The sequence below is a fragment of the Cydia strobilella genome, chromosome 2 (assembly GCF_947568885.1).
Source record: "Cydia strobilella chromosome 2, ilCydStro3.1, whole genome shotgun sequence".
NCBI classification, from domain to species: domain Eukaryota; kingdom Metazoa; phylum Arthropoda; class Insecta; order Lepidoptera; family Tortricidae; genus Cydia; species Cydia strobilella.
This window is the reverse complement of record NC_086042.1, coordinates 30,580,609-30,652,697: the sequence shown is the minus strand read 5'-3', so window position 1 is coordinate 30,652,697 and position 72,089 is coordinate 30,580,609. Positions and strand designations below refer to the sequence as shown.

Sequence of the window (72,089 nt, the reverse complement as noted above, 5' to 3'; positions counted from 1 at the left end):
TCTTTCTTCAAGAAGGCTGACTTTAGCCGAGAGGCCCCAACCGAGTTGAAGGCGACCAGCCTGAGTGACCTTCTTGGCTGCCGTAAGAGGGCAGCGCACCCACAGAGTGCCAAGTCCTCTAAAGCCTCGACGTACCTCACCGGTCTTTACCAGTTCTGCCGAGCACTCGCCGACGCTGGCGATCGCGGCTACTATCACCTCCGGCGATATTGAGTCGTCCAGCTCTGTCAACCGGAGCTCTGCGCATTTAACAGGTCTTGATACCCGAACAGCTTCTGGACCCAGCTTTTCCTTAAGCGCTCTGGCCAATTGGTCGGCCTTGTCACCACTGGTTGTTCCCGGGACCTCTAGAACTGTACCCCCAGTGATTGCACGCTTGATCCGCAATGCAGTAATGCCGAGTCCAGCCAAGTCGACCCTGCTCTTTGCCTCCGTAAGGACGTTCGCATACGTCACCCCCTTTTCTAATGCCTCTGGGAGCAGTGTCAGAACCACCGCTGAAGAACGCGGTGGTACCAGTTTGCGTACCTTCTTTGGTTGCTGTTTCTGTTTCGGTTGTGTTTTGGAAACAGCATTCTTTTTCTTTTTGCCCTTGGACTTTGGAGCGCCGACCTCTTTGGGCTCATTGGATGTTTTCTTGATCTTGGCATTTCTGCCTCGTACCTTTTTCCAATTTTCGGGCGCAGGTTTAGGCGCGGAAGTCGTTGGTGGCTCCTTAGGGGTTTGTCTGGCTGCGGCCGCTTCCTTGGCAGCCAGACTGGCTTTTTTGGGTTTCGCTTTTGTTTCAGCCTTTTGTTTTTCGTCGTCGGGAAAGGGAGAGGCAGCTGTCACCGTTTCCGTTACTGATAGGGATTGGGAGGTCGTAGTGCTGTGGTCTTGATCCTCCGATGGTGTCCTATCGGCTGCTAATGCAGGTCGGAGCCTGGGCTCCGGTAGCAGACGGCATTCAATGCCGTCCATGCGTGCATTAAGCATTTTGCTGAGCTGGTCGTGAGTGGATCTCGAGACCTCTTCTACGAGCCGGCGAATGTCTGGCTCAGCTAATGCAGCAGGTTGGCTTCGGATTTCTTGCACCTGCCTACGAACCTCCGCTAGCTGGCAAGTGAGCCGCGCGTTGGCTGCTTCTAGGCGAGCAACCTCCTCTGTCGCAGTTCGCGTTCTCAGCTCCTCGAAGGCACCCCTAATAGTCGTGATTGAGTCATTTAGAATTTTTTGGTGCGTGCCTTTTAGATGGCCCGATGTGTCAATCACATGCTTCACAGCATTTAGGGCATCCTGGACCTTCGACTCAATGGCAGTCCCTGTAAGGTCCTCCTGGCAACGGCCAGGCGAACCTGTGGTTTGCGGCCGGCCCCTACCCCTGCCCCGTTTGGGTGTCACCTTCAAATATTTGTTGCGCAATGGTGTGCCTTCCTGGCTGCAAGCCCCAAGATCGCTCTCGGAGCCAGAGGTACCGCCATCTTTGCCCTGTTTACACCAGTGCTTTCCGGTGGGGATACCATCCTTCATAACCACACCCGCCACCTCTTTAATTGTCTCCTCATCGCTTTGGTGACCTGGAGTTCTCTTACTTGTGTCACCCTCTACCGGGATCCTCTTAGCTTCTACGGCCTGGTCCCCATTGCTATGTTTGCCGCTTCTAGTCGGCTCAGAGGGCCCAACCGTCATGCTCCTCGCATCAAGCTCGACCTCCGCCTCCTTTGCACCGACGCGGGCATCCGTCTCTTTCTCCCTGGGGGCTCCAGCCTCCGACCCCCTCCTAGTACTCTTCAGAGTAGGTGCCCGGGCTACAAGCTCGCGATCGCAGCGGGTTAGAAGCACCCGTAAATCTGGGAGCGATCTCCTCCATTTAGCCAAAGCCTCTGCTTTCGCCGAGGGTTCGGCTGCAACTTCCGTGCACGAAATCACCGCCTTTGCACTACGCACATCCGACACTCCACTCTGTGAGAAGGCTGCTGCCATTGACGACCCGGCCGTGGATTCCGTGAGTTGTGGGGTGGGCTTGGGTTCCTCACGCTTCAGCTTCGGGGATTCAGTTTTGTCCCGGGCCACCCTTGCGTAGTGGCCGCGCCCTCTCTTATTTGGTCCAGAGCTAGGCCTCGCTCCGGGGTCGGAAGCGTCATCACTGGATACTTCCGACCCCTTATCCTCGCTCAGCAGCCGCTTCCGTACATTTCCGGGTCGGTTTGAGGCGGGGGTAGGCAGCGACCAGTCGGAATCAGCTGTCTCGGTATCGGCATCCGTCGCCATCGTCAGAGGCGAATAGTAATCCTCTTCACTAGGAAGGTCGCGAGTGTCTACTTTCGCAGGGGAAAAGAACTCCTCCCTACCTGGGGAGAGCGTATCCGGCGCACCACGAGCCCTCCTCCCACAAAACACCCTCGTGAGAATTGGTGTGGGTGACCGCACGAACTCCTGCGGTGCCACGGGTGCCTCCTTCTCTCCGTCCTCGATATCAGGGACGGTGTGGCGTATAAAACGCCCCCATTGGTCCCGAATTGGGCGAAACTCCATAATTGGGGGGTTTGAAGAGGGTGCCTTCGCACCTTCCTCGTCCCCTCCTCCGCGTAATCTAAGTACTAATCCGCTTGCATCGTTGTCCAGTAAGCATTTGCCATGGTCGTCGTATGTATCTGTCCTTGAGCGGTGTGCCCCCCCAGAATACGGTGGGCGGCATGTCACCACAGCGCGGGCACTTACCCGTTCTGTGGTGACACAGAGGATTGGAACCTCCTGGGGTAGTTTTTCCCATCTCTGGCCACTCATGATTTGCTATTTTTAGGGGGTATGCCCCCCCTTCTGACGTTCGTGACTGGGCTCCCCCCAGCCACGCATCCCATCGGCACGCCAGTCACACCTTGGGATTGGGGATTTTTTATAGTGGTTAACTCCACGTGACCTTCCTCTCAGTGAGGCAGGTCCCCGGTCCGCACATTGCGGGTTACGGGTTGCCCGACGGTGGCCGAAGCCACAACGCCGCACCGGGCGGTCTGCGCCAACCCACGGCAGCTCGTTTCCGAGCACCGACTCCGTCCCAGTGGGACCTGGCGTCTCACACTGTGCCCTCTGCTGGTTTCAGAGGGACACGCGGAGCCGCACATCGGGACCCCTCTCCTCAGGCCTGTCCGGTTTGGGAGGCCCTGTCCGGCATAGCCCTGAGGATCATTGGAGCACACAAACACGGCATTAAAGCCAACGCAGGAGAAAACTCGACTGCCATTGCCACGACTGTGACTGGTAGTTCGCAGAGAGAGAATAGCTTACGCGCAACTGAGCGGCTATCCTCCCCCTCCCAGGGTGCACCACAAGGAGGTCTACCAGCCCTGCACCCCTAACAACAAACCTGCAAACCTAACCTAACCTAACCTAACCTAACCTAACCTAACCTAACCAACCAGTCACGTGCCACCCTGCGTCGTAGCAACATCTTTTCCGCCGAGCTCCGCAGTTAAAAATTCGTGGACGTGGCAATTCTTACCCGATCGGGACAAAATAAACGTCAGTGTGTGCGGAATAGTGCGGCCGATCTATTGGATTACAGTGAGTGTACGGCAGTGCTCAGTGAAAACCGCAAAGTGCAATAAACCACGTTTTTAGAGGTTAAACACCTTCAAACAGCCGTCTACAGCCTCACAGGACATCGGTATCGCTACTTGCGATACATCGCCGGAAGCGCCTCAACGAGCCCCACAATTTGACACCCCGCACGCCTCCGGGCGACACACCGTTGGAGCACAAAAGCCAAAAAAACAAAAACCACGTGGCGGCGTGGTCGAAGATCCAGCGGTGTTCGGCTGATTCTGACGACGCAGCAAGAAGGAACACATCTCCAGGACACGTACGGTACCTTTTTTGGAATTTTTGGACAGTCAGTTTTCAAGACATTAACTTTTCAAAATTAAAACTTTGAAGTGCAATAGTGAAAAATCTTCAGGCAGACGATATACTTTTCGCATTAGATCCTGTTGCGCGCTTACAAGAAGAAGAGTTCTACAAAGTTTGGAAAATTTTTGGACAATATTTCACATAAAAAATTTAGTTTAAATATATTTTTAGAGAAATTAAGTCTGCATAAAATATTTGTATTGTACGTGTCTGTATTATTATTGTCTATTGTAGGTGTATATTTTATCTTAATTTTGCAATTTTTTGTGTATTTTTATGTCAAGCGGTACCGGAGTTATCGAATTTTAACTCATTTTTGGCCTTAAATTCCAAATTAATAAAAAATATTGTTTTTTCTTCATAAAATCAGGTTTAGAATAGTAATACCACCTTGGGAAACCGAAAACCCGGACCCCGTAGCGTGTAAATTCAGCAGATACCGGTTTTTCCGCCATTTTATTTTTTCGATACCAAATTTCAAATAGGTTTTTCTCGGGTACCGTTTGACGTACAGATCTCGGATTTTCACCCTAGGCATAACTTTTTTACCAAGAACCGATATTTACCGGTTTTGGGTGAATATCTCAATAATTATTTTTAAGGACTGAGACCACTTTTAAAGAATAGAGGAGATAAGGCCAATAGTAGGAGAGAAAACCCGAACCTCCTCCGACCAACGGTTCCCAAGTTATAGGTCTTCAAACATTGACATTGACAGTTCGGCGGCCATCTTGCCTATTTTCAACTAACGATAACTTGGCAACCGAGGGTGCTAGAGACACGCGGTTTTCTTTGCAGAGAACACACGAGGCCAAACAACCGTCCCCAACGGTTTTCAGGAGTTTTCAAGACAATTTTGGACTGAAAATTCCTGAAAATTTTGGAGATCTGAAAGTGGTCCCAGACGCTAGAATAAGTCTAGCTTAGTAGCCCTAGCCAAAATCCAGGCTTTCTACGACCCCCGGAAGCGAAGATACGGGCGGTCAAAGTTCGACTTTGACAGTTCTCGCCGCCATCTTGGAAAAATCTAAACAGCCATATCTTCCTAACGGTAGGTCGTGGAGAGCTGCGGTTTTCAAGTCTCATACCAGCGCGGGGCCCTCTACGTGGAGACTCACCTTTCAGGACTCCTTCAGGACTTTCAGGAATTCATAAAGTCAATAAAATTTTCAGTCCTGAAGGGTGACTCAAAGGATAGGGCTTACCGAGACGAGAAAAACGAGCCCAAGCACGGTGGAATTGGCCGAAGGGTTCCCGAGTTACGGACAGATACCCAATCCGATACCGGTTTTGGGGACCGATACCGAAAATTTTGAACCGCCACTGCTCGGAAACCCGTTGGACTGGTCCGGTCGTGTTTGGTACCGTTGGAAAGGTCTCGGAGAGAGCTATCTTTTGGGTTTGGAATTTTGGCTCTACGTAGAGTTCAAAAATATAAACTAGATTTTAAGTAGTTTTAAGACTAAATATAGAGTCAGAGACTCTAGTAGCCTTATTTAGCAGTAGAAAGCCGACAGTAGAGCTGCGACTCTACATTAAGACACAACAACTTTCAATATTTCTAATATTTTCAATATTTTCTTCGCGCTTTAGACAGCACCCCCTCTTTACAGGGGTGATAAATAAACATATATACAATAGGGTAACTGACTGAAAGTCGGTCCTTATTGACTGACCCAGCAAAACCTCCAACAATGATAGGATTTAGAACACCGGTCAAAAAGGCCACCAAATCTCCGTCAAAAGACACGGCTAAGAGCCCGAACAAAAGTGTCAGAAGGAGCATTGACAAATGGGAAGCGGCTAGCGGGGATGTTACTCAGACTTTGATCCCCACAGTCATCCCAACAACATCGCAGGCTGGGCCTGCAGGAGTTCCACCCCAAACAAGACAAGCTATCCCAAACTCGGTGGAAAAAGGCCCGCAGCGGAGAGTAGCGGAGGCCAGGGCTCTGCTTGAGAAAGCAAAGGCCCAAATGAAGTTGTCAGGGAATATTAAAAGGGAAATAAAAGCCACCGTCCAGGAAGTAATTGAACAAATGTATAATATAGTGAAGGAATTGGCAAAGGACTTAAAAACAGAACAGGATAGAAAAGAGAGTTCCGGGAGGGTGGTGCCTGGAGCAACTGCTTCAGACACAACCTTCACGCTGGATGAGGAGCAAAACCGGCCTCCAAACACAACGAGAGAAAGAGAGGTAGACGAAAGGAGATGGACGAATGAAGAAGAAGCTCGAGAGATTAAAACTCTCATACAACGAAATACCTTGTTGCTAGAGGAAAACACAGCAAAAATGGACGAGCTGAAGGCCTCGATGGAGACCCAGCGGGAAACCCTAGAGAGGGTGGCGACGACCGCGACGTACGCAAGCGTAGCGGCGGCGGCCCCAAACACGGCGCAGGGTGCAGGACCAACCTCCAGGAGAGGTACTCTGCACTCGGTGGTCGTAACCTCGATGGACGAAACCGAAACGGGAGACGAGGTCCTCGGCAAGATAAGGAAAGCGGTGGACGCCAAGGACGGGTGGATCAAGGTGGAAAGGGTACGGAAAGCAAAAGATAGGAAAATCATAATGGGGTTGGCAACTAGGGAGGAAAGGGAAAAGATTAAAGAAAGGCTGGCGAAAGAGGGAACTAATCTCGTCGTCGAGGACGCGAAGAATAAGGACCCCCTTCTGGTCCTTAGGAGTGTCCTCACTATAAACTCCGACGAGGATATAGTGAGGGCTCTAAGGAACCAGAACAAGGGAATTTTCCGCGACCTCGAGGATGAAGAGAACAGGGTGGAAATTAAATACAGAAGGAGGACCCGAAACCCACATACTTGTCACGTTGTGGCCTGTGTCTCTCCCATAATATGGCAGAGGGCGACGGGGGTGGGAACCGTCCATTTGGACCTCCAACGCGTAAGGGTGGAAGACCAGACGCCATTGGTGCAGTGCACTCGCTGCCTGGGCTTCGGCCACGGCAAGCGATACTGCACTGCAGCAGCGGACTTATGCAGCCACTGCGGTGGTCCCCACCTACGCTCCGAGTGTGCTGACTGGCTCGCGAGAGTCCCTCCGAAGTGTCAAAACTGTGAAAAGGCCGAATTGGAAGACACAGAGCACAACGCGTTCAGTCTGGCTTGCCAAACACGCAAAAGATGGGACGAAATAGCAAGGTCGAGCGTGGCATATTGCTAAAGGCGCCCCTGGCAATCCAATACTTTACCAGCTTGCACAAGCTAACCTGCAGCGAAAGAAACTTGCCACTGAGGAGCTCTATGCAGAGGCGAAGCAGCGAGGTATCGCTGTCGCGCTTCTCCAAGAGCCCTATGTAGGAGGGGCAAAAGTGACAAGAAGCTACAAGGGAGTACGAATCTTCCAGGGCACTGGCGCGGGGGAGGGAACAGTAAAGGCTGCGATCGCCGTCTTTGACGACGACATTAAGGTAACACAATACCCGAAACTCACCACCGACAATGTTGTAGCAGTGAGCATCCAAACCAGTGCCTGGGAAGTCGTACTCGTTTCCCTGTATCTTGAACCAGACCAACCCATGGAACCCCACCTTGAACAACTTGAGAAAGTCGCAAAAGAACTAAAACCGCAGAGGTGGATAATAGGAGGAGACTTTAATGCGAAAAGCACCTGGTGGGGTAGCCCTGTAGTCGATGGCAGAGGGGAACAGCTGGCCACTACACTGGATGAGCTTGGCCTGAACATACTCAATAGAGGGGATACTCCAACATTCGACACCGTGAGAGGCGGCAAACACTACACAAGCTATGTTGATGTAACGGCCTGCTCCATTGACATACTGGACCTGGTAGATGACTGGAGAGTTGATCAGGGGCTGACAAGCTCGGACCACAACGGCATTATATTTAAAGTCAAGCTGACAAAACTGGTTGGCATAACGGTACAAAGGACAACAAGGAAATTCAACACTAAGAAAGCCAATTGGTCTGAGTTTTATGGAAAATTCAGAAAATTGCTGCAAGATCACAAAATAGTAAAATCAGAAATAGAAAGCTTAAACAACAATATAAAAATAGAAAAAGTAGTAACAGAATTTAACGCTGCAATAGAAGAAGCCTGTATATCGTCTATGCCTAAAAAGAAAGTCAAACAACAACTTACATTGCCGTGGTGGTCCGAGGAACTCGCCAAAATGAAAAAAGGGGTCGCTACCAGGAAGCGCAGGATAGGGTGTGCTGCCCCAGTCCGGAGGTCAAAAGTAGTAGAAGAGTACGTACAATACAAAGAAGAGTATGAAAGGGCAGCGGCAAAAGCGCAAGTGGACAGTTGGAAGGACTTCTGCCATAAACAAAGCAGAGAAGGGGTCTGGGAGGGCATCTACCGGGTAATTGGAAGAACCGCACGCAGGGAAGAGGACTCACCGCTAGAGAAGGATGGAGTAGTGCTCGATGCGAAGAGTTCAGTGCGCCTGCTAGCGGAAACTTTCTACCCCAAGGACTGTACCACTAGCGACAATGACTACCATCGTCAAGTGAGGGAGAGAGCCGACATTGTGAACGACGGGGAGCAAGATAACACTTGCGAACCCTCGTTCACAATGGCGGAACTGAAACGTGCGTACGACTCCTTCAACCCAAAGAAAGCCCCAGGGGAGGACGGCTTTACCTCTGATATTTGCCTTCACGCCATAGAAACGGACCCAGAGACGTTCCTTGCACTGCTTAATAAATGTTTAAGCCGAGGATACTTCCCTAGGGCTTGGAAAACCGCAACGGTGGTGGTCCTCCGAAAGCCTGGTAGAGGAGACTATACAACGCCCAAATCGTACAGGCCAATAGGACTGCTTCCGATCATGGGTAAAGTGTTTGAGAAGATGGTGGTGAACAGGCTAAAGTTTTACTTGCTGCCCCAAATGAGTGATCGCCAATACGGGTTCATGCCACAGCGCAGCACCGAGGACTCCCTTTATGCCCTAATGAAATACATACGAAAGAAATTAGACTCTAAAAAGATCGTAACACTAATATCACTGGACATAGAGGGGGCCTTCGATGGTGCTTGGTGGCCGGCTATCAGGTCCCGGTTGGCGGAAGAGAATTGCCCAGTTGAACTGAGACGCGTAATCGATAGCTACCTCACAGACCGAAGAGTAACAGTTAGATACGCGGGAGAGCAATACAGTCTGGACACCACCAAGGGATGCGTACAGGGATCGATAGCGGGCCCCATTCTGTGGAACTTGCTCTTGGACCCACTACTTAAAAGTTACGGGCAAAGGGGCGACTACTGCCAGGCATTCGCAGACGATGTCGTACTTGTCGTTGATGGGAATACCGCTCTGGAAATTGAAACGCGCGCAAACGCTGCTCTCGACCATGCTCGGGAGTGGGGTGTCAGTAATAAGCTTCGATTCGCACCGCATAAAACTAATGCAATGGTAATTACACGGAGGCTCAAGTATGACACCCCTCGACTGAGTATGGGCGGAACCAGCATCGCCATGGTAAAAGAGATGAAATTACTTGGTGTAACCATCGACGACAAGCTGACTTTTAACAGCCATGTTTCGAATGTCTGCAGGAAAGCGATAGCAGTCTATAAACAGCTATCTAGGGCTGCCAAGACAGACTGGGGGCTCCATCCTGAAGTCGTAAAAATAATATATGTGGCAACCGTAGAGCCCATCATACTGTATGCCGCTAGTGTTTGGGCGCATGCTGCAAACAAATTGGGTGTCCAAAAGCAGTTGGCAGTGGTGCAACGCGGAATGGCGCAGAAGATATGCAAGGCATACCGCACCGTGTCCCTCAACTCGGCGCTGGTTCTGGCGGGGATGCTCCCTCTTGACCTCCGAGTCCGAGAGGCGGCTTCGTTGTACGAAGCCAAGAAGGGAGAGTCTCTGCCTGCCCTGTGGCCTGGAGATAGAGAGGTGGAACAAATGGCATCCGCAACTGAAATGCCTCATCCTGCGGATCGCGAAGAATTGAGGGTGGTTCGCCTGGTGAACCAAGACGATGTGAACTCGAACAGTGAGTTCGATGTGCGAATATTTACCGATGGCAGCAGGCTTGAGGGCGGGGTTGGAGCCTCACTTTCTATTTGGAAGGGAGAAACCGAAACCAAAGCCCACAAGCTTGCTCTATCGAGATACTGTACGGTTTACCAGGCGGAGCTCCTTGCCCTGTGCAGGGCCACTAGGGAAGCAAAGAAGTATGCCGAGAAATCGTATGGAGTCTACAGCGACTCTATGGCAGCCCTTCAAACAATACAAAACCACAGTTGCCTACACCCCCTCGCTGTAGAGGCCAGAGAGAATTTAAAAGCTATGTCTCTCCAGGGTAAGGTAGTCACCCTACACTGGATTAAAGCTCACGCAGGGTTAGAAGGCAACGAGCGGGCAGACGAGTTGGCGAAAGGAGCAGCAGTAGGCTCCAAACGAAAGCCGGACTATGACCAATGCCCGGTTTCATTCGTCAAGCGTAGCATTCGCATGTCGACGCTTGACGAATGGAATCGGAGGTATAAGTCTGGCGAAACGGCTTCCATCACGAAGTTATTCTTCCCAGATGCAGTGGCGGCTTATAGGGTGACAAGGAAATCAGAGCCAAACAACCTAAAGACGCAGTTGATGACGGGACACGGTGGATTCTCTGAGTATTTAAACCGCTTCAAGTGCAAGGAGAGTCCATCGTGCGTCTGTGACAACAATACGCAAGAAACGGTGCCACATATAATATTTGAGTGTCCAGTTCATGATAGTGAGCGCTTTGATATGGAGCAAAAAATTAAAATTAGTATAACTGCCGACAAACTACACAACATAATGGCTAGTGCGGAAATGGACCAATTTATAGAGTTCTGCTTAAAAATTGTGAGAAGAGTCGTAAAAAGAAATAAAACTAGATAGAAATATATGTTTTTAAAATATAGTAAATATATTTAAGAAAAACATAAAAAAACCCAGTAGGAATAATCAAAAGAGAGAGCCAAACTCGTGTCATAAGAAACGCACAATATGTATATTAGATTTAAGATAATAATACAATAGCGAATATATGAAAAATGTAACATAGATAATAATATTAAATATAAGCATGTAATAAGAAATTGTATAAAAAGCGCTACCCATGCAGTGAGCACTCATGAATAAAGTTCAAACCCTGTGTTTCCTTATTTTTCCCGAATAGTAAGTAATAAGTAATAAGCTGATAGGTGGGACTACCCACATAAGGAACGAAAGAGATGAATGAAAGAAAGATCAAGTATGAAGTATGCTAGTACGAGAGGTATACAAGCGAGAACTGGTATGAATGAAAAACTAGCTAGGCAAAGTCTCCGATCATGTTGGAGGAGCACTGATAAAAAAAAAAAAAAAAAAAAAAAAAAAAAAAAAAAAAAAAAAAAAAAAAAAAAAAAAAAAAAAAAAAAACCTAACCTAACCTAACCTAACTCAAAACCTAACCTAACTCAAAACCTAACCTAACTCAAAACCTAACCTAACTCAAAACCTAACCTAACTCAAAACCTAACCTAACTCAAAACCTAACCTAACTCAAAACCTAACCTAACTCAAAACCTAACCTAACTCAAAACCTAACCTAACTCAAAACCTAACCTAACTCAAAACCTAACCTAACTCAAAACCTAACCTAACTCAAAACCTAACCTAACTCAAAACCTAACCTAACTCAAAACCTAACCTAACTCAAAACCTAACCTAACTCAAAACCTAACCTAACTCAAAACCTAACCTAACTCAAAACCTAACCTAACTCAAAACCTAACCTAACTCAAAACCTAACCTAACTCAAAACCTAACCTAACTCAAAACCTAACCTAACTCAAAACCTAACCTAACTCAAAACCTAACCTAACTCAAAACCTAACCTAACTCAAAACCTAACCTAACTCAAAACCTAACCTAACTCAAAACCTAACCTAACTCAAAACCTAACCTAACTCAAAACCTAACCTAACTCAAAACCTAACCTAACTCAAAACCTAACCTAACTCAAAACCTAACCTAACTCAAAACCTAACCTAACTCAAAACCTAACCTAACTCAAAACCTAACCTAACTCAAAACCTAACCTAACTCAAAACCTAACCTAACTCAAAACCTAACCTAACTCAAAACCTAACCTAACTCAAAACCTAACCTAACTCAAAACCTAACCTAACTCAAAACCTAACCTAACTCAAAACCTAACCTAACTCAAAACCTAACCTAACTCAAAACCTAACCTAACTCAAAACCTAACCTAACTCAAAACCTAACCTAACTCAAAACCTAACCTAACTCAAAACCTAACCTAACTCAAAACCTAACCTAACTCAAAACCTAACCTAACTCAAAACCTAACCTAACTCCGAACCTTACCTAACCACTCTTTTCGTCGAATGGCTGGGCTATTTGTAGAAAAATCTTAACAGCGTGATCTATTTGTGGCGATCTGAATAATAAGTGCCATCTAGCGGCCGATTTAAGAGACGTAGTAAATCGGTTGTCTATCCAAATGTAGCTCTATAGCTCTCATTTTAAAACGACTAGCTAAATTGCTCTAAAACTTTGTACTAATAATGGGTTAGGTATAGCCTACTTTCGCCTACCTACCTACCTATGCCTGTAATTAGTTTGTTGTTTTTTCAAATACCATAGGTAGAAAAATTCAGCGAATTTAAGTTTTTCATACAAAACGTTATTGCTTTATTTCTTTTGTGTTATAACCTGAAGATATATAGAAACTAATTACAGGCATATAGGTATGTCATTTGTACATTTGTCCGTTTAGGTATGCCAAAGTTAAAGTCAAAAATAAAACTATGTGACAAATACAATAATTTGGATAATCAGTAGGACAACAATAGTAATAAACTGAGTTATACATAAATTAATTGTTTTATTAGAAAACACAATTCCCCTAAGTAGGGCTCCACTGGACGTTGGATGCAGTATTAACAACAACTTGATAAAACCTCAGCAAAACCCGTACATCTAGCGCCCTCCAGTAGTGAGTAGCAAAACAAAAGATTTACCGATCAGACACCTAGATGGCGATAGTAACCGGTTTGCTTAAAGTATAAAGACATATGTAACTCCGTATAAGATAAAGGATAAAACGTGACTCGGAAATCAAGAAAAAGTCATTCTCGAATAGATGGCGCCACACCTTTGGAGTATACTCGGCTAGATGGCGTCGTTGACGACACCGTTTGATGTTTACACATATCAGTGAAAGAACATGGGTCAAAATCATATGGCGTTCTAAAAAAAAAAATACCAAATCATTTATCCATCTCTATACAGGGTGGCTAAAAAGTAAGGGCATTCCCGTTGCCAGGGAGGTTTTGGGATTATACTGAGCAACTTTTACTATGGGACCAACCACGAAATCGCGAAAAAAAATTACCCCCATAGAAAATGGACCAGCCAAAATGTATGAAACAGCCAAATTTTTTTCCGCGATTTCACACATGTAACGCGACACTTTCTCGAATCAAAAACTCCGTAATACACACAGTACACATTTCACGGTATACAGTCTAAGGAAAAAACGTGCCTCGAAAATCAAGAAAATTTGATTCTCGTTCAGAGGGCGCCACTACCTTTGGCCTACTCTCGTATAGAGGGCGTTGACGGTTTCGTTTGTTATTAAACAATTTTAACGCATATCAGTGACGCATATGGGTCAATATCATATAAAAATAATTAATGCAAATAAAAAAAATCATTTATCCATATTTAAATACATTTTATTGTATTTTTAAAATCTTCATTTTTAGTTTTAAAGTGTGTCGATAATTGCAGTGAATTTACTGTGGTTACAAAATTTACTATGACTACTGTAACTGTCATAGTAAATCGGTACTCCGCTCTTTGCTCAAATAAATCATAAGCTATGTTAAGTTCACATGAAGGCTACTAGATGGCGCTAGTAGGCCCCCAATTCGAGGTAAACATTGCACATATTTTATCTTTCCCGTAGCTATAAAATTCTAAAACCTTGTGTAACTTGTGTTACGTGTTGACTAGTTTTTATGCAAATATAACGAATGTGCAAATCAACATTAATGTAAAATAGGAAACAGCCAATTCCTATACAAACTGTAGTTCAAAGTTCTCCCACGAGATGGTTATAGCTGCGCGCAATGTTTTGAACTTAATTCCTGTCTTTGAAGCTTTAAAATTATAAAATGAAGCATTTCGTAGTACTTGTATTCTACTACAACGTAGCAAATGCATAGATGTAGTTTAATGTAACATTGTCGACCCATACACATGTATCATTCGTCTATGTACACAGAGATGGCGTTAGCACGCCATTATATCTCGTCATTACTGACTTCTGAAAACCTGTAAAAAAAATACGGAACATCATGTAACATGTTCCTAAAATATATTGAATGTATCCAAAAACAATGGGCATGATTGTACAACTTAACTGTTTACCAAATTATAAATAATTTTTTTGTATAACGTTACATATTCGATAGGATTTTTTTTTAATCGGCTTTTTGTCTCGAATTATGTTCACTTGTCAATTTTGGGTTATAAATTTTGAAGATCTATTTGGTTATTTTTACGTCTTTAAGAATGACATGTTACGATAATTGTTTTTTAATACAGTTGCTCAAAAAGTGCTATTTTTCGTGGCTGTTTAGCGTGCGGAAAGTTGGTTTTCGCGAACTAGTGCTTTTTACTTTTCCAATTTTTTAAAATTTTTACTTGTTCCAATTCATGACTACTTATTGATGAGTGTTAATATTAGTTTCCTTTAAACGTCGTAATCAACATAAAAACCTACTGTTAATGTAAGAATACGAAAAATATGCATAATTCATATTTTATTACTTACCATCATTATAAGTATTATAACACGTTTATTTTTTAATGTTGAAAAAACCGTTCTTAATAAGTTGTCTGAATGAAACGCTTGTCAAAGAAGAGGCGTATTTTCTTACTGCAAGAATGTTTTAAGTTCGATCGATGAAAACCTTAACTGGAAAGCCCACATTGATAAAATCTCGGCCAAAGTATCAAGTTTTGCGTATGCGCTTAAGCAAATATTATTAAGCACCAATCTAAAAACTGCTGTATCTGCGTACCATGCTTTTGCCCAGTCATGGCTCCAATATGGCATAATTTTGTGGGGAAATAGTGTAAACGTTAGTGACCTATTTTTACTACAAAAAAGATGCATAAGAGTTCTAGCCAAGACAACAACTGAAGAAAGTTGCAGACTACATTTCGCGAAATTAAAAATACTCACCCTCACATCCTTATACATCTTGGAAACTCGTAAATTTGTGCGAAACCACGAAGACTTATTTAAAATCCAAAACCCCAAACCACAACTACACAACTTACGTAATCGAAATAAACTTGTGCAAGCAAATCCAGCTAACCTCCAAATGTTCAGTAAAGGCCCTTACTCAATGTCCATTCGAATTTATAACCACGTCCCTCAGTTTATAAGAAATAAAACCAAATATTATAATTTTGTAAACAAGCTCAAGAGCTACCTTCTAACTGAATGCCCATACATCCTACAAGAATTTATGAATAATTAGACAAATAATAATGTACTTAACAAAAATGGAGCATGATAAATGTTATAGTGATATAATAATATAACTACTTACATAGACAATATATGATTTTAATTATTGTAATACTATAAATATTTGATTTTAATTATCTATTCTATTTGTTATTATTGTTTATATATTTATTTAATAAGACTACCTTAGAAATAAGTAGATATAAAATGTTGCTACGCCCTAGTAGGGTCCATGATTGTACTCACTTTATTTTAAGAACATCTGTAATACCATGGTTGCAACGAATAAACGAAATGAAATGAAATGAAAGTTTCCAAAGGCAACATTCGATATTGTTTTTATAAATTTACGATACACAAATAATCGTAAATAATGTTATTTAGGTAATAATAGTACAATGTTTTAATATTTACAATTGTTTCTGTCTTATAGAACATGCATTTGAAAAAAACTCATTGAAGTGGGTTCAATAAGAATAACAAAATCTATTCTAGTCGAATAAAAGCTAGAAAAACACCTCTTCATAATGTCAATGTCAATGATGTCACAGAATTAATAATATAAAAGTTTCGAATTCCATTCCTTACTTGTTGCTTTTCTTATTTTTTCGCAACTGTATTAAAAAAAGTCGTTCGATACACGTGCGGAAATGTCATTCTTCACTCGTCCCGAGTCTTGCCACTCGCCTACGGCTCGTGGAAAGATATCTCGGTACTCGTGAAGTAATGACATACTTTCCGCACTAGCATCGAAATGTACTATTACTTTACAATTGGTAATAGAAAATAACACAACCAAGTTTTTCCTACTCAAATAATTTGTTAAACATGGAACATTTACGTTCGGCTCCACAACACTCGGGCGCTCGGGTCGCGCCGCGCGCCGCGGCAGACCACTCGCCGCAAATGTTGTTCATTGTGACATTAGAGGGCTCGAGTGGGTAAGTGGGCGATTTCCTTTAAATCGAACCGTTTACGGGAAATGGATGCGGGCTGTGAAACAATAAGACGCATTAACCTCTCGGGCGGTAATGCACTGCTCCCCCCCCTCTTCTCTAGAGGGTGAGTCACACCACCGCCCCCTCACGGATCAAACGCTCTCGAAGGCGCCACTCCAGTAATTGTTCGTCGATGGGAGCGCGATTGACGGTAGTCCGAGAGCCAAATGAAGAATTTCATACGCATGTTGTACCTACTGATTGAAATGTTTTGTGCATGTCAAGAGACGAAAAATAGTTATTTGTTATACAAGGGTGCAAAGTTGTATTTTACCCGCGAGTGTGGAATTAAAACAAGAGCAAGCGAAAGGATTCTATAGTTGAACCACGAGCGAAGCGAGTGGTTCTAAAATAGAATCCTGAGCGTAGCGAGTGTTTTAACACACGAGAAGTAAAATACATTTACACCCGTGTATAACACAAAACTTTTCCCCTCACTATAGCGAGGAAAGTGCAACATCCACAGGCGTTAGATCATCTTCATCACTGGAATCACTCATTTGTTTACGATATAACGATATTATAACAGAAAACTCGGGAAGTTGTGTATTTTTACGTGTCGGAGTCGGTGAAAATTTTTTTGTTGACAATGTTGACATTTCTGACGATGCGTTTTGAAATTGCATCGACTCAACTTGTGCGTTCAGCATTACATTCAATATCATTTAAAAAAACAAATGTTTCTTATGGAATTTAAGGTTTATGACTTAAAATCATTAAATAAAACTAAATTTGGTAATTTTTATTAAATTCTCGAACCATTTATTTAATGATAATTAATATCGAACGAACCATTATTATGACGTTTTACGTTTTGTTATCTGTCAAAAGCTACTTAAACACGCTCCATCCAAGGTCAAATTACTTTCCCCACTAGTGGATAAAATGCGTTTTTCCCCGCTTGTTTTAAAGGATAAAAGACGGCTTTCCGTGCTAGTGAGGGGAAAAAAAATTTCTAAGCATTGAACAATACAATTTTGCCAATTTATCCCCTCCAGTGGCAACCATCGACCGAAAACCGATCAATCATCGATCGATAATCGATTAGAAAACCTATTCCAGCTCCACTCTGTCCAGCTTTAGAAATAACTCCTCTCACGGAACCCGGTGTTCTCTTTCAAGTTAGTTCGTATATTCGATAAGCAAATATGTTAGCGATGGGCTCTCGCAGTCGGTCGCGGGCGCGGGTACCGGGCGCAAGTCGCTAAGCGGATAACGCGTGACGTAATAGCGACCCATTAGCGAGGCGACGCGACGCTTTCCTGCTGGGACACCGTGCGTGCGGTGCGGCTGCGACACGGTCGAGTAAAGGTGATATGCAGCTGCATTACTGTGCCGGCATTACTGCTGCGGCCTTGACGCGCGGGGACTGAATCTGTCCATTTCCTTATTAAAATGAGTGACTGATTGAATATTGAATATCGACGCTGCTGTAGTAATGTCGTAACAGAGAATAATGCAGCTGCAGTTGGCCTATTTCCATAATATTTAGTTACTTCTACATTATTTGGTAACTTTAAGGTTCGCCTCACTACTGCTCAAAATATGTTAACGCCCCGTAAAAGCAGTCACGTATAATTTTACGCATACTGTCAAAATTCAAATTTCAAACATTTAGTTGTAGGTTGTAGGCCTCACTAGGCGTAGGCTCTTTCACAAGTCAATACAACATTTACAGTGACATCACATCACATCACATGTCATGAAAAAATCAGTGACATGGAAATACATAGCAGCATTGATAAATACATCAGCCAATACCTCTATTAGGTATACATTACATTAGGTAGGTAATGTCCACGCCAGAACAATTAAGGTTATACCTAGTCAGATCACTGCGTTTACGGTGCATGCATCAACGTCTTTTGAGCATGAGCACCCGTGTGTGGGCAAACCTTAACTTAAATATTCCATTGCTTTGAGCAACGTGCGACGTGCGACACAGTGTAGCGCGGTAGGCACGACACGCTGCGACACCACGCGACACGCACGCGACACGCACGACACATCGAGAGCGCGGCACAAGAGGGTAATCTCTTCGGTGTTGAGACTACTCGAGACCTAAACAATACGGGGATCGACCGAGTATGGAGAAATCCTTTTTTTGCGCATTGAGTTCTTTATAGAAGGTTTTAATAGGTAGGATGTAACGGAGTTCGCCTAAATACGAAACAGCGCAACGGGGGTGTTGCATCTCTTGTAAGTACTAGGTAGGTACCTACCTATAGAAGACCGCGGTGTAGGTAGGCCTGATGACCGATTGAGATTTCATATCTACTATGTATTTATTTTTCATCAAATTGTACGGAAACGAATGGTATATTTGGTTTACATTTTGAAAGTTAAAACAAACTTTAGGTCTTATCATTTTTACAATTTCCTAATTTTGCATTTAATATAGTAGGTAGTTAGAGTAGGTACCTAATCTAGCTAATCTACCTGTTATGAAACTGAACGCGTGCCATCATCCCTATTCCTTATCCGATTGTTTTAGTCGACGCTCGTCTGGAGCCGAGCCGTGGCTCAAAGCGTCGCTAATGGCCGCAAACAATTACGAGGGAGTGCCGAGAGAGCTCTAATTTGGCGGCTTCCTTCCTTCCGGGCCTCCCCGGAAGCGAGCTGATCTGATCGCGACTTTCCTGCGTCTGTACCGCTACAGCAGTTGCTGTAATATTTAACCATTGAAATAAGGGACATGGAAGAAATCTTGCGACATTTGAACTGAGATACCGACCTCTACTTACTGGGCATGCCCCATAGGGTAAAACCCGGATAGATGCCACACTTTTTGAAAAAGCCTCAAAACTTTATAAGTTTTAATCTTACGTGAGTAATTACAATTAAACTAGCTAGTCTAATCTTTTGTTTTACTCTGAGATGTGTCTCTTTTGTTCTAATAACTACAGTTTATGAAGAATTTTCGTATTTTCAGAAGATGTTTTTGAGGATAGATGCCTCACAGGTAGATGCCTGATGATGAAATTTGTAAGATGGATGGATGTATGGATGGATGGATGGATGGATGGCCCTATGGAATAAAATAATGAAAATTAGTAAGAGAAATAGAATAAATTAATGTACTAAAGTCGCAGCACAGTTATTGTCAATAATATTTTTATCTGACATAGGGGAGAGTGTCCCCACTCTCCTTAATAAGAACATAATTTAGAACGGTGGGTAATAAAAAACAGTGAGATACATAGTACTTATAATTGCACAAAAAAAAACCTTGAGTATGTTCTACACAAACATAAAGAGGCCTTCATGTGCCTAAGTACGTAAGTGGCTGTAAGATTCGGAAGCTACACACATGTGGACACGATTAATCGAACAAAATATTTTCAACTTTTCTAATAATTTTAATCACATATCATCAGAAGACTCCAAATTTTGTTATTATCTTGTATATGGTATCTGCTTTCAAACCCCAGGTGGTTTCAAGTTCACCAAATCATGAGTGATACTCATTTTCATTTATATTTTCATTATTCAATTAGGAACACATATATCATAGTGCGTGAGGTATAAAAGCTCTAAGGGCAACTATACCAAAAACATCCTTTTTGACATGGATAGACGCCTTTTTTTTACATAAATAACCACAAAATAGTGATTATTAGCACTTAGATGTCTTCATGCAGTATGGTATCAATACAATGATTATAAATTTTAATTAATTACCACTCAAAAGTTATGCCACAGAAAATATTAGTACCCGAAACTGGAAGCGTTTGACACTCTCGCCGCGGAGATAATCGCAAAAACAGTGCAAATACGTTCATTCCTGGGCAACGGTTTCGGAAAGACTGAGGTATGTGGGGGTTGGGCTTCCAATTTAAACTGTTTTTTTTAATTCTCGCTCCGATATTGGGAAGTCTATTTTTTTTAAGTGAGGCACCTCTCCAACTGGGGCATCTATCTGGATTTTTACCCTAGCATATGTTTCGTTCGTCACTATCGAATAAGCTTCCTTTAAGGATAATTTACGCTAGAACGATCCGGGTCCAGGCCTAGTAATTTTTGGTTAGCGCCTATGCCTTATGCGAGTCGTTTTGTAACTATAGTAGCTAGGTTATCTTGATTAATTCTCACCAGAACTTAGATTATAATGATTCCACGTGCTAAGTTAAAGTAAGATGAAAAGTGCGAGACGCTCGGTGATCGCTGCGCACAGATAATGACCACTTTGATGTCAGTCGCGGGGGGCGTCGTCGTCGTCGCACAAACGTCACTTCATTTCCGCCGATTAGGGAGCTCTGGGAGCAGCAGTAGGGGGACGGTGGGGGGGGGGGGGGATAATGGCCGCTATTATTTTACGTTCCGGAGGGAGTTGCGGATACAATTGGCTTAATTCCCGCGAAGAGCGACAATGGAGCGCCGCGATCGAGTTAATTGGCTGGAAGAAGCGAGGCGGCGGCGGCCGTAGGCGCTGCGCTGCTAAACGAACACAGATACCTACCTATCGATACTTTACTTTCTGTGACGTAAATATAAAACTGATCTAACACGTATGAAGGTGTACGGTGTACCTACCTGAGGGCCAACCGCGCACGCCGAAGTTCGCAAATCTTTCTCTTTTACTTTTAATTAAGGCGTAATTAGAGTGACAGAAAAAGATGCCGGAGCGAACTTCGGTGTTCGCGGTAGACCCCCTGTTCAGCTTGGGCAACTATGCCTCTCTCTCCGTGTGTTCTTCTGAGTTCTGGTACAACTTTGTTAGCAGATTCGGTAATTAATAGATTTTTTACTTGATTCAGCTTTTGTTTTTTTTTATGGCAGACATTTTTCATTTTCAAATTTTTTATAAAAGGAGCCAAACAGCAAAAATCACAAGTGTTGTTTTCAGTGGTGTAAGAACTCTCAGTGTCAATATTTTGTGTGGCTTAAACAGCCGCAATTGCACCTTCAAAAAGCCGCATGCGGCTCGCGAGCCGCGGTTTGCCTACCCCTGTCCTAATATATATATAATATATATAAAGCGATATATATTTGGACGTAAGCAATATGTAGGTAGATGCTATAGAGTTAATTTGCAACGAATTAGTCTCTATCAACTAGGGGTCAAATACGGGGCGCCCTCTGGTCGCATAATAACTTTTGTCATATTTTTAATTGTCTAACACTTTATGCATTAAATTGTAAGTCATAAAAATCTTTAGTCAGAATTATTCCTGAGTATAACTGGGTTTTTGTCATAAATGAGTTATGTCATAATTTTTTTAGTCATTAATTTAATTCGCATAAAATTTTAAGTCATATGCTTGATATCCATAATTGTTTTTCGTTCGAAGTATTACAGTGCATACTATTAATATAGACATAAAAAATTAAGGCATGTATTTAACAGATCACCAGATTTAGTAAAATTTACCACCAAAAAATTCGTTTTTACCACCAAAAATAATGAATGATCACCAAAATAAGAACTCCTATTTAATGAGAAATGATTCCCAAATTTGTACCATATTTTTATCATTTTAAAACAAATAACACCAAAATAATCATTTTTAACCCAAAAATTGTAAACGATCACCAAACTTAGAACTCCATTTTAATGTGAAATTATAACCAAATTTTTTAATCTTGTTATACTATTAAAGCAAATTACTCCAAAGTAATCATTGTAAACCCAAAAATAGTAAATGATTACCAAAATTAGACCTCCATTTTAATGTGAAATTATAACCAAATTTTTTAATTTTGCCATTCTATTAAAGCAAATTACTTGAAGTCGGTTAAAAATGTGCAAATATTTATCATCTTAAAAACTGTAAGAAAAAGTGACGAAGCCCTCCAGTGGTGAAGGCCGGATTCGAACCGGCGTCTTTAGCTATCGCGGCTAATGCCATGAACCCCTAGGCCACCCCGCCACCGCCATTTTCTTTAATATATGACATCTATTACAGTTTTTAATTTATATATAGTAGTGTGACTACTTAAAAAAAACACAAATCAAAATATTTAATAAAATAATTTGATTTGTTCCCAAACTTATTTATCATCTTGTTATTTCATTAAATTAATTAATCCACTTCGTCACTTTTTTCTAGTAGCATTTCGTTTCTGGAAGGGTCGCAGTTCTAACCTTACCCACTTTTCTTGTAGCATTTCGTTTCTGTAAGGGTCGCAGTTCTAACCTAACCTAACCCACTTTTCTTGTAGCACTTCGTTTTTGTAAGGGTGGCAGTTCTAATCCTAACCCACTTTTTTTGTAGCATTTCGTTTCTGTAAGGGAAGCAGTTATAACCTAACATAACCCAATTTTATAGTAGCATTTCGTTTCTGTAAGGGTCGCAGTTCTAACCTAACCTAACCCACTTTTCTTGTTGCATTTCGTTTCTGTAAGGGTCGCAAGTTCTAACCTAACCTAACCCACTTTTATAGTAGCATTTCGTTTCTGTAAGGGTCGCAGTTCTAACCTAACCTAACCCACTTCTCTAGTAGCATTTCTTTTCTGTAAGCGTGGCGCGTGACTGAATTGAGGATTGGGTCAGGCGAGCGCGGCGCCTGCGGTGCGGTGTACGGGGGATTGAGCGGAAGGGGCTAGTAATTTTGGCATCATTTTACTTTATTTGGTAATATGTATACATTGTTTGGTAATCATAGTGATTTATTTAAGTGAAAATATCGCATTAATTTGCTCTTCAAGATTTGGTGATCATTAATTATATTTGGTGATCATTCATGATTTTTGGTGTTTGAATACAATTTAAATTGCAGTCGTGATTTAAACAGGTGGTAGTTTTGTAATTTTAGACCTTATTTTTTTGGTGAAAGCAATTTCTTTATTTAGGGTACCAGAGTATTTTTTGGTGGTCATTATATTTGGTGCCAAAAATTAAGTCATATATTTAGTGGTCATAATATGTTTTTTTTTATAAATGTTACAAAGCATGAATAATAAATATGTATGGTTGTGAATAACCCATGAAGCAAATATTACTTTAGTCATAATTATAACCACACAAAGACCGTATAAAAGAGAAGGACAGGAGCCTCCTCCAGTAGGAGTAACGGTTTTTTAAAAGAAACTAATCATATATATATAGATTTATTTAAATAGTAGGTAGGTTAGGTTCGTTAGGTATCTTTACTTGTCCAAAGGACAAACTACGTAGAAATAGGAGCCCCGCGCAAGCGGGGCTTCGTCGAATTAACTGTTTGGATGGAGATTAGGGAAAAGGTTTTTTTCGAGGAGTTTCTTGTGTTTGTTATCATTTTCTTTTAGACGTTATGGAGGTGGGTACGGCTATCAATAACGTATGCCTTAAATCATTATGGTTGAAAACGTTATATGTAATTACATTTATAAGTATCGATAAATATGCTTTTAGTTTGTATGACATTTGATTTATTATAATTAAAATGTATATGACCAAAAAGTGTATGACAACTGCTGAGTATGGCATCAAATATTATGACTAAAAATGTATGACACAATATAATATGACTTTTGATTTGTATACGCAATGATGATTAGGACACAAGTGGTTATGCGTATCAAAGAAATGACTTTCATTTGTATGCAACCCAATATGGACCCGTCAAATACCTATGACGGCTGAAGTTAATTCATTTCTCCTTGCCTACAACATATGTACCTATTATTATATCCAAGTAGGTACCTACACAGGGAGACATACCGATCTTTCGAAAATAAACAATATCAACAGGAGATTCACGAGCCAGCAATAACAATAACTCAAGCCCCATATACCTGATATACCTCACCTAAAAATGTTAAAATAATCTTGCGGTTTTGACTTAAATCATGTTTGCATTAAATTGAAGAGCAAAATCGTTTTGTTGGAAAGGGTTTACCACTATACGAGTAGGTACGAGTACGAGTAGTATACATCGAGGGGACTTCAATAAGTATTGTAAATGTTTTGTTAAACAATCACTTTTGGAAGTTGTTTTAAGCTTCTTATCTTTTTCTACACAATGGGTGAACCGGAATGCAATTCGTTTAAATTTTTTAGGGCATTAGGATTGTTTATAATAGTTAATGTAATGGGACGTTTATCATTTCTGATATCTTCTGTTCCGGTGTTGTATTGTCTACCTCCTAATATGAGTAGGTACTCTTTCAATTCCCTTCCCTGAGCTGCTAGGTAACAGGTGGTTCGAATCTTACAATCTATATAAGGAGGTAGTCTAGTTTGATACAATTAGCTGAGTTTTATTTAAGCACAATTAGTAGCACATATCCGAAACTTTAATCAATATACATCGTAGTCAATCGAGATCACTTCTAACTTCTAACGTAACTTATAAAATAAAATAAATATAAGTAAGAAAGCCTTTTATTTCTTGCATCATTTTTACTAATAAAGTATGGTAGTCTTAGTTGTGCATTACTTGCAATTTAAAATCTAGGTATTTGTATATATAAATATATATATATATAATATATATGGATGTGATTTTTTTTTAAACTTGAGTGAATCAAAAAATATTATTTAAAAATATTACTCGATATAACGATTCCCTCTCTATAATGCTAATAATTACTGGCTATAGTTGTTGCTTTCACGTTGCTTTATTATTATATTAATTTCTCTCCGTAGGTAAGTACCTATAACGCAACTTAACGTATCTTAAGCAGTAGCCCAATATAGTGAAATTCGGTAAAGTAAGTTACTTAATCCATAGTAAGTATTCATACAATGACTCGATGCGCTATTACACATTAAATATACACAGTATAAAATGGGAAATAATTTCATACACACCGAACATTCTCATGGTGGATTGTGGAGTGGATTAAAGATAGGAGGATGTCTTCATTTGTAAAATCCCTGATGCTAAAACTGCGAAGAGATGAATGCAAAAAAATTATAATAATAATAACGAGTTTAGAAAATTTTGGTCAATAACCACTTCTCAGAGTCGTTTTAAGCCTTTTAACTCCTGAGTAAATACAATCGGCAGCTCGTAATGCAACGAGCACAAAGGGATTAAACAGAGTCGTAAGGATTTCTGAGGGATAAGTGAGAGGTGGAAAACAATGGGATTGATCAGAGATCAGGCGCCGCTCGTGTAAGTTGGGATATGAATAAAACAAGTAGGACAGTGGGCTGTAAGCTGTAAAACTTAAACAATGTCGTAAGAATTTGTGAAGGATGAGTGAGTGGGAAACCATGATGACCGGTGATCAGGCGCCTCGAGGGCAGGACGGGGAAGCCAGGACATGAGAGGCGGGCAGGGAATAGAGTTCACATGGATAAATAAATACTTATGGATAACAACTGTTGTCACTTGTAACTCTTGCCATTTTGCACATATGTAGGTACTCCACTTCTGTAAGCAGAATGTCGGTAAGCAGAAGGAGCGAAGCTCTTCCTTTCTAATAGTGTCTGAGCTACCGACCTACAAATACGAGAGTTCCAGTCCTAAGACAGTCTTCCCAACCAAGAATGTTATATATTATGCCGGTCTTCACCACATTGACCTTAATTTGAGTACCTATACCTGACCAATATTTATCTTTTAAACTTTTTTTTTGGTGTTTGTATTACAAAGACTCAATCAAATCTTTAAATTACCTAAGGCAGTGGTTCCCATAAACTGTGCGCCGCGGCACCCACGAGTATCTATCTATCTACCTATGCACGCTTCTATAGCTCTACAAATAAAATAATGTCAGATATTTATGCACGGTTTGTTGTACACTTGCGAAACTAGTAGGTTAATTTAAGACTAGCAAATTAAGGATTGACCGGTGACCGACCTCAAAAAGTTTTGTAAGTTCTAAGTTGTTTTGCAAGTTTGCGAGCCGGCCGTAGGCTGTAACGGGTCTAGCGCGATAGCGCGGCGGGGATAAGAGCCCTCGCTCCGCTCGCGCGCCCCAGCGCACCAATCAAACGCTAGGGGCGGCGATAAGAGGAGGACAGGCGATGAATGGCTTTAAAGTGCGAAGGGGATGGGTGTGAAGGCGGGCGCGCCGTCGGCACGCCGTCGTCATCAGTCAGTGACAGTCGTGTGGCGCGCGGCGTAGCCTGCGAGTGACGGTGAACGAATGGTTAAGTGTTGTCGCGAGTGAGTGAGTGTCGCCTTCGACATGTCGTCGCCGCGGCGGGCCGTCTACAGCATCGACCACATCCTGGGCCGGCGGCCGCGCGGTACTTATCGAGTGACAAAACACATGACACACAACGTACTTCAACGTACACCATGCACTTGACACTGCATGTGGAGTGGATTATAACAATGCCTAAGTCGTGAGTAGTGGAGCCGTCAACACCAGGAGTTAATGTCACCTTAAGGGGAAAGGAGACGGCGTCACGTGACCGCTTTCCAATACAAACGTATTTCCCATTTTCCTCTCTGGATACTAACATTACAAAAACAGATTCCATACAATACAAACGAAGGTTAATAGCTATGATATACAACAAATTGTGTAAAAATATTTTTTTAATACAGTTGCTCAAAAAGTGCTACTTTTCGTGACTGTTTAGCGTGCGGAAAGTTGGTTTTCGCGAACTAGTGCTTTTTACTTTTCCAATTTTTTAAAATTTTTACTTGTTCCAATTCATGACTACTTATTGATGAGTGTTAATATTAGTTTCCTTCAAACGTCGTAATCAACATAAAAACCTACTGTTAATGTAAGAATACGAAAAATATGCATATTTCATATTTTATTACTTACCTCTTCATCATTATAAGTATTATAACACGTTTATTTTTTAATGTTGAAAAACCGTTCTTAATAAGTTGTCTGAATGGAACGGAACGCCTGTCAAAGAAGAGGCGTATTTTCTTACTGCAAGAATGTTTTAAGTTTCCAAAGGCAACATTCGATATTGTTTTATAAATATACGATACACAAATAATCGTAAATAACGATGTTTGTAGTACAATGTTTTAATATTTACAATTGTTTCTGTCTTATAGAACATGCATTTGAAAAAAAAAACTTTCATTGAAGTGGGTTCAATAATAATAACAAAATCTATTCTAGTCGAATAAAAGCCAGAAAAACACCTCTTCATAATGTCAATGTCAATGATGTCACAGAATTAATAATATAAAAGTTTCGAATTCCATTGTTTACTTGTTGCTTTTCTTATTTTTTCGCAACTGTATTAAAAAACGTCGTTCGATACACGTGCGGAAATGTCATTCTTCACTCGTCCCTAGTCTTGCCACTCGCCTACGGCTCGTGGCAAGATATCTCGGTACTCGTGAAGTACTGACATACTTTCCGCACTAGCATCGAAATGTCATCAATCATCATCAATATCAAGGGAAAAAAATGGGGTCTATGTTTGTATAGAGAAGCGGTCGTACACTATAGTGCCAATGCCAATGCTTGCAAGCAAGGCTCCATTGTGCCCGTAATCTAGGCGTGTGTGTAACGGTTTTTTGTAGGTAGGTACCTAGTAAATAGATTATGATGAGAGGGTAATTGAGCTTATATCCTATTCCTAATTTAATTATCGACAGCTCATAAATAGCAGCTGTATTTCGTTATAGATGCATACCTTAGTGTTTAGAATTAGTGACGTTGCGATCTATTAAATTATGGTATTCGAAATGCATACAGTTATTAACTGATACCTACAATAAGTATTGTAGTGAAGTAAGTTAGTGGGCCGGAGGAGAAGCTTCCAATACTAAACGCCGCGGATGAATTATATAAGTATTTAGTATCTACTATCTATGTAAATATAAAAAATAAGGAAATCACGTGACGTGACTAAAACGTGCGACCTCTATTAGAATTATTTGAAAATGCGTGTAATAAATAAAATGAAAAATGAAGCGTCAGTGTCAAGCTCAGATTGGTTCAGGCTGCCTCTACGAGTATGCAATTTGCACATTTTCAGGCCCCGGCCCGGTAATATAAGGACAATCAATGCTGTGCCTACAATCACAAAATCGTGTAAAAATCTAAATGATCCATCTCTGCCAATTATGCGTTAGTTTCAAATTACCCTCTCATCATAATTAGTAAAACATGGATTTATTATTATTGTTTTTCATATTAGTAGTTACGATGAGTATGAAAGAAACCGAGAAATAGTCAAGATCTTCTATACAATCTTTACAAAACTACAGAAAAGCATCGCCCCAAGTAGGCATCATTTGATCATATAATATGATGATGCTCATATTGCTCATTCACTTGTCCATTAAAAGGCCCGTTGGTAAATTTTGGTTTCTTCAATATTATGCGTGCAAATAATCTCATATGAAATCTCAAACATTATCTAAATTTCGTTATACCTACTGCGGGCCTGCCCTACTCATGCCCTAGTAGCATTTTGGTAGGCATTTTGTTGGGCCTCTCCAAAATGCCTACCAAAATGCTACTAGGGTGACCACCGGCACCCGCAGCTTCGACCTTGCCCGCTGCTGGCAGTACCCTTCGTTAGGTTTTGTACCTATGTGTTTTTATATTTTACTTTTGAGCTTTTATCTGAATGTCAAAATCCTGAACTTTATTTACGTTCCAAGTGAACTAGTTAGTTAATCAATCAGTCAGTTAGTCGGTCAGTGAGAAAAATCCCGATTTTTAGACGTTTGTAAGTATCTTAATAACTAGCTGATCCATATTCATGTTTGTGGTTTTACTTAGCCTTAAGGGACCAAACTACTAATTACTAATTGGCCTTACTAATTGAACCAAATTTCATTTGTTTATGTTTAATCGATTTTGAGTTACGTAGTGGTCGAATGTGGCTCCAAATGGTTCGTGTAATATAACACAAGGACGCTGCGTCGCCAGTTCTCTTCTTTTGAACTTGGCTTGACACGCCACTGCGCGTCTAGGTAATACTGGCAGTTTCTCGTGACTTTGTCTGCACGGAACTTTTAATAACACTTGTTTCCAAACTTTGACCTCTCTTTTTTGTTACTTCTAAGGCATACTTTCGGGCATTTTAGGATATATTATGCAGATTATAAGACTCTTTGCGTGCGAAATGTTATCAAAGTTAGTTTATATAATGTGTCCGTGATTGGGTAACAAATACTTAAATCTATTTTATCATGATATAGTATTTATTTAGAAACAAGAACTACTCTTAATACTCTTGAACTGTATAATATTCATATTATAAGCTTTACCTTGGCGCCCAACGTGGGGCCACGCGGCTACTTATAATACATCGCTACAACAAGTAAAGTGACCATCATTGTAATTGTGACCACTGATTGTGACACAAAATTACCTAATTGCATTTTGAGGGCTGGTGCTCAGCTCTTGATACATTATTTAAGTTATGTTACACAAAGCTCTTTTAAAAGCTTTCAACTTTCAACAACAGTAGTATCTAGTCGCAGTAGTTTTGATTTAATTCGCCTTTCCGCATTATAAAATGTGAAACAAATCCTTCATAGTTATGCATTACAAAGCTACATCAAAAGCCTCTTGCTCAAAGCAAGCCGATCAAGTCGTTAGGTATCATTATTTGAACGGATTGGATGCATTGAATCCATTACGAGTATGATTGGGCAAATCCCCACTCGGTTGCTCGATACAGAGCTCAGCGCAGCCCGAGCGGGGATCGCGGCGCATAACATGGACGTTACGGGCATTCACTACTCGTAAATGCCTCGCCCATAGATTATGTCTCAGACAAACTCACACGTTGACAATATTTTTTTGTCTATACTATATTTATGAGGATCAATTGTGAGACCAACTGTATCAAAACTATTCTAAAATCAGGAATAAGATTAAGTTGATGATGACAACAGCTGACGTCATCACTGGTTCTCCGTACAACTGAATAAAAAAAAACTGATTGATATTTATTCCGTGAAAAATGGCGTTACTTATTCACCATAGTTCTTACTCTTGATGCACATTTTTTTCTGACCGACGAAAGTACTTTTTGCTTAGGTGCAATGCTCGATTATCGAGTGATCCTACAACGCACGCCATGTTACTTTTAGGCTTCTTATTCACTGGCAGGTCACGACGTAGCACCGTACCGTACCGTATAATAAACAACATACCTAACTATCTCCAAGTTAAATGGCAATAGATAATAAAACAGTGTCAATATCGGCCATAGACGCGCTGAGCCGCGACGAAATCAAACAAATACCAGCGCGGCGAGAATCTCATTACTCATTGTGTCGCCGCCGGGAGCTCTGGCATCGTTACCGGCGCTCTAAACTAATTAGTTTAATCGTTATTGTAATTACAATCACGATTTAGGATGCTTCCTTTCGATATAAGGAATATCAAGGAAAAGGTGCAAAATTGTGCGGTTAAAGCGATGGCCTCAAACTTCAACATTTATTCAGCAAATAGGCCACAAGGGCACTTTTACACGTCAACATTGAATTTACATACAAGCAACAAAATAATAATACATCAACAATTAACTGCTACTACCTATCAATTTTAACTAACGTATTACAAAGAGATGTATAAGGTCTCTTAATGTCGAATTACATAAAAAAACTATAATAATAATATTTAAAAAAACCGATACATAAAAAATAACTAAAATTCTTTAGAGGTGAAAATGTCTCTAAGTGTCAGAACTGTATAAGATTATTTAATAGTTTATCAACTTACAACATACGAGAACCGAATGTAGCGTCTCATTGTAATTATACTCAAAAATAAAGTTACTACATATACTCTAGCTCGTGTTATAGATTAAACAGACCGGTCTCCACAAACAGCACCCGTTCACGAGTATAACGCGTATCTCAATTCTCAGCCATGGCCTCCCTCAACCTTCATTCGCGAAAGTGGCGACCCGATCAACGATGCGGTCGCGATCTTTAGTCATGAGAAAACGTGGAAGAAAATAACAGTTCTGATACTATAATAGCTACGTTATATGGAATTCTGACTTTCTCACGATGTTTTCTTCACAAAAAAGCTAAGTTAAGCATTCAAATTACTGAGTTTAGAGAACTTTTACTGATAAACGGTCGAGTTCACAAACATAGGTATTTTACAAGCCACCGTTCCAATATTGTATATTGTATATTGACACAACCTTACTCGTATTATCAGTAATGTCAGTGTCTTATTGAATCGTTGGCTTGTAAACATGTCTGAACTCGACTGAACAAAATACCATAAGTATCTATTTATGATTATTAAGAACGTATTGAATCGATTTGATTCGATCTAATGTGATTTTATCTGTCTCCTTCGGTCGCTATTTTAATGTGAATGTGTTAACTTATGAGTTGTATGAGTAAATAACAGTACCAAAATTAACCCAAGATTCTAGAAGATTCTTTTCTTAGATTGGAATAAGGTAGTGCCTACCTAGACCACCGCAAGCTAATAATCGATTTTCTAAAATATAGATACTGCGTCGTTTCTGATAATTAAAAAAAGCTTTTAAACTGGTCATCATATTGAAATCAATTATGATGGTAGCGAAGTGATTAATATTGCAGGTAACAAAAAAGTAACATTATTAGCATTAACGTCGCTACACATGCACAATACCTACTGTAAGTACTGCCCTTCGCTTTGTGCGTTAATCGCGCAACAATTACAAAGCCGCTGTAAAAATAGAATTACTACAAATAAATAGTGCTCTTACACCGAGTGACGTGAAGTGATTTGTAAAAAGCGCGATTAGGGTTGTTGCTGACATACAACTGTGTACTCTAAAGCGTGGGGATAGGGAAGGGAATGAAGTGCACGGGGATGTAATTAGTTTGGTTGTAGTTCTCAGGGATGTAATTTGCTATTTATACGGCGCAGTCGCCGTGATGCTCCCGGTTCAACTTCAATACGTTAATAATGCGTGATATTTTATTTCGATTATAATTATATATTCTTTTGATATCAGTTCAGTAGTTGCTTATAACATTGCTCTTTACTTGGTTTTTTCGTTGGTATTTGTGTTATGGGTCATTATTTCGCTGTTTGTAAAGAATTGTTGGGCCACTTGCATTGTCCTTAACTTTATCATGTCACGTCTCTAAGTCTCGCACCTACACCGTTTGTATTTTGTTTTTCTGATACTTACTTATACTATAGAAACTTATAAAATCGGTTCCCACAATTTAAATGCACTACGCGTGGTCGCTATAAATAAGACACGGCCAGAAATTTGGCTCTAGCAGCAGCTGCAGCATCCTTAAGTCTGGAACAAAAGTTACTTCTATAGGTATTTCAGAGTGTGTAGGTATCATATGGCCCAGATAACGTAAACCATGTATGTAGTAGTTTCGTTCGGGACGATCGAGAGCGGTGGGAAGTTGTGCACGGTGCACGGGAGCCGGGACTCGTCGGGACGGGACCGTGTTTACCTACTCGATGTCGAACATTGTTTGCGCATTAAGCGGGCTTACACGTTAAGCCTAGATAGTTCACATTTAATTTAATACCGTTACTATTAAATTGTATTTATTGTAATTTATTTACATGGATTGTTCTCCCCTCAGTAAAAAGTGGAGAGGCGCTTAACGGCGAGTGTGTGCTCTTTTAAGTTGGCGATCAATACGCATTGTACGCGATCGTTGACTGCTTTTGTGTTTGGCCCATTTGTTGATCTTGTCAGTCATGATCACGGCGGCGGCGGCGGCGGCTCGGCTCGGGGGTCGAGGTTGCATTCAGAACTAGAGCTCCCGGATTCTACCGGACCGTACTTACGAGCTCAAATAGAATAAAATACTTTCGTCTGTTTCTTGAGCGATACCTAAATCCCTGAGCTGAACATTCAAATTTATTTCCTGACATGCCATGCAGGTCTACTTACTACGTACATTAATTTGGACATTAAATACTGTAAAATTTCATCCCAGAGTTATGCTCAGTAAGTTAGCATTTTTTAGGAAGATAATCACCTTTTAGATAACAAACTTTTCTATTCTAAAATATATAAGTACTTTTTGAGGCACATAAACGCGGCTTCTGCTTTTTTAATCATTTATTTAGAATCATGTATTCATCAATTTGATGCAACATCCATCAAAAAGTACCTACTTAGTAGTTTTATCTAAATACGATAAAACTACTAATTAACTGACGGAATCGTTCAAGTTCCAGTGTAGGTTACCTATTCGGGCCGGCTGGAAAATAAATCGAATTTTCTTTCTTCCAGCTTTCGGCTGGCGACTTTCAACATTTGTCTGAAAACTTCTATTGTTAATATCGCTTTAACAAATACTAACATTTCCGTTATACCGACACTATTGTGTTCATTTCAAGAATTGCTTTAGAACTCCCTTTTTATTCGTGGTTGGTCGATTTTTAGTCCAATCCCAATGATGACATTATCTTGGCTCCACTCACGTCCACTACACTTCACACACGCACTCCAACACACTTACCTTTTATCTTGTATTACAAATATCACAATACCAACTCACTCCCCTCTTCATCCACAGACCACGTGGAACTAAAGACCGAGAGCCGAGCGCACACGCCGTCCGACTCGGAGCTGGAGCTCGAGCACGAACACGAGCACGAGCACGAGCACGAGCACGATCACGAGCGTGAGCATGAGCAGGAGCTTGAGCATGAACGGGAGCAAGACTCGGCGCGGGAGCCGCTGGAGTTGGACTCATTAGATACCGGACGACCGAGAAAGGTAATTTGCTACCGACGCATGAGTACCTCTATTTGCTGATCCAAATAGTATTACCCCAGCATGTTTCATATGCAGCCAGTACCTATAAAAGTTTATGTGTAAGAAAATTTACCATTTTTTTTCTTTTTTAGGGTTCCGTACCTCAAAAGGAAAAAACGGAACCCTTATAGGATCACTCGTGCGTCTGTCTGTCTGTCTGTCCGTCTGTCACAGCCTATTTTCTCCAAAACTACTGGACCAATTAAGTTGAAATTTGGTACACATATGTAAGTTTATGACCCAAAGACGGACATGTAACGTAAATAAATGAATTTTAAACATGGGGGCCACTTTTGGGGGGTAAATGAGAAAATTTAAAAATAAAGTTTTTCAAACTATATCGTGTTATATATCAAATGAAAGGGCTCATTGTGAGAATCTCAAATATATTTTTTTAATAATTTTAGGATAAAGAACTTAGAAGTTATTCAAGAAAATAGACAAAAAATGACCATTCTCCCCCTTTATCTCCGAAACTACTGGGTCTTAAATTTAAAAAAAAATACACAAAATAGATCTTTACCGATATATTACAGAAAAACCTATTAGAAATTGCAGTCAAGCGTGAGTCGGACTTAATTACTTAGTTTTTGATCTGACCCCTACGGGTTTTTTAAAGACATTTCACTCACTTTTCACATAAAAAATACATTGTTTAAATTGTGTAATGTACGGAACCCTTGGAACGCGAGTCTGACTCGCACTTGGCCGGTTTTTTTATATTTATTTCACAACATATTTTGCTGCAGCAAATAGAAAGTCAACTTAAAACAACTATGCCATATGATATTGCTCCTGCACTCAAACTTAGGCAGCATTTTCTTAAATCAATCGATAATATTACACTTTTTCTTGGACTTAATTTGAAGAAAGAAGAATTATAAAGTAGAATGATGAACCTACATAGTTGTTTTAATAATAATAAGTGAGTGTGAGACAGCCAAGTTATTGCGGCTTTAATTTTGTCTATTCCTCCTTAATTCCCACAAACCTATTAGATAATAAAATAGAAAGAGAATGATCCCTATACTTTATTTATAGCATGTGAGTAACGTGTGTATTCTTAAGCAGGTGCGCCGCAGCCGGACCACGTTCACCACCTACCAGCTGCACGAGCTGGAGCGCGCCTTCGACGCCACACAGTACCCCGACGTATTCACGAGGGAGGAGCTGGCTCTCAGACTAGAGCTCAGCGAAGCACGTGTTCAGGTACATTACACTCCTCCACTCAAGCAGGTGCACCGCAGCCGGACCACGTTCACTACCTACCAGCTGCACCAGCTGGAGCGCGCCTTCACGAGAGAGGAGCTGGCTCTCAGACTAGAACTCAATGAAGCGCGCGTTCAGGTAAAATAAGCTTCCTGACAATTGAGCAGATTTAATTAAATCCTTATCACGGTGCGAAGCGTTGCAAGAGCCCTCATTCAGCGCTGGAATGATTTCTTTAAACTTCTTTATCGATTTGATGAGGCCTCCTGACCCGCTTACCTATCTCATCTCCGAAAATTTAAACCGATTTTTAAAATCCCGAATTTTTTAATTTCACCGAATGCTTTTTTTTCTGAAAACCGTTGAATTTTTAGAAGGTTTACCAATCTAACCTAACCTAACCCAATGGCTTCTACAGGTAACTTTTTCAAAAGTTTGGAAAATATAACGGTTTTTGAAAAAAAAAAACGGGTTCGGTCAATGGAAAATTCGGAAAATTAAACATCGTGTAAACATAGATATTTCGATGTTGCGATTATTAGACGTTATGTCTTAATAAGAATCCGTTTCCAACACCATGCATTACCTAAATAATAGCCAAAGGGTAACAAGTGCGAGTCGCACTCGCGTTCCAACTGTTCCAAGGGTTCAGTATATTACACATTTTTTAACAATTTACTTATTTTTTATGTGAAACGTGAGATCTTTCAAAAATCCGTAGGGATCGGATCAAAAACTAAGTAATTAAGTCCGTCTCACGCTTGACTGCACATTTCTAATAGGTTTTCCTGAGATCTATAGGTATAGAGCTATTTTGTATAATTTTTTCAAAGTTTTAGACCCAGTAGTTTCGGAGATAAAGAGGGGAATGGTAAGTTTTTGGCTTTTTTGTTGAATAACTTCTAAAGTGTTCATTTTAAAATTACAAAAAATATATATTTCATACTCATACTCATACTCATAATCTTTATTGCATATCACATTGAGATTCTCATAACGAGCTCTTTCATTTGATATATAACACGATATAGTTTTAATAACTTTAGATTTAGATTTAGATTTATTTATTTCATAATATTAAATTACATTATAAATTATTTTAACTTAATCTATACGAATTTATATTATGATCGTCACTTATTATACAAATGTCAAAAAAATGTTGGGAAATAAATATATACGATGTCAATAATAGCATGGTTACGAAAAAGATGTCAATATGGCTAGTTTATTTTTTTATTTTCTCATTTACCCCCCAAAAGTGGCCCCCATGTTTAAAATTCATTTGTTTACGTTACATGTACGCCTTTGGGTCACAAACTTACTTATATATACCAAATTTCAACTTAATTGGTCCAGTAGTTTCGGAGAAAATAGGCTGTGGCAGACGGACAGACAGACGCACGAGTATTACAGGATGGATAACTTATTAAGATAGATTGAAAAGACTAAGCAATTCAATAAGATAAGGTATGACAAAACAAAATATTGTAAACTTGACTTTAGTATTTATTCTATGGTGGTGTGTCGACCACGAATATCTCTCACTACAGACTACAGGTAAGCTAGGTTCTAGGTAATTAGCATAAGCGCTATTCTCCGCGTACAATACGCGCCGATTGCGGCGCCTCGCGAAATGTCGTGCTTCACAGTAAAGCAGTGTCGCCTGCGAAATATTATTTTTACCGTGTCTTTGCCTACTAGTTTTTACTAGGACTTTTAGATATAAGTATTAGTTGATGGTATACCTAAGTATTTGCACCGGTGCCAAATTGAAATAGAATAGAATTTAGTGCTGCTAAAATGTAGGCAGAATGTCATTGATATGATAACATGCTGCATGCATGCATGATGCCCATGGGTCTACATATCATCACACACATCTCTATCTGTACTTGACACGCGCAGTATCAAGCTTTACTTGCAAAGGGCTACGGTGTAGCAATGTCACAGTAGCACTCTAGGTATAGTAAAGCAGCATTTTGAATGATTTGTGCTAACAGAATGTCGGCGCTGAGTAGATTAGTAATGCGGGATAAGATGCTTAATTGTCTCGAATTACGCAAACAATGGAAAATCAAGTTGGACGCAACGCCATTAGTTAGGTTGAGTTACATTGTAAATGTAAATTTAGTTAATACAAGAGGCTAGTTTATGGTTAGGCCAATAGGCCCGATTAAGGTTGTGGCTTGCGGTAGGTGCGGTGTCGCGGGCGAAGGCGTTGCCCGCGCTAATGCCGCTCATTACTTGCCATTACGCACTCACTCCACTCACCGCCTCGCTCCACTCGCTCATCAGCGCCATTCTGCTCCGGATTAACATTTAGCCGCGCATTGTGACGGTATGAGCACCCATTACTGCGAGAGGCGGTTACGTTTCAATTCAGCTTGTTAAACACTTCAGCTGCTTTCATTTAGTTTCAGTGACGCGGCCGGAGATGACGGAATAGTTAGTTAGACACAGGTACTTTAGGTAGCCATTGCAAACGGCTAGGTTTTGCAGCTATAAAGTAACACCTTTTGCGAACTCACTATTTAATAAACTACCGTCGGTTTGTAGCGCAATATTATATGGGCTATACTGCATTGTGATTATATCGATACTGTACAGTCGAGTTCATAAATATGTCCTTATACATTTCTTAACCTTAATCTATGGCAATAACATACATGCATACATGTTTATGAACTCGACTGTATCACAAGTATAAACGGAAAGTATACCTATAGGAATAACGAGGCACGTTGCTTCGTGAGAGGAAATGGTTTACTCGGACTCTGAGGATGGAATAGGGAATGTCAAAGTCAAAATTATCAAGTAGGCCTAGCATCAAGCACTTTCAAATCGTCAGTTACAGCTTACTTTTAACGAATGTGGAATGAATTCCAAAAACAATAAACAAACAATAAACAAGTAAACAATAAACTTATTCTTATTCTTATTCGTCTGGAATGAAGCGCTGGTGGCCTAGCGGTAAGAGCGTTCGACTTGCAATACGGAGGTCGCGGGTTCAAACCCCGGCTCGTACCAATGAGTTTTTCGGAACTTATGTACGAAATATCATCTGATATTTACCAGTCGCTTTTCGGTGAAGGAAAACATCGTGAGGAAACCGGACTAATCCCAACAAGGCCTAGTTTCCCCTCTAGGTTGGAAGGTCAGATGGCAGTCGCTTTCGTAAAAACTAATGCCTACGCCAATTCTTGGAATTAGTTGCCAAGCGGACCCCAGGTTCCCATGAGCCGTGGCAAAAATGCCGGGACAACGCGAGGAAGATGATGATGATGGTGGAATGAATTCGTCTGACCCATTCCTGTGCACACTCTCTAAAATGTTTTAAACAATCTGCCTACTTTACGAGAGTTAGGTATATAGGGCACGATCAATGGTGGCAAAACTACACAAACTGTGTTGTCAACTGCATTTCCAAAACATCTCCGCAGGAGGTAGCTCTAGTGATTCCCTCTTGGCGTATGACATTTTATTTACACGTAGCATTTAATATTCAGTGGAGTTTAAGCCACTCAGGCCATACAGAACGACTTTAATCTGTAAATGATTAACCTCTCGAGTCGAGCGCGCGCGCACCACCCCCGAGTGGCGCCATCTGTCATCCTCCCCCACCACCCCCTCGTTAGCGCGCTTGTCTCAGCCTTAATCATGCTAATTATGAACCATTATGTCATATTATGCATCTAAAGGAACTGCAGCAACTTTAAAAATTCAGTTTTTTTTTAGTTAACATCCTATGTTCTGAGTAAAATCGATGCTACTCAGGGCCCCTGCTCTCAATTAATTACGAGAATTGATCGCTCGATCATTTACACTATTTACATCATGGCTCGCAGCGGTACCCACAAATTGCTCTAATCCACTCGATGGCGAGCGCCTTTATACACCACTTTCAGTCTAAAAGATACCTTAAGTACTTGTTATAAGTCGTAGTTTAGATCAGGGGTTGGTGAAGTGAAGATCTGGTGCTCGAGTCGTGAGAATGGGTGTGGAGTGGGTCGGAGTGGGCTGGAGGAGTGGGCCGCGTGTCGCCGCCACTTTAATTGCGCGTCAAGAGCGATTTCATTGATTCCGGTTATAGCTCAAGAAAATTAACAAACCGGCCAAGAGCGAGTCGGACTCGCCTTCCAAGGGTTCCGTACATTACACAATCTTTAACAATGTACCTATTTTTTATGTGAAACGAGATGTCTTTAAAAAATCCGTTGGGGTCGGATCAAAAACTAAGTCATTAAGTCCGACTCACGCTTGACTGCACATTTCTAATAGGTTTTCCTGTGATCTATAGGTATAGAACTATTTTGTATATTTTATAAAAAATGTAGATCCAGTTGTATCGGAGATAAAGGGGGGGGGGGGGCGGGGTGGTAATTTTTAGGCTATTTTCTTAAATAACTTCTAAACTATTTATTTTAAAATTACAAAAAATATATATTTGAGTTTCTCTTTTACCCCCCAAAAGTGGCCCCCATGTTTAAAATACATTTGTGTACGTTACATATGTCCGTCTTTGGGTCACAAACTTAAACAAACAAACAAACAAATATGTGTACCAAATTTAAACTTAATTGGTCCAGTGGTTTCGGAGAAAATAGGCTGTGACAGACGGACAGACAGACAGACCGACGCACAAGGTATCCTATAAGGGTTCCGTTTTTTCCTTTTGAGAATCAGCGAAAACAATTCGTGTTCTTTTCTTTTTTTTCTTTTGAAAATTGGTATACTTATTATACCATAAATAAACAGTTTATCTATCTATCTATCTATCTATACCTTGTGGTGTCCAGAATTCCAGATAAACATACTAAAAGTCCTTGACGGTGGGGGGTGTGCTGAGGGTGTAGGGGGAGAGGGGGTTGAAGGTACCTTTTTTCATATTTTTGCTTAAATCTCGAATATCTGTACGAATAGCATTATAATTACTTCAGACTAAAGTTTCTACATAAAATTTTCTGCAAATTAGGTCATACTCGTATTTATTTTTACTCTACGATCAATACTTTAGGAGCTACAGGTGTTTAAGTTAACAAACAGATAAAAAAATAGACGATTTAAGAAAACGTCGTTTTTTCGTAGTTGTTCATCATAATACTCAAATTTTTCAACAAACAAGCTTAGTCACCTGCTGAGCAAAAATATAAAAAATCGGCCAAGAGCACGTCGGGCTATGCTCAGTGTAGCTAAGACTATCTTTCACTTAACTTTTTGTTCCTAGTCGAGTTACCAAATCGTTAATGGAATTCTCAACTTGTGGCAATACTACCTAAGTATGTTATGTAAATCAATGGTACATAGTATTGTCACAAGTTGAAAAGCCCTGTTATCAAAACATACATTATGTTTACACGATTCTATTTTATTATTGTATATTAAACATATTAATAACGGGTCACTCACGTATTTTAAGTCGAAAACGTTCATCATCATCATCGGGCGTGGAGGGCTGCGGCACGCAGTCTGCGCCGGTCCGTCACCGTCGACGCAAGCTCCTGATGAGGCTCCTCGATACGGAGTGAAACATGTCGAGCGTTTTCGACTTAAAATACGTGAGGGACCCGTTATTAATATGTTTAATATGTCTGTGTCTCACGGAAGTTTTGTTATTATTGTATACTTCTATTCTATTTCATTCTATTTTATTTGAAATTTAAAATGTGTCGGTAATAATTTAGCCTCGGTAATAGGCATAATCTTGGTGTCAATTAAATCATATATAATTTAAGTAAACAGGTACTTACCGGCTTTAATTGAATAAAACATCGAAGTAGGTAAAGCTTTCTTGAGTAAATTACTAAATAAATGAAATGAAAAGAAATTGGGCAGCCACAGCAAATTAAGTCACATTAAACACTTAGTCGCAAATGAATGGCGACGCATTAGGTGCAAATGAACGCAATCAGCCGCAATTACACGAGTTATGAAATTACACCACTCTTTCTCACAATGTCTTTTATTAGCGCAATGCTCCGGACTAGCTCAATTTGTTTCTATTCTCTTTAATTCCGAGCGAAACTGCACCTTGCGCCGCGACTTTAAAGTTTTATTTAGATCGGAGGAGTGCCAGCATGGAAACCACGTATGCGTAATTGCTTTTCATTACGGGTCTATTGTCGTGGCTGGTGTGGCGGTGTGGGGGTGTGGGTGGTGGGGGGAGGCAATTACCGACAGTTGCACAATAAAAAAATTAAAAAGTGAGCCTCAGCATTGTCCGAGATGCAGATCACGCGGCCCAGGTCCTTTGCGAACTTGATTGTTTCGGGATGTGGCTTGTACTCTGCGACCGGTAGAAATGATTGTATCAGGACATGCCTGAAAATTTCGGGTCCGGGAGAAGGACTCCAAAAAATTAGGGATACAAAAAATGGGAATCCAATAAGAGACCAAAGCAGGTTGTCAACATTTTATCAAGTTAATGCTCCTACGTTTAGGTTACTGGCTTTGTAATTGAGTACGTATATTCGTCGAATTAAGTTAGCTCTTCCAATTTGACATTGTGTACGGTTTCAACTGTTCTTGTGTGCATCAGGGTCTAATGAAATCAGGATGCCCAGTGGCCGATTTCAAATCCAAATAATTTTCGAACGCGTATAGTGCTAGCAAAGAGGATATAATAAGATAGAGTGGTACTGTCATAGTAAATTTTGTAACCACTGTAAATTCACTGCCATCTATCGACATACTTTAAAACTAAAAATGAAGATTTATAAAAATACGTAAAATGTATTGGTACATGGATATTTATATTATTTTTTTATTTGCATTAATTATTTTTATATGATTTTGACCCATGTTCTTTCACCGATATGCGTTAAAATTGTTAAATAACCAACGAAACCGTCAACGCCATCTATACGACAATAGGCCAAAGCTAGTGGCGCCATTTGATCGAGAATCAAATTTTCGTGATTTTCGAGGCACGTTTTTTCCTTAGACTGTATCCATCTATTACGGAGTTATATCTATCTTTGGTGCTAGGGAGACGCAGGGTTTTTTTAGTTTCGTGAGTGTTGCGGATTGAGTAGTGATGACTAGTGACAATGGATCAGTGGCCAGCTGAGCAACGTGTACATGCTAGTGAGGCGTATCTAAAAAACCGGAGCAGTGTGAGTCGGACTCGCCCACCGAGGGTTCCGTATAAATTTAAGTTTTTCTTTGATTAGACATGGACATAGAACATTTTTATTTAACATCACATGAAATGACATAGTTAATAGATAGTGTAACACATTTTTTACAGATAAACCTTAAATTTAGACAAAAAAAAAGAAAGAAAGTTTTAGAAGTCAAGTTTTTTTAAACAAATTTTGAAGTCGGAATTCACCCTGTATTTCTATTAAAGGTAGCCAATATTTCATGTGTTATAACGGCACTGGGGGCCTAGCTAAGATGACAATCGTTTGCGCTACGACAACGAAACGTTAATAATGATAGTGATAGTTAGATAGATAGATAGATAGATATATATATATATATATATATATATATATATAGATAATAAAAGAGTGATAGTGAGACAGAAAGCGTTTCGTTGTCGTAGCGCAAACGATTGTCATCTTAGCTAAGCCCCGATGTGTTTACGCTACTGACGTTGTAATTGAGTATATATTGCTTGTATCAATTTAGATCTCATGAGGCTTTGATGTGTTGTTTGTTGCAGGTGTGGTTCCAGAACCGGCGAGCAAAGTGGCGCAAGCGCGAGAAGGCGCTGGGCCGCGAGCACGCTCCCTTCCTCCACCACGACCACGGTAAGCCGACGTGGCGCCCGACGCTTACAGAGTTCGCTTGATCTCACTAGCTCAAATGTATTAAATCCTTTTTATGATCAATAATATCAATAGGTACAACACAAATATCTCTTTATTGCACTGCTAAAGAAAACAATCTTATAGAGAATACTTGCAAATACAATAGTAGAGAGCTAGAGAGCATGCTAAATTGTTTTATGAATTTAAGAAAACGTTTGATTTCGTCAAATTATAACTCGCCAACAACAAAGGTAAAACGAGCTACGAGCGAACGCGACGACGCCAAGGTTTTTATGTTATTTTAACAAACATTTTTAAGAACTGTAAACTAGAATTGTCAACATTTAAATCAGCCCAAAATATTTGGAATCCCTCAAGGAACAACTTCAGGATCATTATTATTCACAACGACGGGACTTAATCGCGTAAAATTAAGTTTTAAAGGAGAATGGGCACTTTAGTATGGGAAGTGTACCATGGATGTATACTGTTGAGACATATGTCGTTTTAAAGCTCTTAATCGTAGTATCATTTTATAGTATGGCACCAACCTGAGACAACTTGCAGGGACCGAGCTATACAAAAAAAAAAGTTGCGCACATAAGCAGTTATTTTTCATAAGACGCTTGATATAATAAGTTGTAGCGTATTTTAATAGAAAGGATATGAAGAATGCTTTATGTTTCTTGTATCAACACCAACGATAAAGTATTTAAAGGGATTCAATTAACAGTTTAAAAAAATCGTCATACTAAAAATGACTTGCTGTACAGCGGAATAACAGTGTATACACATGCCATGTATATCATGTAAAAAGTATCTGTATAAGCTATTTTTCGTATAATATAGCTGAGGTCATACGCTTGCAGGAATCGAAATATAACTATTTAATGAGTGAATTAATTGTAGTTAATTACGCCTTAATTTTTCTACTCACCGCTAGATGTCGCTACAAGGCAATATTCAACTTGACGTAAAGCATTTCTAAAGTGCGGTAATCTCGTCAGTCTTACTCCATCATTAAAAAAATATATAAATAGTTGACCAATGTCTATGGACTTTCTAAAGTAATGTCAAGATGACGCTCAATGTAACATGCAATTTAAAATAATGAACATTGTCATTATGTACAAAATAGCGTATTTTAAATGAGCTAGAATTTTTTCCAACCGAAAGACATTCCATTGATTTATTTCAAACCCGATGTATCTCAGCGAGTACCCCACTACATATATACCTATGCTCTTTGATGATCTTCACTAGGTAAATAACGCGTAATCGGGGGAATATTATAAGTTGTTGTTACAATGATTGTATATGAAAGTATTATTTTTTCGTATAGCTCCTATAATAGTGATCGTCTCCATGGATAAAAACGAAGGCTCACAATTCTACATGAAGGTAATTTCAATAAAAAGTGCTATTTAAAAAGTATTCAAAAATAAGTTCCAATACACCTAGGTATTTGATATATCGTATTATCCGCGTATTACCCGTGGTTCCACTGTTTTGTACCACAGTGGGTCCACGGTTTTTTTCCGTAGACCCACAAGTGTTCGCCAGTGGATCTACGGGTAATTTATTTTTACCCGTAGTCCCACTGCACTGTGTCTCTTCTAAGACATATTTGCTTCACAACTTAACTAGACGGAGCCCCGCTTCGCGGGGCTCCTCTTACTGGGCGGTTTGCACTGCGAGCATCTGAAGCTACCTAACAAACCTAACGTCCCGTTTTTTTTTTTTTGTTGCCCAGGAAAAATCTTCGAAAGATTCCCCATCGCCAGGGGGAGACACTGAGGATATGTGAGATATCTACTCACTAAAAAACCTGGGGTGTTCGTCTCTCTGCCTTTAGGGTGGAGTCACGGGCACGCGGCGTCACTCATCCGCAACCCACCAGCAGCTGCCCATTAGGACCCATCACCGGGAAACCTAACGTCCCTACCTACCTACGCTGTTTTCCCCAAAGTGTAATGTTTTCACGGACGTCACACTACATCAATAGGTAGGTTAGGTTCGAGTTGTAAGAGTTTCAATAGTAGTTTACTCATAGAGTACGTCTGAATGTCGTACCGAAGGGCAAACCGCCCAAAAATAGAGGGGCTCCGTCTAGTTAAGTTGAGAAGGAAATGCAGTGAACGGAAAGGAAATCTTTTTTGCAAGAGAAACAGTGCGACTGCGAAGGGACCGCGGGTAAAAATTCATTATCCGTAGACCCCTGTTTAGAACGGAGCGTTTACGGGGGAAAAAATACCTGTGGTCCTACTGTTTTGTACCACAGTGGGTCGAAGGATATTTTTTTCCCTGTCGTCGCCGTCCTTTTTAATTACACGCGGTTTTCGAACATCATCATGTCAGCCGATAGACGTCCACTGCTGGACATAGGCCTCCCCCAAGGCTCGCCACTCCGACCGATCCTGTGCCGCTCGCAACCACCGAATTCCCGCGACCTTCACCAGGTCGTCGCTCCACCTCGTTGGAGGCCTACCGGCAGTTCGTCTTCCGGTACGCGGACGCCACTCCAGAACCTTCCGGCCCCGCCGGCCATCAGTTCTGCGAGCAATGTGTCCCGCCCACTGCCACTTAAGGTATTCGAACATATTCATACATTATCTACTTTTGAGTCTTCTGATATAGGTACGCAACCTTGGAAATGGACTGTCATACCTAATTATTTTACTTGCTATTGTTTTCAGAATTTCACTGGCCATATTAGAGGACTTATATTCATTCATCGGATTCATACTTTTACTATATACCTGCCGCGTCAATTGATGGTCTGACAATGAATTAATTGGTAGGTACCTACCTATATTTCTAAAGAAATCATTGTGTTAATAAATTATACTTACTTCCAAAAATGTCTACAAACATTTTACGTGACATGTAAATGTAGCGCATCTTTGCTCTGTTCAAAAAGCGCTTTATGGATTTTCTAATAATAAAAAAATTGTTTATATGACTGCCTTTTACCTATTTTCATTAGAAGCGTTTACTTGTTAGGACTTAGGAGTTCTCATGAGGGGGAAAACTCAGGGGGGACTCAGAGAATACAGTAAATGCAATATGTGGTGTGGTAACTGGTCTTGTCCACCCACAGCGCCATGGACAGGACAACTATAAAGCGCGCGGTGGTTTTATGCGATATAGGTAAGTACGCAGCGGACAACGGATCTGACAATCAAAAATGTTGACAATAGATTTAATACGTTTTTATGGTAACAGAGTTGTTCATAGGCTTCATAGCAAAATAAATATTAATTCTGAGATACTTGAACTAAATGTTTAACTTGTACGGGACGCATTAGTACCTATAACATCTACTTTTCAGTGCTGTAGCTCGCATAATCCACAAAGTACAAAAAGCGGATACTTGACGCCAGAAGGCTTCCAGAAGGCATTCACATTTAGTCACCATCAGGCCAAACAGAAGTTTTAGTTGCGACCGTGAATATTGTATTGTGATTGTACATAATATATGCTGTAGGTATCGAGTTAATGACCCAAGAAGAGACCCATGATGAAGCCCAACTTTTTAAACTTAAGCAGAAACCAATCCGCTTTAGGGCCTCACCTTTATAGGTGAGCTCACCTATAATTGCGTGCGATTTGTTTATTTTTTTATTTAGATTTGCATTAGGTATATTTCTGTATTTGATCGAATGATTAAATTGGTTGACCCACTTAGCAGTAAAGTAAGTAATCTAAAATCGTATGCAATTTTTGCAAGGTCTAAAGAGGCCTTTACAATATAAATCCCAAAATTCTACACCTCTATGGATTCATGAAAAAAATATAAATGACATATTTATACGTTTTTTCTTAAATCGATATTATGTATTACTTATAGACATGTGCGATATTTATAATTTCCATGGTGGAGGCGAATGGCCATCACGCTTTGAGTTGTTGTCGCTGTTCGGGGAGGTTTCCGCGTCACCACGCTCTCAATGACATCGTAAGGAGGGCCTTAATATCCGCCAACATCTCCTGTGTCCTGGAGCCGCCGGGCCTCTGCCGCACCGATGGCAAAAGGCCGGACGGCTTGACTTTGGTGCCGTGGCAGAGGGGTAAGTGCCTACTGTGGGACGCCACGTGCGTTAGCACTTTCGCGGCCTTACACCTCGGCCGAACTGTGCGGACAGCTGGTGCCGCGACAGATTTTGCCGCGGTCAAAAAGCGGGATAAGTACGCGAACCTGGCCGGTAATTATTATTTTGTACCCCTGGCGTTTGAGACTACTGGGTGCTGGGGGTCAGAGGCTATTACCTTTATTAGGGAAGTGGGACGTCGCATTAGGGAGAGGGGGTCTAACGCCCGCGCGGGTTCGTACATGGTGCAAAGGTTGATGAAGTTTAGGGATCCGTACCCAAAGGGTAAAAGCGGGACCCTGTTGACTACAATGTCCGTCTGTCTGTCTGTCCGTCTGTCTGTCACCAGGCTGTATCTAATGAACCGTCATAGCTAGACAGTTAAAATTTTCACAGATGATGTATTTCTATTGCTGTTATAACAACAAATATTAAAAACAGAATTATATAAATATTTAAGTGGGGTTCCCATACGACAAACGTGATTTTTAGGGATCCGTACCCAAAGGGTACCCTATTACTAAGACTCCACTGTCCGTCTGTCTGTCCGTCTGTATGTCCGTCTGTCTGTCCATCTGTCTGTTTGTCTGTCTGTCTGTCCGTCTGCCTGTCCGTCTGTCTGTCCGTCTGTCTGTCACCAGGCTGTATCTCATGAACCGTGATTGCTAGACTGTTGAACTTTTCACAGATGATGTATTTATGTTTCCGCTATAACAACAAATACTAAAAAGCGGAACCCTCGGTGAGCGAGTTCGACTCGCACTTGTCCGGTTTGTTTTTGCCTTTTTTGCGTAATGATACGGAACCCTTAGTGCGCGAGTCCGACTCGCACTTGGCCGATTTTTTTGCGTAACGGTACGGAACCATTCGTGCGCGAGCCCGACATTTGATAAAGTGGAACTTCTTATATTGACTAGAACCTAAACTCTACATCTATAAGGGTTTGGCGTCGCGTTTGGTGGATGCCACGGCCCACGGGTGACCAAAGGGCTAGCCAGTATTTTGCCCAGATAATTAGCATCGCCATTCAACGGGGAAATCCGGCCAGCCTGCTAGGCACACTGCCTGCTGGCGGCGAGTTAGAGGCTGTGTTTTGTTTGTAGGGTTTTTTAACGTATAATTTTAGAATAAGTAAGTTGACCGGGTTATAGACCGTGATTACCTTTTGTACTGTTTATGAGCTCCCGATATTTCGGCGATATATCCCGGTCAATATAAGTCTAGTGAAACTAACCGTGTATCATTCAAAACTGTTATAGTAAGTAAGTTGACGAAGCCAGTTGCAAATCTTATTTCTGTGTTATTTTGTGACGAAGCCTGTAGCTGATTGTGAGTTTGTGTTCACCTGACGAAGCCTGCGTTGCGGATATAAAATTACACGTACTTCACGTTTGGCGATTTGTCTTCTGTACCTATAAGTCTACCTATAAGTAAGTTTGTATGTATGTGTCTACACAATGAAGCACATTATACCTATTGGTAGTATTGGAGACTTAAAGCGTGGGTTCGACACCCGCTTTAGCTCTTTGTGTCGGTAAACCTACGCAAGTGTACGTTCCCATAAGTAAGTGTGTGTCTACACAATGAAGCACATTATACCTCTTGCAGACTTAAGGCGTGGGTTCGACACCCGCTTTAGCCCTTTGTGTCGGTAAACCTACGCAAGTGTACGTTCCCATAAGTAAGTGTGTGTCTACACAATGAAGCACATTATACCCCTTGCAGACTTAAGGCGTGGGTTCGACACCCGCTTTAGCCCTTTGTGTCGGTAAACCTACGCAAGTGTACGTTCCCATAAGTAAGTGTGTGTATACACAATGAAGCACATTATACCTCTTGCAGACTTAAGGCGTGGGTTCAATACCCAGTGATTTTTTTGTTAGTTTTGTTGTAAGGGACAAGCGGCTGAATGAGTAAAGTTTCCTTAAGTGGTGAAATGGAACTCCTCACGAAGACCAGAATGGTACTAATCCACGACTACGAGTAGTACCTAGGTATTTTACGTCTTGGGGCTACTTGTTATGAGATTTACATATATTATGGGCATAAATAATTGTATTAGCATTAAAACTATTTTGTGAAGTTTTTTTTTCCAAGATTATTTGATAATTTTAAACGGACTTTGTACATATGTACTTATCACTACATAGTATAAAACAAAGTCATAGAGTGATTCAAGAGGAAGGTTTATATGTATAATACGATCAGCATTGCACCCGTGTGAAGGATGGGCGGGTCGCTAGTTCTTAATAAAATTGTAGGAATATTATATAAGGTTGGTTGACATTGGGTTGGTTTTTAGGGTTCCGTACCCACAGGGTAAAAACGGGACCCTATTACTAAGACTCCTCTGTCCGTCTGTGCGTCTGTGCGTCTGTCTGTCCGTCTGTCTGTCACCAGGCTGTATCTCATGAACTGTGATAGCTAGACAGTTGAAATTTTCACAGATGTAATTCTATCGCTATAACAACAAATACTAAAAAGGACGGAACGCACGGTGGGCGATTCCGACTCGCACTTGTCCGGTTTTTTTTTCAGTTTGTGACTTATATTTTAATGTTAAATTAATTGTATTTGTAAGCTATACTTTTAAGAATCGTACGCCGGAAAGGTATATCATAGCTGCTGCATGTAAACCACCCTATCCTATCCTATGATTATTATGATAGTTCCAAGTTGGTCCTATTTTTGTCAAAAGCCAATTCTGGTGATGGATGCATCTACGCAGAATTGAGGGAACTCCTTGAATCTTATAGGCATACATAACCCACAAAACATTTGCATTAAAAAAGGGCAATTTGATGAAGTAGAACTGCGGATAATCAGAACGGAACTTTTCAACGATGTGTACCTATTAAATATATTAATAAAGGGTCACTCACGTATTTTAGTCGAAAAACGCTAGACATGTTTCACTCCGTACCAAGGCGTGTCATCAGGAGCTTGCGTTGACGGTGACGTGTACCTATTTCACATTTTGCGATTTGTCTCCTTCGTTAAGTTTGTTAAGCAATGCATACGGTCCAGTTTTGATGATGGGTTTCATGAGGAATTTTTAATACCATGTCAAGCAGTTTTATTCAAAAAAGTGGCGTATGATGAAGTGGAACTGCTGATGTTGACCAGAATGGAACGATTTTTACTGTACCTATTTTTAAGTAACATTCTTGTCAAGGTCGAATCCAGTATCAGGATTGCATGAGGAATTTGGGTATTTTTTTTAACATCATAGGGGTCAGCGGCTAGATGTTAGATATTAGGTAACTTTCATATTAGTATTGTAAGTTTTAGGTTATTAAAATTTAGGCTATACGGATTATGCTTGTAGAAGGTTTCGGTACAAAAATGTTGTAAAACATAACCAGTATTTAAGCCATACATAAAATTTTTAGGTAAACAAGCTTATAGGCGCACAAAAATTAGGGTATTTAATTAATGTTAATCAATATTTTATGCGAAACGTTGTTATGTCAACAGATTTTATGCTATGTGAAAATAGGTAAGACAAAATTATGCGTTTCAATAAAGAAAACCCTGTCCTTTGACCATTTAGGTACAGACATTTTACCGTAGTACGCCTTTGAAATAAGCAAAACGCGCGACCCTCAGTTCAAACAAGTTTTTTTTGTTTCTTTTTATTTTATACATCTTATACTCACAAAAATGAAAATACCTTATATCAGTGTAAATTAAACATTTTTTTAATTTATACCATTGGTATATTGATTCCAGCGGGTTAAGAATGAATCTGTCCTTACTCAAAAAGTGGAATCAAAGATGACTCTGCGAGTCTGCATAGATAATGTATGTCATCTCAGTACAATTTTGTGAGATTTGGCGTTTTAAGGTTATAAAATGTATGTAGGTGACACTTGTCACCGTACCCATCGTTATTGAGAAATACTATAATGTCAACTTTGATAGAACAACAAGAATTAACTGTATTATGTCTCTTTTTCATGCGGTGAAATCCCCACACCCCGGAATGACAACGACGCCCATTTTGTCGACTCTGGTCGACTCCAATCTGATACTAAAAGTAAGTACTAGTAAGCAAGTTGTAGTAAACATTCATTCTTAGTAAAAATCGACCATGAGCATGTCGGGCCATGCTCAGTGTAGGGTTCCGTAGTTACCATTCTGTCTGAATAGGCTAAACGCCTGCTTAGTAGGCACTATCGCCCTATCTATCTATCATGTAGATACATTACAAGCTTAAGGGACGAGTACCTTTGTTGCGCTTTGTACCCTATTTCTACTAAGAAGAAAAGATTTGGCAATTTGTAAGTAAGGTTACGCAAGCCTGACGCAAGTAAGGTTTTTAAGGAACATTTGTGTCAAGGTCCAGCTTGGATGAAGGGTTCCATGTGGAATTGAAGGAACTTCTTGATGAAACGTACCCGAAGCGCAAAACTGTTTAGTGACATGACTGTTTGACCAGACAGGAACGAGTCTTGCAGATTATTGCGTCCCTCATAATAAATACCTAGTAGTAACTTACTAAGTAGGTAAGCTGTGTACTTTTTACAATCTTTGACCATAGTCATAAAAAAATTGTCTGACGGTACCTACTTAAATTAAAAACGAATAAATATAACAGATTTTAATAAAAAGAACGCCTTCAAACATATCAAAAAACAAGATATAAATTGTTAATTATACTTTCAGAAACTTACGGCAAGAACAAGGAAGCATCGATGCAAGAAAAATCGAGCAGAATCGAGTTCAAGAAAAAAGCAAATAAAATGTGTACTTGTTTAGTCAAAGGAAGTTAAAAAAGAATAAATCATGATGTGCATAGAATACAGAACCAATGGTCCGAACATTAACTATTAGGTATATACGTACAGGCCATAGGTACAGGTAGGTCGTACTACTGGTACTAATATATTTCTTCTTTTCAATTATATTTCATTGGAATACTTAGGTACCCTAGGTACATTTGACTCATATGTATTGGTTCTGTATTCTAAATGCACATGAATTGTTTTAGTGTAATTATTATATTAAATACTGTTGACGGAATGTCAACAGTATTTATTTCTGTACTACTATCACAGAAGATTTTAGGTCCTACGGTAGGACTTGGATTAGTATTTAGGTACTTATGGACAAATGTAACGCAACGTGAGTTTGGGCCTAAAAATCAATCTTTTGTGAACGTGGTGTAGAGAACCGTTTACGACAGAAGTAGGTAAGCGGGCAACATGTTTAAAATGGGATGTGTGTAGAACACCGCATCCACTTAACTATATATTCTTCTGACTACCTTTTTACCGGACACTGCTATCTTGATGCTAAGTGGAACATAGAAACAACCCCCTTTAGACGCATAGTTTAGCATTATGCGTCTAAAGGGGGTTGCGTCTAAACGCAATTAAAACGCCATTTTGTCGTTGCGCGTAATTTAAAAAAAAAACGCATAACGCCAAATACGAAGAATGCCAAAAAACGCATAATGCCAAAAACGCAAAACGCCAGATCACTGTCAGAGTTCAGATCAATCTGTTTCCAAGATTTTTCAATTTTTGTATGAGTACATATCCTTCGCAACTTAACTAGACGGAGCCCCGATTCGCGGGGCTCCTATTTCTGGGCGGTTGGCCCTTCGGGCATCTGAAGCTACCTAACGAACCTAACCTACCTATTGATTTAGTGTGACATCCGTGAAAACATTACACTTTGTGGAAAAAAGCCTAGGTAGATAGGTAGGTTAGGTTCGTTAGGTAGCTTTACATGCCCGAAGGGCAAACCGCCCAGGAATAGGAGCCCCGCGAAGCGGTGCTCCGTCTAGAAAGGGTCGAGGGGTTTCGTACAAAAACAAAAACAAGGTTTGGATTATATCCAATAATTTGCTGGGTGTCATTAGCTTTTGGCATTATGCGTATTTGGTTTTTATACAGCTTTGGCATTAACAGAATTTGGCAATACACATCTTTGGCGTTTCGCGTATGAATGGCGTTTTGCGTATTTGGCATTATGTGTCTAAAGGATTCGAACGTTCACTTGACATCAAACCGATAATATAATAATTTTGGAATCATATCAGTTAAGCTGTCATTCGCACGGCAATCTTGCTCGTACTAAGGGCCACCCCACACTAGCGTCTTTTGAGCTTCAGCGTCGTCAGCGCTATGCAAAATTGCGTCGCTGCACTTGCGCCAACGTTGCGTCAAGCAGCAACCATAGAGTTGACTAGACGCCGACACTGGAAACTAGTGTGCGGTGGCTCTAATAGATGAGCGGACAAGTCTGAGGAAAATGAACGCGCGAATGATTTGATTCCAATATTATTCTAATATCGGTTTCATGTCAGGTGCACGTTCGAATTGGCCTGAGGGTTATGCATGTACAGTCGCCATCAGATAGAGCGGGCAAGGTCTCACAAATATCTGAACACGCACTCTTAACTCCTTGACAAAAGAGGCGTGTTCAGATATTTGGGAGCACAAAGATCTGCCTCTCGCTCGCACATCGGACCGGCGTGTGCTTTTAGCTTTATGAACGCCAAGAACTAAAGAACTCGGAACAACGCCATGAACACATTTTAGGTAATATAGCGTACGCTGCCAAGTAACCTTTCAAGTAAGGTACCTAAGTCTCTTGCGCCCGTGACCTATTTAATTGTGTAACGTTTTTGTTTATGGCTTAACCTCTCGAATGCCGGAACGCGGATCCACGTTAGTAGGTATTGAACTCTAATTATTAATTAATTAGAATTCAATACTTACTGTTCGAATTTCAGATTCGCCAGATTCTTGTTTCGCCAGATTCCTGTTTCGTGGGATTCTCGTTTAGTCGGATTGTGACGTACCTAAAACTTACTGTCCGTGTATTACATGACATGCACCGTCAAACTACTCTGCCACGTCTACGTGACGTCAGAAATGGATGGCTCTATACATTTGTGCATTACCTGTAATGCACGGACTTATCAATCCACGGCAGTAGTAAAAGCGAGAGGCAGTTAAAGTGTTAAGTAAATCCGGCCAAACAGGAATCCGGCAAGACAAGAATGCACCCGCACCAGCTATCAGACCAGACGCGTCTGCTAGCTGGCGCGGGTGCATGAAGCGGGCACGGGCCGGGCGCACGCGTGGGGGGCCATAGTAGGTAGACGTCCGCGCTAGTTAGCGTTGCTCATACCGTTTTTCGTTGACCCGCCCACCCGCTCCGTGCACCCGCGCCAGCTGGCGGAGGCCCTATGCGAACGTTTTGCAAATGGTCCGAGATTAGCGCACTAGCCATGCATTTCCAAATCTGGATGCACGTATTCACACTTATTACCAAGGTTCGCATTATATTGAATTGTTCACTCGTCCTGCTAATACTTGTGCGTGAAGAAAAGAAAAGTATGGCGTGAATTATTTTTCAATTTGCATGAATTAAAGATATTTAAAGTATTCAAAAGGTTTTATTTAATAGAATATATATGAGTGAAAGAAATACAGCTAAAAGAAATACCATCGACTTGGGAAATAGTTAAATTCCTCTACAAAAAGTCCCTGATGCAATACATTCACTCCGTGAATTTTGTCCTGCTTTATATGGCAAACGGAAGAAAATAATAGGTAGCGCGTAACGCAAACCCAAATGTTTCACTTGTACATAAGCACCATTCTCCTGCAGAGAGAGAAATGAAAAACCTTCTTACGACTACTTTTATTTTAACATAGAAACTTAGATTATGGTTTGGACACGTGGAAGGAATGAGTTTCTTTCACTCATCCCAGGCTAACAAAGAGGGTGTATAAGGGAGAGGTAGAAACGGGAGCTGGAAGGGGCAGACCTCGTCGGACTTTCTCTGATCAGATCGGGGAAAACCTGAAGAAAGTCCAGGTCAAGAGAACCCTAAACCGGCGAACGTGTATGCGGAATGTTATGAAAGTGAAGGAAGCGAAAGAGGTATGTCAGGATCGTAGCGAGTGGAATGAAAGTCCGTGGTCTCTCTGCCTACCCCTCCGGAAAACAGGCGTGATTATATGTATGTACTTAGATTATATTTTCTTGCCGTTAAACAAATAATTGTGGCATTTCATAAAAACATTATTTACTTATTTATTGCTTAGGAATCTTATTTAATGTTGAACTAAGTTCATATTAAGTTTTTAGCGCGATATAAATACGCGAAGTCTTAGTTTTTGGTTATATTTTTGAGCGTTTAAAAGCGACTATATGGATCCAGCATTAGCCGCTCATTCGGTTCTTCTATTGCACGCAAGATGTCAGTACTAGAGAGAATTTGAAAATACATACTTAAGTAGTTTAATGCGATTTATTCAGCAGGAACTATTCACGAAAAATAATAACGTAGTTTTTCATTATATTTCAGGCATGCAAAGTGATGTAAATGGATACAAAAGTAACCTTATATGAATGTCATTTTTTTAGTTCCAGTTTACGCCGCAGTGCATGATCAAAATCATGAATAGCATCTTCCCTGGACACTTTCGGAGTTTGGTGTCATATAAGTTATTAATGCTAAAAGTAAGACCTTCCAAATAAGATATGTCTCAATTATATATACCAATAGTAAAAATTGCCCATTCTCCTACCAAAGCTCCATCTAGTGTCGGGTAGAACAAACAAAGCGGCATTTACCACAATTAATTAACTAATAAACTAGTTTTATTTCCGCTCCTGCATGGATTTGAGTCCGACTATATTTAAAAAAAAATAGCTTATAATAATGCCTTTTCAGTGTTATATATGGCTTGTGTATACAAGTAAGTTTCAGGGTTTCGTAACAGTTTTTTAATTCAAGCATATGTTTTATCAATTAATTCCAGTCCTGTACGTACTTAAACGTAGGTGTTGGTATACAGAAGTGTAGCATTTCTCATATTCTTTTATATAAAACACCTAACAACTGGCTACAAAACAAGTCTTTTGTAAAACAACAGTTTATATGCGCCACACTTTTTTTTAAATAGCTCTGTCCCTGCACGTAATCCAAAGTTGGTGTCATACAACAAAATAATGCTATTCGTAAGCCCTTTCAAACGAGATATGTCTCAACAGTATACATCCATGGTACAAATTGCCCATTCTCCTTTACCTCGGAACTTAAGTTCACTGTTATTTCTAACTGATACACGTTAGGTACGCCTTATTTTAATCATAGGGCTGGGCCGCAACTAACTTGTTCACGAGTATTGACCACTTATTTTTAAACATTTACGAATATAAGTCTTATGAGCTTTGTGACACTTATAAAAATCTAGGCCGATAGAGCCTTTGATATGGCTTACTAAATTACTTAAAATAGGTATATACCCTGCAACGAATTTGAACAATATTAAATACAACCACTGACGTATTTTTCCAACTGATTGCTTCTAATTACCATACCTACTTACTTATTGTTGATTTGAATATATTAAACCACATTTTATGTGTCACCCTCATGTATTGTTAGTGTAATTACACGCTTTGCTTCCTGTACATGATACCATTTTTAGTAGGTAGTTAATGTTGTCAACTGAAACAAGACGAGCGCGCTGGTAAAAAGGTAAAACTTATGCAACTAATAATGGTTGTTACAACCTTTTAGAAAGCCGTTGAGGACAATTTCGTAGATATTAGTGTCAGTAACTCGTTAAAGTCGATACGACAACAATTGTAAACGGTTTATCCGTGCATTTATCATCGGTTAGGGCTCGTTAGACATCGCTTCCGAAGGCACGATTAGCCACACGGAGCGGTGATTAAGCGGCGCGATAGCAGATAGCGATAAACGCATGTCTAGCGCCCCATACATGACTGTCTGTGGTCTGTGTGGTCATTACTGGGGTGGATTCACATGGCTTACTGACCACTCACGATTCAGGACCAATATAAGTCTGACTTCCGATTGCCCATATTTGTTTCGATTTAGAAGTCAAATTAAACTCCTTGTGTAAGAAAACGTTTCCGAATTGACAGCCAAATACAATACCTATTGACAACATATTTACATTATTATTACCTTTTCATCGCAATTGTTCGAAAAAGATCTTATTTCATGCAGGAGTACTGAAGGACAAAGGCCTATATTGATCCCGCGCTGCCGTGTCATTCCTATCTCATGTAACTCAAAAAACATACTTTTGAGTAAAATGAGTTCAGTTTTTTATTTATTCGTTATTTATTAAATGGTAATATTCAAAAATGAAAATAAAATTACACAAATACATTTGTGCGAGGCTAATAATATGCAATATTATGCATCTTTTAACATTTTTATTTATTTATTTACATGGACTATAAAGGAGATATTAGGCTTAACAGGCTCGCCATACAAAACCTGTTTTGCGATACTCTGTATCTCAAGATACATGACATAGGCAAGATCGGTTAAAAAAAAAACTGAGCTTCAAGGTGTTACTGGTTATAGTTGTTGTTTTATAATTATGGCGGTATATTATATACCACAACAGTATATTCTAGTATAAAGTCATATTTTAGTTACCTATAGAAATAGAAAACACATACAAATCATTAAAACACAAGACTGTTTAGTTTGTAATAAAAATGTTTTTTACAAGCTTTTATTTAACTTGCAATGTATGCAAATTATGTATGAATGTATGTGCCTATGAATGTTCGGTTCAAATCTTGTAAGCTAAATTAGGCCCACTTCCCATTATTCCATTGAGCTGAACAAACATACATACGTATTTAATGTAACTACATTATTTATTTATTTATTATTTTAACTCCTAGGTTTAGTGACAAAAGTTTTTAACAAATATTTAATTTTCGATACAAGATTATTATTCCATAATTTAATACGTTATTATTTCATAAACATTATCTTAACCACGACATAATCAAACACCTTAAGTTTTCTACCCATAGGTTTAATGTTTATACGATCACAATAACTTTTTAGGATCCCTTTTTATATTAAAATGACAGCTCAAGTAATGATGCTCGAAATACAAATTTTAAGTGTGCATTTACCTTAATTTGCTATCTAAATATTTTAAAAGAACTTCATTTTTAAATTAATAGATAGTCGTTTTCTTGTTAAAATGTGCTTCACAAATAGTCTCCAATATACTTATTCAGTTACCAAATAAATAATTGGTACCTGCCTTTAAATAAATAAAAGCTGTAATGGCATTAAAATACTACTCATAGGTATTGGAATAATTTGATGCTCCGCTTTAGTTGCCAAAGTATTAATTTTAGTACCTATTTCTATTTTTTAAGCTACCGAAATTCGATTAATTAGTTGACCGGTTAAATACGTGCCATTTCATTATTTGGTAAGTCGTCTCTATAGAACTTAATAATAACTCAGTGATACTATTAAATTTAAGCTACTATTATATTACTATTTATTTAGATATTAAACTACGTATTTCCCAAATTCCAAATTATTTATTTGATAAACATAGGAAGGTACAACAATACAGGGTGACCTTAGCCATTGGACAAACCCTGAAATCCCACGTAGGGTTACTTCTCAGGAATGCTCTAACATTAAGATTTTTTTAATTAGAACAAAAGATAAAAAGATATTTTTTCTAACAAAAGTTATTTCCAATAATCGACAACAAAAAGAAACATACTGTATTAGACATTGGCAGTGCTTTTGACAATTTTTTCGAACATTTCGACATTTGTCAAAAGTCAGTCTTATTAGTGTCATAAATAAAAAAGATAATCAAAAAGGTCGAAGAAGGTTTCATGGGATACCGCCGTTTAGCCAAACTATTTTTCGCCAAATTTCACTTCCCAACAAACTTATGGCATCAGTTTCATTTCCCAAATGAAATTTTAGCAAGTTTTTTACTTCGCAACCATTTCATTTCCCAACCCCATACTTGCGAAATGAAAATGACGTACTAGGTTGGGTTAGGTTAGGTTGGATTATGAAAATTTGCGAAATGATATTTTGCCAAATGATAATTTGCGTAAAATAGTTTGAAAAGTAATACTTTGGGAATCGATATTTGCCAATACATTAGTAAAGCAGGTTTTATACTATGTATGACCTCAGAAGCTACTAACACATACAGGTTGTTCAAAAGGAAAAAATTGTATATTATAATAAGTATGTATCATTTATGCTTCGCCATATGGCATATACATATATAGTTACTAAAGACATGTAGCGTGCATTTAAAACTAAAACATAATAAATAATAAAGTAATACACGATAAATTAAAAGGCTATAAAGTTTCCACTGTCTGCTTTAGTAATAAAAAAATCATAAAATATTTTTTTAATTTTTTAGGGTTCCGTACCCAAAGGGTATAAACGGGACCCTATTACTAAGACTCCGCTGTCCGTCTGTCCGTCTGTCTGTCTGTCACCAAGCTGTATCTCATGAACCGTGATAGCCAAACAGTTGAAATTTTCACAAATGATGTATTTCTGTTGCCGCTATAACAACAAATACTAAAACGTGCGGAACCCTCGGTGCGCGAGTCCGACTCGCACTTGGCCGGTTTTTATTTTTGATTCATTCATTTTTTAAATCTCTTTTGGTGTTATAAATTTTTGATGCCATTCCATTTTAAATTGCCTGTACGCATTGTACGCAATATAGGTACCTACTACGTTTAAATTATTGTATTTTCTTATTATTTTTAGTTACATGAAAATATTAATAGTTTTATACAAGCCCATAAACCGCGTTTCGATTTCAAAATCCACAAATAGTATTTTATCAAGGTTGTCACCGTCGCCCCAAATTAGAGCGATCCAATCGCCGACCCCCTCGTTGTTGTCGATACGCAAATGACAATTTATTATCACAAATACGTCATTATGGGCTCAATTATCGCTGGTAGCATGTACATTGCGTGTTGGAGAACGCTCGCTCGCCATTCACACTGTTTACGTGTATCATCCAATCACTACCTATTAGCTCTCACATGTACGAATTATAAATAATTGAATTTATCTTTTAGTTCGAAATCAAGAGACTTGAGACATGAGGTTCAAGTCCATTCTAAAGAGGTTTCATCATTTTTACAAACAATTTCAGGACGCAGTCGGATTATCTTTACACACAAATGGTTTGATGTTTTTTTCATTTTTATTACTCCAAACCGACTACATAATTTATATTGATAACAGGGGCTTTATTTTAGTTATTATAATTGTGTAGACTCAAAGAGACTCCACTCACTGAGCCAAGTTGGAGTTGTACCACAGTTGTACAGATTAACTCAACAAAACTACTCTTGCCAGTCGTAGTCTCGTAGTAACGGAGCAGCAATGGAGAGGGCGCTATGGCGTGGCGCGGGGAAGGGTGCTAATGCTTGTATAATAGCCCGGCAACGACACGACACGACACGCGACAATTTGCCCAGATTTATTTTGTCACCCGTCACTTTCCATGGAATTACACCCGATTACATTTTTGAGCAGCTTTTAATAATGTTTGGAATCGATTCCATTTATCTACTATTATATACTCATATTTAGAAATAACATTTGGTATGTATATCATTTCTTTACGTGCTAAATGACAGTAATGAATGTAAGTGAAATATGACCCATTTCACTTCGTATCCATTCTTTGGAGCTGCAGACGGTTACGTTATGGTCAAATTCTAATCAATTTTTGTCACATGGGGGATCGCATGGTCAAAAAGTGGTCAAGACCCCTATGATCCCCCCCTGTATACGCCTATGCGTCCTATCTATATTCATAGTCTTACTTGTCACGTTTATTATCTGTTTGCGCTCGAAGTACAAGAGATCGTAGAGGGTCCAGCTTGACTCCCACGCCACCGCGTGGCTCGCACTCTGCCGCTTTCTCTAACTTCATACGCGAACTGTAGTAAAGAAGAGATCTCAATAGAAACACCCACAGTCCCACACGTCCCCGCACTTTGGTCTCGATTGTGCCTTTTAATTATCTCAGAACTACGTTTATTCATAACATAATTTCTACACTAGTATCTCTAGGTTCTTACACACACGTGAAGAAAATTAAATTTTCTTTTTTTCTTTTTTTCTTTTTTTGTTAACACCGTAATTTGGTCTGTGATACATTTTTAGGGTTTTGTACCTCAATAGGAAAGAACGGAACCCTTATAGGAAAACTCGTGCGTCTGTCTGTCCGTCCGTCTGTCACAGCCTCTGCTCCGAAACTACTAGAATTAAGTTGAAATTGTGCACACATTATGTAAGTCTATCAGCCGAAGACGGACATGTATCGTCAACAAATAAATTTTGAAGGCCACTTTTGAGGGGTAAGTAAATGAGAAAATTGAAAAAACAAAGTTTTGAAAACTATATCGTGTCATATATAAAATAAAAAGGGCTTATTGTAAAGAATCTTAAACATATTTTTTTTTATAATTTTAGGATAAACAGTGTAAAAGTTGTTCAAGAAAATAGGCAAAAAAAAACCCGCCAAGTGCAAGTCGGACTCGCGCACGAAGGGTTCCGTACCATTACGGAAAAAAACACCAAAAAAAATTCACGTTTGTTGTATGGGAGCCCCATTTCAATATTTATATTATTCTGTTTTTAGTGTTTGTTGTTATAGCGGCAACAGAAATACATCATCTGTGAAAATTTCAACTGTCTAGCTATCATGGTTTATGAGATACAGCCTGGTGACAGACAGACAGACAGACAGACGGACAGAAGGACAGGACCCTTTATCTCCGAAACTACTGGGTCTAAAATTTTGAAAAAAATCCACGAAATAGTTCCTTACCTAAAGATGTCAGGTAAACCTATTAGAAATATACAGTCAAGCGTAAGTCGGACTTAAGAACAAAAATTCGGTTAGGCTGTTTTAGGGACACAGCCGCAATGGTTTACGTGAAACGTGGCGTTGTTATTTCATAAATCGTTCATCAAATCACGCACCGTTTACACCGAAGCACAACAATTTGATTGATCGGGGTAGATAAGTGCTATATTTGCCGGCGCGGCGGGGAAAGCGACCCCTTCACGCGACGGTAACGAAGTGCGCTGACAGGTGGCGCTGCCACCTGCGTGCCTCGATAAGTAAGCGGTTACCTAGTTTACCTACCCGTTAGCCCGTTACACCATGAATGAGCTCACTATGAGTCAATGTTCTTTCCTATCAGGCTGGGAATATGCAGCTTTCAGGCCAGCTGCGAACATTACAATGTTTTCCTTGAAACTAGGTTTTATTTGACATGTCATTGGATGTTTCTATAAAATTGGGAATTTCGGTTACTGGCCTATAGTATAATCGTTGAGATAAGTTAACTTGGGGATATCGCAGTGGCGATAGGTACTCCCCAAACCCTTTTCGTCTTTTTCTTCTTTATGTGTCATCTCCGTCCTAGAGGTCGGCGTCCTCATATCCGTATGTCAGTCTATCTACCGTCAAGCGAGTTAGTTTTTTCTGCTATTCCTCCAATCAGTATTTAGCGAGGTTTAGACTAGCAAGAACTTGCATGCAATTTTCGTTACATTGAGGTATCTGATCAAACTTTTGAATACAGTTTACTTTAGTACTCGGCAATGTAACTTAAATTGCATGCAAGTTCTTGCTAGTCTAAACCTCGCTTTTTAATTTAATCCAACTATAGCTGGACAGCCAGAACGGTGACAACCAGAAAGAATTGGCCTATAATTTGATGAAAAAAGCAGAAAAATACTTTTGATGACAAAGCGATGTTTCGGAAATGCTTCGCCGATTAGTTTTGCAATTCTTGAGGCATGACCCTGGCCTCAATATCTCATTTGCAATCTGTGTGTGCAAGTAGGAAGGTAATGATGTGTGTGTTTGTTACAGTGGTGAGCGAGTGGAACGGTGCGGGCGCTGGCGGCGAGTGGTGGGCGCTGGGACTGGGCGCGCTCGGCGTGGCCCCACCTTTATGGCCCGCTGAACCTACTGCCTTCCGAGCCTTACTACACAGGTACAGTGTTTCCTTTTTTCTGTTTGTTTGTTTCTTCTCTTCTGCTGTTTTGCTTGCTCCCAGGCTCCGAGGGGTTGAATTTTTACCATTTTATTTTTCTTCATACTCGGCTATATTTCTCTAACTTCTGCAGCCTACTGGCTTCCTTCTGCTTATCCTTGTACGGTTTGCTGTTGAGGTCGAGTTCTTCCTTGGGGTCTTGGACATACGTAAATATGATAGCTAGGAGCGCTGGCTCAGCGCGCTGGGCGTTTCAAAATGGCAGATATATCACGAGTTCTACAGCAGAGCCACTTTTACACCAATTTAGGATCTGATAGCCAACCTTCGAAACCTGGGATTAATTACATCATGTTGGTGATGAATCAGTTTAGTAACAGCCTCATTGCCCACAGGTACGTGCTATCGCTCCCGCCGGCGCTGGGTCCGCTGGCGCCGCCGCCGCGCTCCCCGTCGCCCGGCGCCCGCGCCCCCGCCCCCGCCCCCGCCCCCGCGCCCGCCCTCGCGCCCGCCGACCTGCGCCTGCGCCTCGAGCTGCCCGAGCGTGCGCTCGCGCTGCACGCCGGCAGCAAGATGCACACGTAGCACGACTGAGTGACACCTATACTAACAATTTAAGGCTCCTTTTACGTAGAGGTAGAGATGACCTTTATTTTCATGACTTCGGTGACGATAAGCTTGCTATTACCCGGGCTCATCATACTGGCGCCCAACGTGGGGCCTGGTCGGAATAATAGTCCTATTTTAATTGTCAACAAGGGGGGGGGGGCACAATAATAGTCTTAGTGTCAGTTGCATCAAACCGGCTGTCACTGTTAAAATGTTCGCTGAATTTAATTGTATGGGAAGTTTTATAGTTGGCTGCTGAGTGACGTTGATCAGTCCGTTAATTGTGGTGAATGCAACTGGCCCTTAGTTTCCTCGCCATTATGGCGCACAACGTGGGGCCTATTTATATTATTAGTTCTACTCGGACTGTTAGTTCAGCAGCCAACCGTTAACATACCGTTAACTAAGCAAGTGGCTGCATACATGATTTCATATCAGCACTGATCGTCAGGATAAGACTAAATACGACCCGGGAGAGCTGAGAGCGAACACCAAAATGAAATATGTAATACTATTTGAACTTAAGTTTATTTACTCCGTAGCCATTCTGAAAACTAAATCCAGATCATCTGGAACCTAATTATTGATTTCTCCGTCTATGAATCTTTGGAATTAAGTCCAACATTTATATGTTTACTAGCTCTGGTTTACTATTAACAAACAGAATCGTACTTAATTGACCATATTTAGATCATCTCTCATTGTAATAAGGTTTAAATGGTCAATTAACTGTTTCAGCGACGGTAGGAAGGTTGTTTTTTTTTTTTTTTCAAACTGTTCTAGTTTTAAATAATTGTTGATCCAAGTAGTTGACCAAGTAGAATATTTGGTTTTGAATATGCAATATATGATGGTCATGTAAATTAAAGACAGGGAGGAATCAATGGAAGGATTTCACAAATGTTAACGAAAAATCACGAAATTGACTGGACTATACTTATAAGTGATGTTACATATTTATAATAATAATTTTAAACCTATAGTTTAAGTACCTATATCTTAAGGTCTTTGATCTCGTCGCACCCGCGGTGCTCTAGTCGTGTGTGAAAGAGACGTCGATAGCACTCCTTCCCTGTTGCACCGGGTGTAAATGTATTATTGTACAGTCGGGGATAGAATGGTCAAAACTACGAGATACTATTACTAGTACCGGCAGCATAGTCGGCGTCTTAAGTACAGTCAGCAACAGAATTACCTAAGCGGATGAGGGTTAATTTAATTTAATTTATTTATTTGCCAAAAATTGTATGGCGGACAAAATAATCTTCCCGCGTAGGTAAGACTCCTACTCTCTCATTAATAAATAGTACCTAAAGTTGTGGTGAGATAATTTTGCTTAACAATTTCTCCTGCTGACTGGTGCTCATGTTATGAGTGATGTAGGTAAATCCTTGAGAGTGTTCACATAGTTTTGGCCATTTGGCGTGTATATATTAAGGACCTCAGCTGTGCAGTAGCCATAGATGTGTGTGACAAGCCGCGTGCCTTACATGTGTTATTTCACTCGGTTCTAAATAAAGATACTTCGTTAAGTAATTACTTAGAAGAAAGCATAGCCTTTAAGTATAGATCCCATGGCTTAGGGCACAATAGAACCATTTGTTTATTTCGATTGTACCCATGGTAAATAATTGACTATTAGCTATCAAAATATAAGGGATCGCAATTTTTCTCACGCGACGTTTTCTTTTATTATAACAGTCACAGTAAACAGTTACTATCGAGAAATCTTATTTTAATAAAATAAATTCTATTGAAGATAGCTGCAATAAATAGACTTAAAAAATGTAATGTTAAAGCCCAAACTTTTTGTCCCAAAATCATAGTACACTCAATGAGAACGGTGCACATCGTATTTATAAATTTCAATAATGTCAACCGTTATTATTGCTATTGTGTTCCAAAAGCATTCCGCAGAGTTAAGAACATTCCATGAGATCTCATCCTAGATGTAGCTGTAATGTAAATGTGAATAGCATAAGTGAAAAGTTAAAAACCCCGTGCATGTGTAGCCGTACGTGTAGCACGCGCGTACGACTCAATTGCGAAACGATACTATTAGCGTCGGTCACCATTCGAAAAAGGCATTTGGGACAATCAGCATATACTTTTCAACTCAAACTGTACACATATAAGGAGCTAACAAATTAGTTACCAATATTTTAAGAAATGGTACTTTAAAATTAGACCTTTTACCTACGTAGCAAATTTGGTATCCAATGTTTGTTAAAAAAACATCATAAAACCTATAACGTTATATAAGTACAAAGTATCAGCTGTAAAAATATTGGTAACTAATTTGTTAGCACCTGATAATATATCACTATTTGGATAAGTACCTATTCGAGGGTGGCAGATACCTTTGTCTCGTTGTTTTATCCGCTACTTTTTATGCTGACTAGACAGGAAAACGGTAGAGTCGATTTGCAATTCGGTTACAAGCACTGAACAAATATTATTAATAAAAACTGTTTGTGTTTAGGCTATGTATTATATTGGATTTGTTTGGTTAAGCAGAGATATAAGTGTAAATAGTAGCTGTGTACATAGTGTAAAGGTAGCGATAGCGTAGCGAGTTGCAATATGTCGGTTTGTGTAGTGCTCGGTACAATATATCACGTGAGAACTGCAGATAGACTTTTATTTGTTTACTTAAAACTTTACTTATGTCCCTATTTGCCTTTATGCCCTATTTCTCCTAGATCACCTAGAAGCGGCAGAAAGCACAGGGAGGACAATGTACAGTCTTGAGCTTCGCGGCTATTTTGCCACTTACCTATTAGACGGAGAGCTGGTGGAAATTTGGAGTAGGTCCTTGAGGCAAGCTGAAAATTTGCCTGATGCTTCTCCTATCTTACCCTACCTCAGCACTACAAGTCTGGCTGCAGGGTAGCGGGTCTAAACCAACCTATAAATTTTTAAAGAATTTTTTTTTTGGTGCCCAAAAAAGGTTCTTGAGGCAATCTGTAATTTCTACAAGTGAAAATTGAATATCTAAATAGTCATAAAAAAATTATGCCAGACGATTTGGCCGGGTCTTTAACCTTGCCAGACGCGTGCAAAATATTTTTTCAAAAAATTCAAAAAAGGTTCTTGAGGCAATCTGTAATTTTTACAGGTTAAAGTTAAGTATCTAAATAGTCATAAAAAAAATAAGCCAGACGTTTTGGTCGGGGCCTTCTACCTGCCAGACGATCTAGAAAGTTACGTATGGCACTTACTCGCACGCAAAATTAAGTTTGTTATCCTGTATAAATGTATGCTAATACAAAGTTAATTTTGTAGTGCAGAAAATTAAAGATAGAAAAGTACAAATTTGGATGTACGATGTGATTGTGAGTATATATTTATGATAATTATGGGTATGAATAGGGTGTGGGCATAGTACATATGAAATTAGCGACAATATGTCCAGCTGTATCTCTATTGTAGATACATGGGTAGTTCATTAGTTATGACGAAGGCCTAGGCCGGGAAATATTTTTATTTTATTTTAATGTAAACATGGCGTGCATGGCTGTGTTCATGATTTTTTTTTCATCTTTCATATATCATATAATATAATTAAATAATAAATAATTTATTAAATAATTAATTAATTATTTTAGGGGTTTAATATAATTTTAGTCTAATTTAATTTTAATTTTAATCTTAACTGTAATATAATAATTTTATGTAATGTTATAATGTAATGTATTATGATCCTAAGTTGATTGAAATAAATGAATAAATGAAATAAAATTAATTACATCACACGTTTAGGGGGGGAGGGGGTCAAGAAAATGTGACATGTTGTGAGGGAGTCACAAACTTTGTGACGTCACTATAAGTTATTTAAATTATTTTATTCGCTGTACAGTTAAATAACAAGTTTTTGGAACGATAATCGTTTTTAATCGTTTAATTTTCTTGACATGCAATGAAATATCGTCCTCATGTGCGTCAAAACAGCCTTCAAAGTATCACGTTTCGGGCGGAGCAACTCGAGAGAACTGTAAAGCGAGGTTTAGACTAGCAAGAACTTGCATGCAATTTACGTTACATTACCGACTACTAAGGTAAACTGCATTCAAAATGTTTATCAGATACCGCAATGTAATGAAAATTGCATGCAAGTTATTGCTAGTCTAAACCTCGCTTAAAGGAATTTCATACGAAATTGAGTATTTTATTTTATTTTAATGTAAACATGGCATCTGTGTTCATGCGAACGGGCTAAACAGCTGAAATTTGTTTTAGTCGGAGCGCAAAAATAATCAAATTTTCTTTCCCGCGTAAGCAACCCTTAATTTATATTTAAAATAAACGCAAAAAAAAAACAAAATCTTTATAGGGCTGTATCTGCTAAAGCATGCGTCGTAGCGCAAAAATAATAAAATTTTCGTTCCCCTCTAGGTAACCCTTAATTTATATTTAAAAAAAAACAAAAAAAAAATCTTCATAGGGCTGTATCTTCTAAACCATGCGTCGCCAAAAATAATAAAATTTTCGTTCCCCTCTAGATATGATCCTTAATTTATATTTGAAAAAAAAAAAAACAAAAGAAATATCTTTATAGGGCTGTATCTCCTAAGCCGTGCGTCGTAGCGTAAAATACATCAAATTTTCGTTCCCCTTTAAAAAACCCCAAAGAAATATAATAAAGAACACAATGAAAATCAAAAAAGAAAAAAAAAAGACAAATAAATTTATAGGGCTGTATCTCCTAAACCATGCGTCGTAGCGAAAAATAATAAAATTTTCGTTTCCCTCTAGGTAACCCTTAATTTATATTAAAAAAAAAAACAAAAAAAAATCTTCATAGGGCTGTATCTCCTAAACCATGCGTCGCCAAAAATAATAAAATTTTCGTTCCCCTCTAGATATGATCCTTAATTTATATTTGAAAAAAAAAAAACAAAAGAAATATCTTTATAGGGCTGTATCTCCTAAGCCGTGCGTCGTAGCGTAAAATAAATAAAATTTTCGTTCCCCTTTAAAAAACCCATGTGATAAATAAAAAACACAATAATAATAAAAAACAACAAAAAAACGTTATAGGGCTGTATCTGCTAAACCGTGCGTCGTAGCGCAAAAATAATCAAAATTTTCCTCCCCTTTAGGAAAGCTTTAGGAGTTAATATAAAAAATTACCAAAAAGAAAAAAAAAACAACTTTATAGGGCTGTATCTCCAAAACCGTGCATCGTAGCACAAAAACAATCAAATTTTCGTTCCCTTTCAAGGAACCCATAAGTGATATAAAAAACACAATGATAAAAAAAAAAAAAAAAAACGTTATAGGGCTGTAACTGCTAAACCGTGCGTCGTAGCGCAAAAATTATGAAATTTAAAAACAACGAAAAATAAATATATATATATGGCTCTAGCTTCTAAACCGTGCGTAGTAGCGCAAAAATAATAAAATTCTCGCCCCCTTTTACCCCACACACTGAATAACCTATGAGTACATGAAACAATCACCATCATCATCATATTTGTATTATTATTTGTATTATTCAAGCATTAATAATAAAATAACAAATTTACACATTATAATAATTACAACACATTACTATTCTGTATTTAAATTGTACATGTATTTATTAAAATTACAATACATTCTTATAAATTCGGTCATATTACATTTACTATATCCCTACTAATACTCAGTGTACATAATTATCATAAATATACAAATATTCATAATCACAATCACATCGTACATCCTAATTTGTACCTTTTACCTTTAATTTACTGCACTACAAAAATAACTTTGTATTAGCATACATTTATACAGGATAACAAACTTAATTTTGCGTGCGAGTAAGTGCCATACGTAACTTTCTAGATCGTCTGGCAGGTAGAAGGCCCCGACCAAATCGTCTGGCTTATTTTTTTTATGACTATTTAGATACTTAACTTTAACCTGTAAAAATTACAGATTGCCTCAAGAACCTTTTTTGAATTAAAAAAAAAAATATTTTGCACGCGTTTGGCAAGGTTAAAGACCCGGCCAAATCGTCTGGCATAATTTTTTTATGACTATTTAGATATTCAATTTTCACTTGTAGAAATTACAGATTGCCTCAAGAACCTTTTTTGGGCACCAAAAAAAAAAATTCTTTAAAAATTTATAGGTTGGTTTAGACCCGCTACCCTGCAGCCAGACTTGTAGTGCTGAGGTAGGGTAAGATAGGAGAAGCATCAAGTAAATTTTCAGCTTGCCTCAAGGACCTACTCCAAATTTCCACCAGCTCTCGGACCATATATACCTATATATAAACTCACAGGATCATTTAGTGAACTGAAATTGGTTGGCCTCATATTTTTCATTAAAAAGCAACCGAGTAGGTATACCTATATAATTATATGAGCCGGCTGTCAGTTTTTTCCGTCGGCTCCAAATATGAAATCAATCGGCACTCCCCAACAAAGAGCTGGAGTGTTTGAAGAAGGATTAATTTCGGAATTCGGGGCTGAGCTTAACTTGCCCGTAATTTAATAACGTCTGGAACTGTTTGGCCAAGTATTTTGCAATTAAGTTGTGAAACGAGCCAAGTTTAACGTGATGCTATGCTACTTATGTAGCACCAAGCTTTCATTTATTATATTAAGTTTACAGTAGCATTGTATGGTATGGAATAAACCGTATTTAGGTACCTACTTCTTTTGAAACCACTCAACTATTGTACACTGTCTTCTCATATAACTCAATGCACCATATAGTAAGTAATAGGGGCTTAATTAGGCAACATAGATAGATAGTACCAGTTCGTAAGAAGGAATACCTACCCAGAAAAGCAACATTTAAATTATAGTAAATTATTAGGTACCTACTTTTTTCTTGGAATGTTGGAAACGTAGGCTCGTTGGAGTTGTGTGCAGACTTTGACTACTTTGATTTGATTCTAATCGGAAATGTTAATCACATCGCTCTGCTTACCAAGTATTAATTATGGAGTCTAAGCTCGTTGGCTGACTAATGAGCGGCTGTAAGTCAGACTACACAAAAGCCGGTCAACGCAAGATTCTTCATAGCCACTTCTGCCGCTGACTGTACTCGGTAATGTTAATCACATCGCTCTTCTTTTCTATCGGGCCTAAGCTCGTTGGCTGACTAATGCGGCTTAGCAGCCGTAAGTCTGCCGGAACAAAAGCCGGTCAACTCGTTGGGGATTGCCGAGGACTTCGTAAACTTACTTAAGTCGAATTGTTAACCATTGATGAATTATCCTCGTTTAGATTTTAAAGACATACCTACCTAAATACGATTCCAGCCTATCTCAATCATACACAGATATAGTGTAATCATTTGTTTAATCTGTTCTCGAATCTTAATACCTACGTAACTATTACGTATTCGTATGTTCGAGCATGCAAAAGCTTGCTTTAGTTGGCATAAACATCCTAAAGCATCTTAATAAGTATCTACATTAATTAATGGACGCTCTGTTTACTGATTTTTTTTTGGTGTCATGTTGCGCTAGCCAGATTCTGCATGCACACTGCAAGGATTCTGATCTTGCTTATGTCGTTGGATTGCTGACATCTTGTCACCTTGCGTCTTCAATGTTGCTCGATCATATAGGTATTATAGGTATAATACTCATAATAGTATTGTAAATGTTAAAACTGTCTAACAAAACCGATGTTCGACGGCGAAAGGCTACGAACGGAGCGTTCTCTTCTCAGTAGACTGTGCCTCAATGACTGGTGCACTCGTAAGCCGATCGTGCCCGAAAAATAGGGGTTGGCCGGTTAAAGTATTTAAACCGGCATAGATTTTACCTGTCAATCCTTCGAATAGTGGTAATTTTTATGGAAGTCACATCTCATAGAATAAACCTAGAGACAGGTAAAACTTATGCTAGCCCCGTCTATAAAAAACCTCTGACAGTATAGCCATCACTATTGAGCAAAGATAGATATAACTCCGTAATAGATGGATACAGTCTAAGGAAAAAACGTGCCTCGAAAATCACGAAAATTTGATTTTCGATCAGAGGGCGCTACTAGCTTTGGCCTACTGTCGTATAGATGGCGTTGACGGCTTCGTTTGTTATTTAACAATTTTAACGCATATCAGTGAAAGAACATGGGTCAAAATCATATAAAAATAATTAATGCAAATAAAAAAATAATTTATCCATATTTAAATACATTTTACGTATTTTTATAAATCTTCATTTTTAGTTTTAAAGTATGTCGATAGATGGCAGTGAATTTACTGGGGTTACAAAATTTACTATGACAGTACCGCTCTATCTTATTATATCCTCTTTGCTATCCTCTTTGTTGTTGCCTTGACTTCATGGTGTCATGGTGTGTATCATGGTGTCGTGTCATACGGCTTAGGGCCGCGACCAATTAACGGCGGGGGCGTGGCGGCCCCGCCTCGTGTCTTGCCTTGCTTCCATTTGATAGGATTCGTGATCAACACCTTCAGATTCAATTAGTTATATTTTTAGTCACTAACCTAATCATAATCCACATCCATGACACGAGTCTGACAGCGAAATTTCCTTTCACAAAGTTTTCCACGTATTGAACTATCTCACCATACAGTTGCACATGGTCCGCCCGCAATGAAATCAACCACTGATAAAT

At 39.6% G+C, this 72,089-nt stretch overlaps 2 protein-coding genes across 2 annotated transcripts; both read left to right on the top strand.

The window, feature by feature from the left end:
• The first annotated feature begins 5,579 nt into the window (after positions 1-5,579).
• On the top strand, positions 5,580-10,755 carry LOC134755326 (uncharacterized). Its single transcript, XM_063691792.1, has 2 exons — positions 5,580-7,010; positions 7,102-10,755. Exons 1-2 carry the CDS (start codon positions 5,580-5,582, stop codon positions 10,753-10,755), a joined length of 5,085 nt encoding a protein of 1,694 aa, XP_063547862.1.
• Positions 10,756-26,470: 15,715 nt separating this feature from the next.
• LOC134748989 (retinal homeobox protein Rx2-like) lies at positions 26,471-66,252 on the top strand. Its single transcript, XM_063683876.1, has 7 exons — positions 26,471-26,531; positions 33,742-33,944; positions 35,052-35,192; positions 42,862-42,949; positions 62,769-62,892; positions 63,288-63,344; positions 66,204-66,252. Exons 1-7 carry the CDS (start codon positions 26,471-26,473, stop codon positions 66,250-66,252), a joined length of 723 nt encoding a protein of 240 aa, XP_063539946.1.
• The last annotated feature ends 5,837 nt before the right edge of the window (positions 66,253-72,089 follow it).

What these genes read in the sequence shown, in the direction of transcription:
- LOC134755326 (XM_063691792.1), top strand. Translation starts at nt 5,580, where the DNA reads ATGATAGGATTTAGAACACCGGTCAAAAAGGCCACCAAATCTCCGTCA. An exon ending in AGCACAACGCGTTCAGTCTG is followed by an intron (nt 7,011 to 7,101) that starts GCTTGCCAAACA and finishes ATACTTTACCAG; the next exon opens with CTTGCACAAGCTAACCTGCA.
- LOC134748989 (XM_063683876.1), top strand. Translation starts at nt 26,471, where the DNA reads ATGTCGTCGCCGCGGCGGGCCGTCTACAGCATCGACCACATCCTGGGC. An exon ending in CTTCCTCCACCACGACCACG is followed by an intron (nt 42,950 to 62,768) that starts GTAAGCCGACGT and finishes TGTTTGTTACAG; the next exon opens with TGGTGAGCGAGTGGAACGGT. An exon ending in TTCCGAGCCTTACTACACAG is followed by an intron (nt 62,893 to 63,287) that starts GTACAGTGTTTC and finishes CATTGCCCACAG; the next exon opens with GTACGTGCTATCGCTCCCGC.